Raw genomic sequence first — 72,089 nt, forward strand, 5'->3', positions numbered from 1 at the left:
CTTCTTTTCTGTAGGTATGATAATTGAAAGTTTTGCTGGGGATAGAAGTCTGGGCTGGCATCCATGGTCTCTCAGTATCTGCACGATATCAGTCTAAGCCCTCCTGGCTTCCAGAGTCTCTGTTGAAAAGCTGGGAGTAATTATAATAGGTATGCCTTTATATGTTACTTGATCTTTTTCCCTGGCAACTTTTAATATTCTTTCTTTGTTCCACATAGATGTAATTCTAAACAGTCATATTAAATAAGAAACACAGAGCCAAATAAAGAGTTAAAAGTCTGAGATTTCAGAGCACTAGCAAATAGTCTTTAGCTTACCAGTCCTGCGGTCCTTCCCCTGACAGAGAGACCTTCTCCTGTGTGACCCATCTTTGTATTGCCTTTCTGTTCTACCTTCTCATTGGTTCTAAACCTAACCGCATGACTTCCTCGTCACTGCCTGTCTATACAGACCTCCAGGTCTCTGTGGTTGGTAATGGGGTTAAAGTCGTGTGTCTCCATGCTGGCTGTCCTTGAACACACAGAGACTTTGCCTGCCATGTGATAGGATTAAGGGCATGTGCTACCACTGCCAGATTTCTGCTAAATGGCTTGTGTTTAGCTCTGACCTCCAGGCAACTTTATTTATTAACATACAAATAAAATCACATTTCAGCACAAACAAAATATAACCATAGTTCTGTATGTTTAGTGTTTCAATTGTGATGTGAGGACTTTCTTTTCTGATCCAATCTATTTGTTGTTCTGTAAGCTTATTGTACTTTTATAGGCATGTCATTCTTTAAGTTAGTACAATTTTCTTCTATGCTTCTCTGTTAAATCTATTTTTTGCATTTTTGAGCTGGGATTTTCCTTCTTCTGTTCCTGTTATTCTTGGGTTAGGTCTTCTCACACCATCCCAGATTTCCTAAATGTTTTATGTTAGGAGTTTTTGTTTGTTTGTTTGTTTTAGATTGCACATTTTCTTTGACTGATGAATTAATTTTTTTCTATTATATCTTCAGTGCCTGAGATTCTCTCTTCCATTTCTATATTCTGTTGAGAATTATTTTCTTGTATATGTAGTTCATTGCTCAGGTCTTGAATAGTTTCCTTAACCTGTTTTCTTTCTTTCTTTTTTTCCCTTTCTTGTCATTATTAAGGGATTTATTGGTTCCCCCAATTTTTAGTTTGCCTTTTCCTTAATTTCATTAAGGGTTTTTTTTTTCATCATCACACAAAATGGAAGAATCTATAATGTACTCATTAAAATGCTAAAAAAATAGAGTGGTGAGGCTATAACAGATAGCTAGAAATTCATGGTGTGATTACAATCAACCTCCCAGCTCAGAACTGGAGATCCTGGAGCTATTTCATATTCTGGTGCAATGACAAAAGAAAAATAAAAGGATTTTAAAAAGAAGGAGGAGGAGGAAAAGGAAGAGAATGAGGAGGAGGAAGAGGAGGAGGAGGAGGAGGAGGAGGGGGAGGAGGAGGGGGAGGAGGAGGAGGAGAAAATCAAAACCACACCACAACACAAGGAAGAATTAAGTCCTGAATTACCTGCTCCTACATGCACACCCTCTTCAACTTGAAATGGCACAAAAGAAATAACTAACCACACCCTAAAGACTACTCTTGGTGTAAAACAGATAACTGATGGGTTAGAATGGGAATAGGGCATAGAGATCTGTCTAAAAAGGTCCCTTTCACACATGTGTGTGCATGCTTCTCAGCAGCTAGGATTAGGACACCAGAGTTAGATGCTGGGGAAGTCACAGTTTCATCTGTGGACTTGATACATATTTACAAAGGGCCCACAAATTCCCAGCTTCCACTTGTAGCCTGATATCTTTAGTGGGGCTCCTCCCCAAGCCACATCTACAGTTTAAGGACTCTGTCTGGAGAATGGTGTGTCTGCTGTGTCTCTGAAATAGTAAGGACCTTATAGCCCAGTCATCTTTAGCCTGGAAATCTACATGGTAATTATCAGGCCTTGATATAACATTAAAAGGTACACTAAATTTTGAGGGTAGCTATGCTGCAAAATAGTTTAAAATAAACAATTGTACAATATCCATTTCTGCTTGAAATTCCAGTCCTAGACCAAGCTGTGGCCTCCTGAATTGATGTTCTTTTCATCCAGCTAAATTGACAGTATCAGTTTCATACCTGGGTCTGAATATGTCCTAACCAGATGAGGCTACTTTGGCTAAAAGCTGGCACCTGGGTTGCTCTGAGGTTGCCCTGATAACTTTGCTGCGGTTCCGAAGCAAGTGTTACTGTTTCCTGTTGTCTAGGGAGACCGACAGCAGCCTCCAACTTCTTGTTCGTCTTCTGGTAAATGGAGACACCAAATTCTGTCCCAACACTCATACTGGTATGAAGGTGGAATTCATCTGTTTCATAGCCAGCTGTAAAGTTTTTTTGGGTCACACAGGACTCTGAGGTCTCAAAATTCATCCAGTAGCCAGTCAGCTAAACCTGATAGCCAAGCACCAAAGTGTCCCAGATCCACGGTACAGTCATGTCAAAGTCCACATCGCAGTCCAGGTTGCTGTGCTACCTCTTGTACCCTGTCTTGAATTTAGGATTTTTTCATCCAATGGTGAGAAGAATGAATCGAAGCTCAGCTCCCATCCACAATGGAGCTGGTCTTTCAAGGTGACCTCGGTGCCCAGGGCATTGTCTGTGTTCCACATCTCTGTAAATGTCGGCCCACATGCAATCAGTCTGTAACCGGGTTCTAGGTTCTTTTTACTTTGGTGGTCTCTGTGTTGGTTGAGCCCGAGCTGGTAAATCCCAATACAATCCATTCTTAATCTTCTTTTTCAAGTCAGTTTTATTAAGCCACAGCCAAAACCCTTGGTGATGAAATCCCTGGCAGATGTGCCAAAATCAGCATATATGGGAGGCCAGGCTATCTTCTTGCAGGTGGTGATGAATGATGGGAACAGCAAGGCGGGGCATCCTTTATCATCTTCATAAGTTGTTTTTAAGGTCCTTTTCTTGTGCTTCAAATGCACTGCAATATTCCGGTCTTGCTGTCCTAGGATAGGTGAGCTCTGGTGGGACCATATTGCCCTGGCTGTTGTTGGTTCTATTTTTGCGTTGGTGGTTAGGCATTTGGGTTTTGCATGACTATAGTTCTAGGTGCTGATTTGAGAGTGTCTTTGTTGGATGGGTGTTTTGTTCCTTGCTTTCTGCTTCCTCTTTGGTCTTCTGGTCTTTGTGGCCTGACTTCTGGCACCTGTGACCTCTGATCTGGTAGGGAGTCTCTGTCCAATTTGGGGACTGGCCTTGTGTCTATCTTGGCCTTTGGTGTGGTATGGGGGTCTCTGTTATTCTGACTGATGTGGCCTGCACCTATGCTTCTCACTGTTGTAGCCTGTTCTTCTGACTGGTAGGGCTCTCACCAATTTTCTTGAATGGTGTGGCCTGTACTCGAGCAGTGGCAGTCCACAGGAATTGAGGGCAGGGCCTTGCTGCAGGCGGGAGATGAGGTGAGAGGGCCTGAGCTGTGGAATGGGTCTTTGGGAACAGAATCTAGGGAGTGGGAGTTCAGATGGCAAGAGTACCACTCATCTGTTCCTCTGAGTGGTGTGTCCTGCACCGGAGCCTAATTGTGTGTGTGTGTGTGTGTGTGTGTGTGTGTGTGTGTGTGTGTGTATGTGATTGTTCATTTCTGTTTACAGGTGTGATAAAGTTTATATATATATATATATATCACATTTCACACATTTATATATAGATAGTTTTTAATGTTTATGTATATGTGTGCATGTATAAGAGTGCATATATATATATATATATATTTTGTTTGTTTGTTTGTTTGTTTACACATGTGTGTATGGACATGTTAAGACTACATGATTACTTTGTACTTCATTCCAGGGAATATCCTCTACCTCCAGGGACATAGTTTTTCATTTACCTGGAGTTCTACAATTAAGCTACACTGGATGTCAATAAAGCCCAGGGCCCATCCCCCACTGCTACTGGGACTGCAGATATATAGCACCAGACTGACATTTCTGTTGTGTTCTAGTGACCAATGTAGGTCCTGTATTTGCAAGGCAAGTAGTTTACTAGAGAAGTCACCCTCAGTGCTGTTCCAGGGGAGGAGTACTACACTGATTGGAAAAAGATCTACTCTAGAATTATAAGCTCTGCTTCTTGCTGCTTGGCACACATCCCCTGTGTTTTCTAATTATTACATTCTCTGCTGACTTCATTTACAAATTGAAGAGATTACTCAAGTGGACCTTAGTGTGTTTTATGACTGAAGTCTGTTATAAATCTCAATGAAACCCTTTCTTAAAACAAACACCTCACTACAAATACTATAAACCAAACAAAATTGATAAATATTTTTTTTTAAAAAAAGCATGCCTGGACTTTAATTGATAACAACACCAAAAATAATTAGTTAAAAAATTGGGTAGACCAAGTTAAAGAAAGATCTCCTCTACATATTTCATTTACCCATGTAAACGCACTGGTTAGAGCTAAGATGGCACACTTTTCTTAATAGAAGCAAAGTAAGAATGCATTTCTACCAAAAAGGAGTTTATTCCATAGCCCAGTAAATGATCCTGAAAATAGCATTGCACCAATGGCTTCTAATTGAAATTTAGAACAGTGCTGTGAATTTCGCCAGCTGTTCTTATTGGAATGGAAAGTCTTATGAAAAACACAAAACTGCACTCAGGGCCTTACAAACACACGTTTTAGGAGGTCAAATACGATATTTAAACAGCAGGTTCTATATATTGAAGACAGAATTATTTATTTATTTAATTCTGTACATAGCCCTTCTTTCATGAATATGGGGAAAATTTTCATGACCATATGCCTTGTGTGCGAAATCATTTGTACACCAATTTGTAGAGTACCACTAACAGTTAGTTACCAACAACATGTTATATCAATAGTAGCATACAGAATCATGGATCAAACAGTAAAGCAATATGAATGGGAATTTTATTATGAAATCTTTTTAAGAACTTTACTTCTTTCTTTTCCAAATGCATGATGTCATCTCTGTATAAAATAATTTGTATAAGAAATTGATTTATTATTTCCTGACCTCCCTTTGTATAGACAAATTTTAACAAGCAAGAAAGAATCAGGATACTATAAATAAAATCCCTGAATGTTTTATGTAGAACAATGAGGCTGGGAGAATGAGGTGCTGGAGAGTATGGGATCTGTGGTGAAACCCAGTGGCATGCCTCTTGATTTGCTACATATCCTCAAAGCCACCATCACAAAGACATCCACTGATTCAGAAAAACACAATACATCCTCAGTAAAATCACAATATCTCTACTAAGACCAGGGAGAAAAATCACAGTACTAATAAAACTCTCAGACAAAAAAAAAAAAAAAATGCCCCCATTCTTATCAAACATCACTGTTAATTCAACATCATCCATGATAGCACATGCCCAATTAGAAGCTGAGGCGAAAGCCCTACACTTTTCTTTACACTTCCCCAGTGTGCTTGTATCAGAGACTGCTGAGTAGGAAGGTTAGGTGATCATCTCTGGTTACAAACAAGTTCAAACTCTCCACAGTTTCACCAACAGGATCCACCAAAGCATACACTCCTTAACAATATTGCAGACTTTCTGCACTCCCCTCATCTGACCTGCTGTGAAAAGAATCCTGCCAGATGGTCAGAACTTGCAATACTTCCCACAACACAAGCTCCACCTTGAACCTTCTTAAGACTGGAGAGCAGGGAATTCCCAGGCAACGATCAGTAGGCACCCATCACCTCCTCTCTTCTGTGGAAAGAATCTGCCTGAATGTGAAGATTAAATACTATGTGAATTCTCACTGGAAGACTGGGTGGAGAAAATCTGAGTAAGGAGGAAGGATGAGGAGAAGGCATTCTTTAGCTACTGAGGCAGATGACTTCGAGAGAAAATGAATCCTGGCTGTTTAAGAATACCAATCAAAAGAAGACTGTGTGCCTTTCATGGACAGATGATTTCAACTATCAACCATTTATTGATTTTTATAGTGGACATGGTGCAATTTTTTTTCTGGGGATGTGTGACACAAACATCTAGTCATCCCAAGTACAAAAATAACCCTGTTGATTATCTGCAATTCTAGCAGGCAGCCTATCCTGCTAGAGTAGCAGTTCTCAACCTGTGGGTCAGGACCCCTTTGGAGGTCAAACAACCCTTTCATAGGGGTTGCCCAAGACCATCAGAAAATACAGATATTTACATTACAATTCATAACAGGAACAACATTACAGTTATGAAGTAGCAACGGAAATACTTTATGATTGGGGTCACCACAATATTAGTAACTGTATTAAAGAGGAAGGCTGAGAACCACTGTGTTCTAGAGAGTATCCTCTTGGCTGTTCAGGTAGTGGGAATGTTATGCTTGTTTTTTTGTTTTTCCCTTTGGCTCTCTGTTTCATCATCTAGGGTAAACTTGTGAATTTTGCTACTTGCTACTTTGTTTACTTCCTTAGACTCCCAAGCCACCCTCTAGAAGGGAATGTTTCAATTCAGAGAAAATTGCTACACAACATGATTGTTGTAGAACATTGAAAAAAAAATAGCTACAATACAATGGCCTGTCTATAACCATAAAATTTGATAGTCTGTCCTATATATATTTATCTTGCCTCTCTATATTGAAACGCATATGTTATACAATATATTTACTAAGTATATATAGAAATATACAATATACAGCATGCAAGTCTATATATGTATAACGAAACACTATGTAACGTTTTTCAGTACTGTCTGAAGTTCCTTCTATTTATTAGTATGGTTTGCACAGGTTTTCTTTCACTTTTATAGTTTGTGATTCAAAGAAAACCAGAGAAAAACAATGCACTGTTTGTCCTGCAGGTACCTAGAGGGACCTAGAGATATTCCTTCGTGTTTATTCTTCAAAATGTTAAATTTTAGTTTTATTATCTGTTGTTCAACTTGATTTTATCAATGAGTACATGCTTAAGTCCTTAAGAATAGTTTTCTCTTAATGTCTTCTCAGTAATGCGATTGTGTTCCTCTCCTGTCCAGTGAGCAGGCTGCCTGTTTTGAACTTACTGCCTGAATTCTGGGGGAAAATATACCAACCCTATCACTCTGCCAGAGCAATTTATCTTTTTATCTCAGTTTCCTTAACACTTAAAACATGAAATTAGAGGGGGAAATATTATTAGCAAACTTCATAATCTAGTCATAAACAACTGAAAACTATGACAAAATAGGTTGTTTTGATTCAATAATCATAATCTCATGATTACACTCTTTTCTACAAGGAGTAAAAGGAGTAACTTGAAGTCTTTAATCCTTCATGGTGGACTTATCTGTGATACAACATTGTGTGTGTGGGTTTGTGTATGAGAGAGAGGAGGGGGGAGAGAGAGATGAGCAGTGGAGGGAAATGAAAGGGAAAAATGGAAAGCAGTCGAGGTGAGAAAGAAGAAAATTTACATCTCTGTACATACAAAATGAATTCCTACAGTGTTATTCTTTGCAGTTATATTTATTATAAAATATTATTTTCTCAGACTTCTTTCAACACCAGATTATTCATTGATTCATTATTTAGCACTACCTTTTCATATTTTTAAACCTAAAAGTATGTACATCAGTAATTTAAGATTTCTTACACACACACACACAAAAAAAAAAAAAAAAAAAACAACAATCTGACAAAAACTGATGCATGCTGGAAAAGATAGCTCAATAGCTAAAAGAGTAGGCTCTCTTCCAGAGAATCCAGTTTGGTGTCTAGCACACACATCAGGCAGCTCACAACAGACTGTAAATCCAGCTCAGTGGAATCTGATGTCCTCCTCGGGCCTCTGCAGATACATGCACAATTGTGTACAGACACATACTCAGACATACATATAAATAGTTAAATGGACCTTTAACAAAACTGATGGTATTCATCTACGAAGGCTGAAGTCAGGCTGGACTGGTATTACAAGCACAAGGGCTGTGGCAGAGCCCCCAGCTAAACGTTTTGTGTGCTTATGGTAGTATGGTATATGTAGGATTTTTTTCCCTCAAAGAAAGAAGTACAAAATATTCCATTTATAAAACAGTAGAGTGCCCATAAAAAGTATTCTGTTCCTTGTTGTGATATTATCTAAATTTCAGAAGTCTTATTTTAAAGATAAGCATAGAATCATGCTGTTAGAGCTGGCAAATAGAACTTTCATTATGAAAACTCCTTGCTATTTTCTTTTTTTCTTGAACTTTTCAAAAAGAAGTAATGAGAGTACTTTAGTTAGGCTGCCAGTGAGTAGATTTTTAATGAGGATTTCAGAGTTGAAGGATTCAGAATATCTGTTCAGAAAGGACAAATGAAAGGAACAGACCAAGACTGTGCCGCTTAGCATTAACACACATCTGTTTTCTTCTAGTAAAATTCGTTAAAATAGTGTGAACAATTCCTAATGGCAGAAGAACCCTTTACAGTGATGAGCCAAGGTAGTCCAGAACTGAAAACGAATCCTGGAAACCAGCAGTGATGTAAACCAAGTCTTGTTTACACATTTGGCAGGATGCCTAAGAAATTTGCCTAGGAAGGAGGCTGCTCTGTGCCATTCTGAAGCTTTGCTCATTTCATTTCCACAATTTCCAAGTTTGGTAATGAGTCCTACTGCGTGCTAATGCTTTGGCTCCCTTCATACAGGATCACTCTGCAGACTGGTGGCATGAGGAGCAGCTTCCCGCCAATGAAATTGTTTACCAAATACCACACCTAAGGGTGTGACTCAATACGCAATACCCAATCTAGTTACTTCTCTCTGTCTTTAGAAATTATTTCCTCCACTGGGTGTTTGTACTACCAAATTCCTCTGCTTCATGACTGGTGTGCAGGTTTGAATCATCAGGGTCTTGGCAAGATTTTAATATTTCAAACAAGTTAACAAGTGATTGTAAGGAGAAGCAATTTTAGCTGAGTTGTGAGTACTTTATTATTATGTAGAAAAGCAAAAGGATCTCCAGTCACTTCTTAAAAAGCCACAATCATAGCTTCTTATTTTAGAAAGAGTTAAACTGCAATGATTTATCATATAAATCCCGTTTCTAATCTGGAAATCCTCATAAATTCATTCATTAAAGGATGTTCACATACATACCATATATATAATTAAATTTAAAATCATATATATATATATATATATATATATATATAACACTTTTCAGCATCTTTCATTAGAAATACTCAATATATTAAATATTGTGAACCATTTAATTTTTTCGTAGTATGTGGGGCTGGAGGAAACAATCCATCCACATCTAGATTACAAAGTTTCTTCTGGCAGAGTAACAGGTTGCCTTGCTATAAGAGGCCTTTCCTGAGCAGAGGGTTGGGTCTTGCTCCTCCTGCTTTTTGGCTGATGCCACTTTCTTCATTGCAGTTTGCCCTCCATAGGAACATAATGAGGACTTTTCCCAGAGGTCCTACATGTATAATTTCTGTCTTTTCCAGTATAATTTCTAAAAAAGGAAATAGCTGATATTTAATTCTAGTGAGAAGCTGTCTGTATCTAAACCTTCATCTGACAACCTGAGATATCATCTGACCATCTGAAACATCAACTGACCATCTGAGCCATAATCTGACCATCTGAGTCTTCATTTGATCATCTGAAACATAATCTGACCAACTGAAGCATCATCTGACATGTGAGACATCATCTGACCATCTGAGCCGTCATCTGAGCCTTCATGTGACTATTGACAGTAGTCAGATCAAGTTGCCAAAGTCTAGTGAGCATCAGCTTTGAAAAGTTTATGATTTTTGTAGCTTATTGATCTGGAATGTTTGATCCTATTTCCTCAGAGAGTTCTGGCTTTTGTTGGTTTTGGCCCTTTGCCTAACTTTGCCTCTACACATAATTTCAGGTTCCCTTTGATTCCACTGATTATCTCTTTTCACAGGCTGGAGGCAGCCATTCATTGCATTCATTCATTCATTGCAAGCCACACTGTTCCAAAATTTCATCTCATAACACTGTCATTGCACCTACACCTGGAAAACCCCGTTCTGTGAATGTGTCAGCTTTTTGTATTTTGGTACATCCTTGACTTTTGAAAATAGAACATCTTGATTTTTTTCCTGGACCATTCTTTGTTGCTGGATCCTAATGGCTCTCTTGGGGGAGGGGTTGAGAAGGTGCAGCATCAAAGGCACAGGCACCAGGAGTCAGTTGAAGGCAAACAAACTCCCATTCAATAATGGGGAAGGTCTTATATACCCTCCTCTCAGCACCCAGTCTGTGTTGCAATCTGGTGGCATTGCATGGTCATCTTTCATTGGCTGGACATGATCAGGAACTCTGACAGCACCTCTTGCTAGGCCCTCAAGTGTAGGGCTGGGAATTTTAAAAGAGACAGGGAACCATGGGAAATGCCTATGTAGCCATGGAAGCTAACCATGGCTATGGGTGGAGGCCCCAAACATGCAGATGCCAGATAAAGCAGCAATTCCATGGAATCTGTCTGATTGTCAAAAGGGGTTTATTCTGTGTTAACATACAATAAACATAAGGAAGTTGGTTGCAGGATCCAGGAGGGGTGTTACAGGATCCAATGCAGTTCTCTGGAGAACTCTGCATTCTGGCTTCCACAGCACCAGGATCCAACATCCAAGACTACGAGGTAGCCCAGAGCATGAGCATGTAAGCTCTTAAGGGGTCCCCCCTTGGCCATGCCAGGGTGCTTCTGGGACAAAGCTCAGACAGCTACTCGTACACTCATGCAGACTTCAGGTTGGCTCATAAGAAAGTATGTTATGTGCGTGCCTTGGCAACTGGTCTGAATCAATTTCCTTGACCCTATTGGCCTGTACCACTACAAGTCTTGAAAAAAATCATTTGATTCACATGCAATAATGTCCTCCGAGTCTGAAGTCCATAGTAGGCTACCCTTGTTCTCTTGTCAGGAATACCTTGTTTATCAAATGCCTTATCAGATTATCAACTTCAATAGATCTGAAGTCTACTCAAGTGTTGACATTCTATCTGAAATGCCTTAATTTTCTATGAAGCTATTTTTGTTGCAATACACTTAAAATGTATTTAAAGAAATGCTGTTAAGTTCCAAAGGAAGTTTTTTAATTGTGAATATTTTCTCAATGGCACAACATTATTATTATAAATATTTGGTTATCTAATATGCAATGTGAATTATAAACCATTTCTTTAAACAATTGCTGATACATTATTTACTGTACTGAAATCATGAGCAATGAATGTGAGGAGTGATGAAAATTTGCATTATATTAGGGCCTAGGAAATTTAAGCTTATATGTATTTGAAGAGTTATATGCAGCATGTGTTCTCTTTTTGAGTATTGAAATGTTGAGAAAGTAATTTTAACTAATAAAAATTCAAATGGATCATAAGTTTTACAGTAAAATATGTACATAAATATGCACATATGCACATACAAAATAACTATAGAACATGGTGATTTGATTGTAGAAGAAGGAAAACACATATCTAGTTCGACAACTGTCGTCAATCAGAGGTAATAGTTTGTTTGACTAAAGAAAGAAAAAAGAAAGAGAGGAGGGAGAGAAGGAGGGAGGGATCTAGGGATGGTGGAAGAGGAAGGAAGGAATGAAGGAACAAAGGAAGGAAAAGACAACCCCAAATTAATATTTAATGAATTCCTAAATGTGATGCTAGATATATATTCCTTTTATTTTAGCTTTGGTTAAGTTCTCTCTTCAGTTCTTCTGATTTCTATTTTTCAGTTCTATTACTTTGCTTGTACTTTATACTGTGTCAAGCAGGGCCTGAAGAAACATAAGACAAGTGTTTTTCTTCTGTTCTCTGTCTACTTATTCTACCTACACAAAACACAAATACAAAATGAGAGCCTGTGAGTCTTCCTCAGCCGACTTTAGTCATAAGTCTTTAATCAAAAACCAAGAAGGGATTTAGTGGGAAACTACAAAATTATAATTATTTTAACATAAATGAAGATAATAGTGTAATAAGTGCATTTTGCTCTTTTATAATAATGAAAAGACCATTTAGTTAGTACTTGTATTCAAATCTCTGCAATCATTTACTTCCATATGTGATTCTTCAGTCAATTACTATTTTAGTTTATTTTAAAATGAAATAATACTTAGTGTGCCAGAGTGTAATAGGAATTCAAACCCTCTCACACTTTGGAAGTTGCTTACTCGATGCGATGTGACAGCCTTTTGGCATGATTCTCAGACCTAGTTACACAATGGTTGAACAGTCTTGAACTTCCCTTTCGCAGCTTCTCTGGCATTAGATAAGTGGTGTTGAATTCAGATGTTTGTGTCCCCTTCCGCCTCCCTCTGCATGATCTCCTAGCCTGTCACAGGATCTCTGCCTCTCCAGCACATCAGGTGATGAGGAAAGTCTGCAAGTTTTCAATTTGTGCTGTCAGCAGCTGTGTTCAGAAAAGTGAGGCGTGGCAGCAGTGGAAACAGACCACACGTTATCTGCTGGTTTCACAGGCTTCCGCACGAAATCGGTAAGGTGCTGTCAGTAAGAATGTCATCATTCCTCACACAATAGGGTGAAAGTCCAATCATTACCTTTAGAGAACATTTGAATCACTTCCCAGTGTCAGCACTGAAATAACCACGTGCTGTATATAGGAATACATATCCTGTTGTTTGTGTTTCATTTCTAAAGGGTTTCTTGAGACATGACCACACTTCTGCAGTTCTTCATTTAATATCAGTTCACAGACTATGTCAATGGTCCTGTGCGTGTACTTTTTAAATTCTGTTTTAATTTTAATTTGTGGAACTAAATAGAAGAGACTAGATTTCGTAAGTAGGTGCACACAGTATGGGTTTCTATACTTTGCTTCAGTAGACATTCAAATAGGAAACACACACACACACACACACACACACACACACACACACACCATACACACACCATACACATGTACACATACTCATGTAAGAAAAGCTGTTTATATATCAAGTATATTTTTCACTGGAGAATTTATTTCATAACAGTGAATTATCTTTGGGATTGAGTTCACACACTTCTTTCAAATATCGAATTTAACTGAAACTTAAAAGTAGACGCTTTCTTGTAGCTATTGTCCTGTCACAAGATTCATTATTGTGTATCAGGAAAAAATAATTACACCTAATTATAATGAAATATTTGCTTACTAGTAGAATTATCGTTGTTTTTCTATGTTAACGTTCTGGTTACGAAGTTAAATCTGCATATTTTATACAGTGCAGCAGGGGTGGTCACCTCTTTGCTCTTTCTTTTTCTTTTATCACTACCCCCTGCATATGGAGAGCTTTAAGGGAATTTGCACAATAGGCTGTCCAAACACATGTCCCACAATTATCATTTCTTTAGGGAGTTTGCTTCTCTCAGTACTCTTACCATCCTGTCCACTCTCTGCTACCTCAGTCCCAAAGCTTACAGAAGCACACGACTGAAATATGGTCATATTTGAAGAACATGATACTTCCTCCCCAGGAAAATACCAATAACTGGATGGGGGTATGCATCTGCTTCTCTCAGACAGACACCTCAACTCTTTAAGCTTGTCTCCTTGTTTTTTTGTCTTGAAACATTAATACATGTTCCTTATGTCTTTTTTTCTTTAAATGCCGCCACTGAGCTATTAAAATAAGCAACTAAGCCAATCAACAACTTTTTGCAGTAGCTGGAATGTCCTCAAAACACGTGTCTCAAGTGATGATGTTGGTGTTAAAAAGGACCGACCAAGTATCAGGAATAACAGTGAAGGAGAGCGATGATATCACCCTTCCCTTCAGCTCAGCACGAAGGCAAAAGCACTATGGGTTGGTCCAAGAGTGAAGCGCTCTTTTCTCCAGGTCCTAGTCAAGGGCATCATCACCTTTCAAGAAGAAACTGGGCACAGCATGCCTTGCCCTCTGGCTCCCCACCTAAGGGGTTATATTACAAACCACAGCAACTCAAAATTCGTGGCTCCTCCCCTCCTTTATCAGTCTCCAGTCACCCAGTGGACGCTCTAGACCAGGCAGAGCTTGCCAGACGCACTGGTGGCATGGATCGCCCCCATTTCCTGTCATTTGTTATGTGTTCTGCACCCAAAGAACATGGGTGATGGCTCCAGTTAAGAAAATTATTCTCAGGACAGAGGTGCCGCTAAGAGAAACTGTGCCCGATTTCAGGTTCCTAGTTCTGGTCCTGGAGTTTTTTCTTAGAGAGTGTAGAAGCAAGTGGTTAGCACGAAGTCTAAAGCACTAGCTGTTGTCACGGATTTTATTTGAAAGAGACTCTAGTAAAGTTCCATCCCAAAGCAGGCAGGGTTACTAATATTTGTCATCCAAACCCCGGAGAAGCTGTGGCAGAAGGATTACTATGCATCTGAGGCCACTTTAGATCTTACAGTGAGTTCATGCCAGTCTGGGCTGTAGTGGAAAAATCTGTCTCAAACAAAATATTGACGGTTTTGACAGCACCTGCTTCGGTTGTGAGATCTTCGCTGCGGAGCTCTATGAAGGAAGTAAACTAAAGTGTGGATCATTTGATTTACTGCAGCTAAAAACAGCCTTTCTGAGGGCAGAACAATTCTTAAAGAATTTATTCAAATACTGACACCTCTGTATATATTAGGTAATCAATAACTCATGTTTATATGTTCTTTTAAATAAGTATTTTAACCAATTTACCTATTATTCTCTGTTATTTCTTATTTACATTTATATAACTATTTTGTTTAAAAAACAATACTTAAAGTAGTCTTTTAATTGTATTTTCTCCATACAAAATTACATGGATTTTGTGTGTGTAAAATAACAGACCAACAAAATTCATGAGAATTATTTAATACATACATACTCATAAATATGGCCTTTAGAAAATACTGGACAATGTTAGTCATTACATATGTAAAACATAAAAATAAATTGAAACAGTAGAATATGTAATATGATTTATAAAATTGTACTTATTAATTTTTATAAATGAAATAACAATATTTTAATTTAATGTTTGTTAATAGAAGTAGTAACTTATAGATTTTTTTACCTATTTAATGTCTTCATATTTCTAACAGTAGAACGAAACTTCTCAGGAGACATACTTGTAATAAAATATACACTATATTTATTAAATAATCATGTTATGGTTTTGTATCTGTCCTAATTATATATATATATATATATTAAATTTTAAACATTTTCATACTGTCAGACAGAAAGAAGTATATCAAACAATACTCAATGTGGGGAAAGACAAATGCAATAATATTTATGATATTTATAATAATAAATACAATATTTAGATGTATTAAAAATCTCCACCCTTTACATTTAGCAGGTCTTATTATTCTAAATAATTAGTAAGATATTCTGTTTCATCCTTAATTATAAATTCAAAGTCAACACAATTATATTTTTTTGGAAATTTTTTTGTTACTGAAACCATACTCTAAAATAGAATTATCGTATTGAATATGAATATGATAATCTACAGGTAGAGACTGAAATTATTCACCATAACACAAAATGATAGCATCTTGAAAACAAAACACTAATGATGTCTTTGCATCATTGCTTTAAAACAATGATATACTACTAATTTCTGGTAGAAGTGTTATGAATATCCTGTCGTTCAGAGTCCCAGTGGTGTGGGAGCTTTATACTTTGGACTATGGACATCCTCTCTACGCAGGTTATTAAATACACAATTCTCCTCACATCCACTCTTCTTGGAATAATTGCTACTTTTCAATATACATGAGGAATCTCAGGATCCAAGGGAAAAAAGACCCTGGACAATGCAGGAACAAGTGCTTCTGCTTTGTAATAGACTGGGCTTAGTGACTTTCACAGCAGTGCTCTGGAGACAGAGGCAGAGAAATCTCCGTGAATTCAAGTCTAGTCTGTGTACATTGTGATCTGGAGGCCAGCCGGCGCTACATGAAGAGAAACTCCATCAGCATCATGAATCATGAAACAGTGAATTATGCAAGCTGTTGCAATTATAGACTGTTTAAGATATACAATATGGGAAACAATTGACAAAGAAAACATTGAGGGGAAATGGAAAGAGCAGAGTTAGTAGGAAATTACTTAGGCACTGATATGGGTTGTCTTGGACAATAACTTATTTGATACTTTTTTTTTTTTTTTTCTGATTCTTAGAAAGGAATCTTCCCTTAAGCTCATATACCCAACAAAACAAGGACAATATCAGTAGGAACTGAAACTTCTCAAGTTTTGTAAGGATCCAGAAATGTAGCAGCAAGGACAATAACCTTAATGTTGGAGTGTAGCTTTTACAAACCCAGTGGCATACAGTCAGTACTCTGGCTCCCATCAGACCAGGCTTCCATGATTACAAATGAATTCAGGAAAAGATCATCCTACTTACACAATTCAAACATACTCTAACTTAGCAAAACTTGAACTTACTATTCTTACATTCATTTTCAATCCTGTAGAAACTCACAAACTGAATAGGTTAAAAACAATATTCATACAGGATTGTCATGTCCAGTTCAGCTGGAACTTGACTCAAATAGGAGTGGAGTGAAGGAAGGATAGACCCACAGATCCATATACAGAAAGTCTGGCGTCTGGTGGCATAGTGCACTGTGATGGAGTGATATCAGATACCCCAACAACCATAAACCCTGGTGCACTTACTATGTCCAGCACAGGGAGAGGGGTTAGCCAGTCTCTGTAGGACCTGTGTAGAAGTGAACAATTTCAGGCTCTAAACTTTCAAGAGGAGGAAGCTGTCAAGGGTTCTCAAGTACTCCTACTTGAACTAAAGTGAGGCTTGAAGGCTTTGCCATTCTTAGTCCCTCTCACATTAGGAAGGCATTGCCAGTTCTGAATCATTGGTCCTTGACATGGCCCTGCCCATGTCAACAACACACATTACTCAATGCTTCATGTGATCTTATTCTTTCACTCAGGGGGTTACCTCTGTTCTGCACATTTCTCCCATTTGTTCTTAGGTGTTCATGATGAATCCTCATTCTTAACTGAGAGAGGTTACTCTAATGCTCAACAGAAGATTGGGTAGAGAAAAACAAAACAACAGGATATCTGGCCTGGGTAATTTATATTATCCTGCTCAAAACTGGAAAAAAACAAAACAAAACAAACAAACAAACAAACAAAAAAAAAAACCCAACCTAAATCAGCAAGGTGTTGCCTCCTCTTCTATGTGCCTCTCTCAGGCTGATTTTAAGTAACAAGCTACAATTATAAGCTTCTGAAGCCTGGATTGCCACCAAGAGGAAGGGTTGAGTCCCCAAGGCTATGCCTAACCAGCCTGGCAGTGCACATATCCTCTCACCATAGAGGGTACTAGTCACCCCAGACTCCTGACCTAGCATGGCACCACAGGATTGACTCAGCTGAAGGAGAGAAAGTGGGCAATAACGTCTGAGCACAAGTCTTCCAGGCCTTCAAGAATATTAGTTAGCAAGGTTTTATTTTGTTTATTTTAATTTTTTTCTTTGTTTGCTAATTTTCTCCATACTTTTAGGATGGCTATTTGTTGGTAACATGAAAATAAAAGTGTAGTTAGATTCTAACTCCTGCAGAACCAGAGTGGTCCAGCCTCAGAGATACAACTCTGTTTCCAGTTTCATAGAAATGGCCCTCCTGTGAGGGAATGACCCCAGACCTATGGGATTACATAAAGGCTCCAGGAACTGAAAGTGGAAATACACTGGAGTCCTTAGGCTGTGTGTCTATCTCTCAATCCTCCAGTTTTTTAAGCAGCCACATTTACTGCCCCTTCTGGAAACCAAGGGCATGTCTCCTAAGTACAGCCTAAGAACCAATGAAATTGTAATGCTTTCTAACTTACTTTTGAGGTTAACCAAAATCTTCAAACAATCAAGATATAACTACTTATCTCTGGATTTCACTTGTCCCAAAAAATCTCTTTCAAAGCACTAATATATAACTTCTTATCTTGTAGATTCTATTTGTGCAAAGTTTTACATCTGATAAATGGAATTGTGAACCTCATTTACTTTAACTTTATATTTTGCCTTTATTTGTGTTTCTGTAGGGAATGTTTCTTCCTATGACCAGATGTGAGTTCCTCATATTCCCTGTGTCTGCTTTAATTGTTATTTACTGTGATCTGCAGTTTTACTCCTTGATACGACTAAGGACATAAGATAATGCAGATAAGTCAGACACACATAGAAAATCTGGGGCTGGGGGGAATGTGTACATTCTGGGGAGCAATCAACTACTTCAACAACCTGGAATCTCAACGTATTTATTATGTTCATAAGGGAGTTTTTAGCTAGCTATATCATAATTATGTCTTGAAATCCTTTCACTGTCTCCCTGAAGCGAATGTCTTCATCAAGCCACTAATGTGTTATACTCAGGCTGCTACCTGACTCACGTGGACGGAATTATATGGACAACACAGGGGGAGCCAGGATCCTAAGGAGTCATTTGAAAAGAATTGTTGCAATCTGTGTTCTCCTGATATAAAAATATACACATAGATCTCAAAGACTGGGTACCTTGGAAAGAGTAGTTCATTATCTATGGTTCTTGAGGATATACAGCCTGAGAACATGATGATGCCATCTGCTTAGTATTTATTGAAACTGATGAGCAGTTGTGCCAGGAATTCACTTTACAACAAAGCCATTTTAAATTATCCATTACGTAAATAATTAATTTCTGAATCCTTTCACTAAATTGAATTATGAAGCACTGGACTCCAATTTTCCAATATGAGAGTTTTGGAATACATAAAGCCAAAATATCAACCATACTCTCATGGAGAACTGGTATTAATCATGGCTTTAGTGTACAGGGTAGCTAAAGCTTAATCAGGAGATGTACCTATGTTAGTAGTCACCTATCACAGGACCCCAATCAGAGATGCTTGATGTGTTCTAGCAATCACACTCCCTATTTAATTCTTGTATAGATACATATTCTAGAAAACAATTTGTATTTTTTTTTGAAAAGCAGCATGGAAATTAAGACTTTAAGTGATAAATTTTAAATGAAAACAGTGTTTATTTTGGTATGTCAGAATTTTTATTTACTGCAGTATATCAGAATTTTTATTTACCTAGACTTTAAATTTTTCTAGATTTTTAAGTTTAATACAAATTATGCTTTGCTTCATTATATTGTATTTATGATTGCAGTGGATTTTTCTGTCCCACCTGCCAGCTCCCAAACAACTTATTAATTATGAAAGTGCGGCTGATCGCTTAGGCTTGTTCTTAACTATCTCTTATAGCTTAAATTAATCTGTATTTTTATTAATCTGCATTGTACCATGTAGCTTTTATTTCTATCCATTTTGTGTGTCTGACTCATTTTGCATCTACCTGGCTTTTCCTAGCATCTCTACTGCCTGGAAAATCCTGCCTAGCTATTGGCACACAGTGTAAAAGAATATTCCACAACATTTCCCCCTTTTCATCTAAATAAAAAAGAAAGTTTTTAACTCTAATAAAATAAAACTATAGATTATAAGAACAATTATCAAGTAAGAGTTACATTTACAATATCCAGTCCACTTATATTTGGCATATTTAGAGAAGCACTCCATTATTTATTATATCTTGGTGAATCCAAAGCTCTGTACCTACTTTACCTTCTATCATAACTAAGGAAATCTACAACTATAACTACCTAGTCTTCAACTCCATCAAAGACACCAGAAGAATATAATATTATCTGAATAAACAGGAAGTGCAGTGCAAGCCACTTCCAAATCTATAGAAATGTCAGACATCTGGCTACCTAGACAGTCACCCAAGGTTCTTCTGCAACATTAGGACATTTTCTTTAGCCTGTAGGCTTAGAATATCTGACAGACTTTCCTATGAAGCAGGAATTTTTGAAAGACTGTCCTACCCTATCTTAGCAAAGTTGGGCAGTTGCTTTTCTTGGTGTCCTGTTAGTCCAGTTAAACAGCATACTGTCAGCAACTGAGGCAAGGGCAGTTTTTTGCCCAAATGACTAGCTTTGCCCTAAAGAAAGCAAACTCAATATGGAGTTTCTTTGATGCCCATTTTCCTCTTTTGAAGTAGATTGATGCTGCCAAGAACAGCCATGTCTCATTGTCAAGAAAATCCTCATGTTATTAAAACATTTCAAAGCTGGGTGGTGGTGGTGGTGGTGGTGGTGGTGGTGCACGCCTTTAATCCCAGCATTCAGGAGGTAGAGCCAGGCAGATCTCTGTGAGTCCAAGGCCAGTCTGGTCTACCAAATGAGTTCCAGGAAAGGCACAAAGCTACACAGGGAAACCCTGTCTCAAAAAACAAAACAAAACAAACAAACAAAGAACCATTTCAAATGATATATTCTATAGATCTTTGCAGTGATTGAAGATAACCTATCAATCTAAAATATATCTCTGTATGCCCTTGAAAACATACTTAACATGACTTTAAGTTTGATAGTTATAGATGACTATTAACCTGCATTTATTATCCTAAATAGCTTTCAAAAACTAAAACTTTACATAATCTTTTTAAATGAGCTGCATAAGTACAATACCTTAAACAAGAATAGAAAGAAATATACAGTATAACAAAAATAAACTTAAATTTGTATCAATATACAAAATCCATACAAATCTAAAATTAATATTTATTTATTTATTTATTTATTTATTTATTTATTTTGGGTTTTTCAAGACAGGGTTTCTCTGTGTAGCTTTAGAACCTGTCCTGGAACTCACTTTGTAGACCAGGATGGCCTCAAATTCACAGAGATCTGCCTTCTTCTGCTTCCTACATGTTGGGACTAAAGGTATGCATCACTACAGCCCAGGTGTATATAAAATATTTGGGACTAGTAGTTGTTTAAAAGTAGACTTAACATCTACCCTTTTATCTCATCATTTTTACACTATATCCCTCTTTTTTCCTTCAGAAAGAGATTCTTGAATCTAATTCATTTTTGACTTTTATTTTTCCTGATCATTGACCAATAACAACTTGTAACCAATCCTGTGGTGATATTGTGTTGCCCAAAATATTGTGCATCCTAATAAATTTAACTGGGGTCAGAGAACAGAATAGCCACTAGATATAGATGCCAGAAAATGGTGGCAGACACGTCTTTAATCCTAGCATTGGAGAGGCAGAGATCCTCTGGATCTCTGTGATTTTAAAGACACAGTGGAAACAGCCAGGCATGGTAACTCATGCCTTTAATACAATGAAGTGATGGCAGAAAGCAGAAAGGTATATAAGGCGTGAAAACCAGGAGCTAGCTGGTTAAGCTTTCAGGCCTCTAGCAGCAGTTCAGCTGAGACCCATTCTGGATGAGGGCTCAGAGGTTTCCAGTCTGAGGAAACAGGATCAGCTGAGGAATTGATGAGATGAGGAAGCTGTGGCTTGTTCTGCTTCTCTGGTCTTCCAGCATTCACCCCAATACCTGGCTTCAGGTTTGATTTTATTAATAAGAACTTTTAAGATTTGTGTTACACAACATCCTAAATGATAACAAACATCTATGACCCATCAAATGACCAAAATTCATCCACTCCAACTCTTGGGAATGTGGGTGTCATGTTCCTGAGACTGTTTTCTGTTGTCTAGGGGTGCTGGTAATTTTAGGAGAGCCTGGGAAAATTGGAATAATTATCCAGTGTTGGGAGAGTTAGCTGCATTATTTGTTGTCAAGTCTCTGTGTGATGGGAAAGTGTAGCATCTATCTGAATTCCTGGCTAAAGTAGTCTGTGAGGCTAGACCATATCAGCCAGCAGTCTTGAAGCTCTTCTGAATGTAGAATTCTGAGGAAAGTACAACAGAGGCAATCTGAAATGCCGAGTCACCTGGGACACACATTTTCATTTGTGTCTGGTCCCTTTGCTCTGAAAACACATAAAATTTCAAAGGTTACATACATATATGTTTTAACACAAGTATTGAATGCATGGTGTGCACGTGTCAGCTAAAGATGATATGGTTTTGTTTTATACTTGTGCAGGTAAAAGGCATCTGTCAACTTTCTAAATCCCTTATGAAGGTATAATCCAAACTGTAATATGAGTCTTTATCTGTACCATATGAAAGGATCGTATGTAATAATAAGTCATGAGGAATCTATAGCCAACAAGATTTATCTTGTCTCATGTCATCTCATCTCAGAGCTGTTCCAAAGTTAGGGGACCATATTTCATGCTACATATCCTGTGGTCTTTTTTGGCTTGGTTCACCATGTCTGTAGCCAGGGTTTTCAGTGGGTCTCCCCCAATCAAACCTGATCCTCTTTAACCTAGAATGAGTTCACAATCTTTCATTTTTCTGTGGAAACAAAAACATAATCTCTTTTCCAACAGAACATATTTTTTGACTTCCATTTTGAAGTAAATCATTTTTCAAAGTATATGGGTTGATTTAAATTTAGCAGTTTCCATAGTCCAATGACTTTGAGCAATTATTATTTGCTCATCGGCAATCAAGAAATTCAAAAACAACACAATAACATACCAAATTCAGACTCCCCGTGTATTTCCCATCCCTATGTGGCTTATTCTTTCTTTTTATTACTTTACCCTTTCTATAAAGACTTTATTATTTTTAAACTATTATTTATTATTTTATTTTTATGAACATTTCTATCCTTTTTCTTTTATTTAAGCCTATGCACATTGTTAAGCACATTGTGGCCTGTTTAGAGGTTTTTGTTTTGTTTTGTTTTGTTTTCACCTGAACATACTTCACTACATATCTGTAATCTTTCCTGTCTGCATGAGTAAAACCTTATACATGCCATGCGGTTTAGCTTATGTGCACTGGAGGCTGAAGTACAGAGACAGCTGTTGGGAGACGTGCCTCTGTGCTGAAGACAACAGGAGAGACACGAGACTAGAAAGTCACATTTGGTTTCATTTTTGTATATTTAAAAATCTGTTTTTAAGCTTTCTCAGGTCTTAATGAATATATGTGACCAGATGTTGGGTGTCACTTGTAAGTAGATTTTTCTGTCTCTTCAGCCAGCTCCCAAATGACCAGAGAGAATTGTCATTAATTACACATGATCAGCTGATAGCTTAGGCTAGTTACTAACTAGCTTTTATAACTTAAATTAACCCATTTTTTATGTATATAATACCATGTAGCTCAATATATTTTTTTATTACAGCAAGTTCGTCCAGATTCTCGCTGAATTTCCTAGAGATGTTGCTCTTCTTCCCATCATTCTCTCAGTCTAGAACTTTTGCCTAACCTTTTCTTGCCTAGTTATTGGTCAGTTGCCTCCTTATTGAACCAATGAAATCAAAAGATTTTTGACAGTATAAAAAAGGATTATTCTACAGCATATTATTAAATTTTATCATTGTATGTACTTTTAAGCTAAGAAACATGTTTATTTTCCAGATTCACTGGCTTACATAGGAGGGCAACACTGAAGGTGTACATGCACTTTTAATCAAACGAGTCTCATGTCTTTAGTACAATCTTAGCATAGGGAAGAAGGTGTCTTGTGAGATTAACAATATATCTACATTAAAGATTTCTGAGAAAAGTACAGCAGCTTTAAATATGTACACATCTCTCTAAGCTAAGAAGGCTTAACAGGACGGCTTAATTTGCTTTTTGATGGATGTATAAAAACTATAATTAGGGGTAAAAAAACAGTGTCTATTTCTTTTAGACAGGAATGTTAAATGGAAAGTGATTTTTCTATCAGCTTTGTTGTAATTAGTGTCTATGCTATATTACTACTGGATTTTAATAATATATTTCTTTTAATTTGAGAACTATCATTAAATGACTTTAATTAACTACTTTTCAGAAAACTTCTCAATGCATCTTTCAAAATGTTGTCACAGTTCTTTTAAATCTTTTGAATGTTGACAGCCCATTGTGCTGAACCAAAATCAGTTTTTGACCCAAACATGTTTATGTGATTCACATTCATAGTTGTGTTTTATTTGTATTTTGTTTGTTTGTTTTTGTTTTTTGTTTCATACACATTCACAATTGCTCTTCTCAATTCTCCTCAGGCTAAAGTTTTCTTGAAACTTTAATTTTTATTGTGAAATCCTAATATGAATATTTAAAAGCCAAAATGATCCAAATTCTAACACTTTGTAAGTAGTATCATGTGACATCACATGGCCATGCACTTAACATCATTTCATGTGTCAAGGTTACAATACTGATATTCTAAAAAAAAACCCTATAAAATGACTTTCAGGTTGTATAAGTAAAGATACATGAATCCAAATAATGTATCTAGCTGTGTGTCTTATACTTAAGACAATTCACTAGCTATATACAAATTTTAAAAAATGACACAAACCATAATTTGAAATACTTCCAGTCTCAAAGTTTTCAGACAAATATTATTGAACTGAAAGTTTAAGATAATACTGTATAATACTTTTTTAAATCCCTAATCATGATGCAGATAAGGTTACCATGACTGATAAAGAAAAACATGTCTTAAAGGTTAAGAGTAGGTACTGCTCCTGCAGAGTACCAGAGTTTAGTTCCCAGCAACCAGGTTAGCTAGCTCACAATGCCAAATCCAGTGGAATCCAATTTCTCTGTGCTTTGTACACACCTGCACTCACATTCACATACCCACACACAGACACATAAACATACGTTCTTAAAAATACATTAAAGGGCGAATAATAACAATGATAAAATTTTATTATTACTGTATAAAATTTATCTTTGAACAAGTTTTAGATGTTTCAAATTCATAGTTTAGTGCATGCCAGCTATTATTATTTATTATTATTTGCATAAGTAAATATTCTGTTGTCCACATTTATAGATTAGAAAGATTTTGATTTGTGGTAAGTAATTGAGTTCGTTTATGTGGTCTTTCACAGATACTAGACATTTTAGTATAAACTTAACAATTGCTTTCTATTTTTCGTGATAGTACCATGATCCAGTTTCTGTACAACATAGAATATAGATACAATTTATATTTTTCTTTACCAGATATTGCAATGGTGTATATATTTAGTTCACCATTTTGCTACCAGTTTGAAATGTTACTTTTATACAATGTTAAATTTTCATAGGCTCTACTAGTATATCTAAAGTTCTACTATGTTGCCATATCAACTCATAATCCTACACTTTACCATATAAACTGTATATATTTCATAATACAGTTTACTAACCAAAATCCTGTCAATCAGCCAAGATTCATATTGAAAACCAAAATGGCTGTGTGCATTGACAACAAATAACTGTGAAATATGCATGAAAAATCTGTCAGTTGTTTTTCTTTTTTTCAGTTGTTGCCAAATCTTGAAGTGGGAGATCAGGCAGTGAAAGAGGGACATATTAGGCAGTTTATGAGAGCAAAGTGTTAAAAGTAAGTGGAGAAATTTGACATTAATGTTTGTCAATGAGAATCTAGTTCACCTGTGGCAAATGGTAACCACACATGACAAGTTGTTACATCTGACCAGGGAATGGGACAGCACACATGAGTTGAAGTAGCACCTAACAACCACAGCCTTTTGACGGGGAAATCACTGTGAGTCCTGCTATCCAAATCTCTCAAACCATCTCTTACTAGTTTCCTTAGGAAGAAAAGTATGGGGAAGGACATTTCAGAAAACATAATTTAGCAACCCAAGTACACACCATAAAATTTTCTGAAACTTCCCTTCCCATACACAGCATAACGCTCATAAAAAGTATACCTAAACAGAGCTTAATAAGTAACAACTAATGAAACCAATTTATTTTCAGGCATGTGGGTGAAACTGTATATCAGCATGTTAAACAAGTAATTCATACTCAGACATATATTGCAAGCATTCTTCATGTCATGAAAGAGTATAGAAATTATCTGGGAAAAAATATATCCAGAGAAGGGAGAAAGACTAATGGTGGATAAAGGTGATCAGTGGATATACATATAAAGACATATAATAAAGTTCATCACTTTTAAAATCAATATAGACATGACTGCTATAAACAGGTTGTAGCCATAATCACTGCACTGGAAATATATATATCACAAGAAAAAGGAATACTTGGTGTCAAGAAAGGGGTAAACTACAGTAGGAGAGAGTTGCAAGGAGGTAATTGAGGATAAACTTATAATAATATATTGTATAGTAAGAAACTATAAAAAAAGAAAAGCTAATTCTTGATAGATAGATAGATGATAAATAGGTATAGATTAGATAGATGGATAGATAGATAGACAGACAGATAGATAAGATAAGATAAAAATGAAGATAATATGGGAGTCATTCCTAGAACAGACACGAGGAAAATATCACACATACAAGTAGGAACACTTCTTTTCCTGGGATATGATAATTAACTTATTTTCTACTTTTGGTTCTTTGTGGCTTTTCTATCTGAGTTACATCATACTAATTATAACTTAAATATTGAGATATAAGGTGACTGCTATTAATTTGTTCTGTTGTTAGTCAGGAATTAAAGATGAAATGCTTATCCATGTTCATATATAAACAAGCATTCACAACAAAATGTTGATGGACTGCTTAAAACTATTTCAGATTTTGTTTTTGAAACTTCATTTGTGATTTTGGTGATTTTTCAGATTATGTTCTATTCTTATTGCACTCCTGTGAAAGCACCTCAGCTAGCTGTGGTTCTTTACATGCTGGGATAGCCCAAGCACAATGCCTAGCACTAGAGCCACTAACTTCATCCATAGGATATGGGATTATTATGTAAAACATGACTGTCTACATGCCAGACATATGCTTCCTTACTCCTGGTGCTTCCTAGTAAATCTAGGTATACCTCAGATGTCAAAATCCATTGCCAACAGTTTAACTTCTCTCTTTGTTGGTTGATTAACAGACATGGATAATTTAAGTTATTCACATTTCAGCTTCAATTTCTATGTGAATAGATATACTGTTAATGCCTACAATAAGGGATTCTCAATTTGGGAAGAAGAGTTTTATACCATGAGAGCCCAATACTACCTACAAAGTTCTGAAACCAACATTCATCTTCTTGATTACTCAGAGTAATAACAAATAAAGCCTATTCTATCCCCACCCCTCAATTTCCACATTGGTGAACACTAATTGTGAGAGACCACAGAGTATATGTTGTTCAGATTTAGAGTATCTATCAAATCTTGGGCAAGACTGATTCAATTTCCCAAGCTGTTTGCTCAAGTTGCCGCATTAACCAATTTTTCTAAGGTCCATTTCAAAATAGCCTTTAAAAATTGTCTCAGATGGTAGAGAAAACAGTAAAAACAATAGATTCCATGAGTATGAAGTCATTTCTACAATCCATTTGCTGTGAAATGAGTTGCATGGTCAGAGGCCATGCAGCAGCGTAGAGCAGCATAGAGAAGTTAAGTGGCTGTCTATGTCCACAGGGAGTTATTCTGAAAGAACTATTGACAGAAAGAAGACAAATCCTTTTCAAGAATAGGTGTCTATTTCAGTGGCAATGAATCTTCTCGTTGAGTTAGAAGAAAGTTTTCATGATGGAATTGCTTGCATCCACCACCCTGCCACAATGAGTCTGGCTGATAGCCCCAGGGGAATCTCTGGCTCAGTGATGATCCTGGCAGTTATCAGACAGGACACGCCACAGTGGCAACAGCCACATCTGTCTTTGTGAGTGGAGACTCATGTTTCTTCCCTATGTTCAATTTATATCCCTGCCACTACAGGTGCTTTATTGCTGGAAATATTGGACACTGATAGAAATGGCTGAATTACTAAAACACTTGGAGCAAGGCACCACAGCATTAGAAATATTAAAATTACCTTTGATGATCAAAAATATATGATAGAAGTCTCTTCAAATTATGTGCTCACCTGAGCTAAACTTACCATTAAGATATTTCTTCAGAAAGCTACACTATATTTGCCAAGGGCATTCTGTGAATACTTCTGGTAAATCAAACTGCTTGTCCAAGCTCATATATCAGTGCCTATCTCCAAATCTAATCACTGACCCATCCACACAAATGAAAAACCAGTGCTAACACATGTAAAATCTGCCACCAAAAGAATTTCTACTTCCTATCATTGTTAAGAACCACTCTAGAGTGGGGTTCTAGTTGTATATTTCTTTAGTTTGGTTACAAACAGAATGCAAATCAGCAAATCAACCAAAGTCATATTTTATTTATTCAATTTGATGGACAGAGATATCTATGGCTCCCAATAAGAAAATACAAAGAGAAAAAGTATAGGAAAAAGGAAAATCTATGGATATTTAGACCTTTTGTTTGACAATGCATACTTCTGACTTCAGGATATGGTAAATCTACACTCATGCATATATTTTCTTTTGATCACAGGTCAGTGTGCATGCCCATCTTTGTGGCTTATTTAGACAATGCTTAAATTTCTTGAAGAGTAGTACCATTCCATTGTGCCTTGGTAACTTACATCACACCCTAGACATAATAAATCTTCTATTATGCTCAACTTTTGGAAGAAATTTCATGACAAAGAATCTATAGAGCACATCCTAAGGATTTGTGCTGTGATGCCTTAAAGTTGCAGTTATGATCTGTCTCCTTGGGATGCCTCCATATATAAAAGAAAATATGTTTGATTATATAACCCAATTGAGTCAAATTTCATGCCTACTTTTATCATATAATGACTTCTTATATGACACACAAAAACATGGAAATGTTGGATTAAAACAGAATGCCTAAATGAAATACATGTTGCTGCCAAACTCCAAGCAAGCTTATCATGACCCATACTGATTATAAGACGGATGAGAGACATATTAAGAAATGAATTTAGTTGATGTGGCAATTCTCTACAATTTCATGGAATTGATTTTGCCTGTGTCTTGTGCCTTAAAGATATACCTAAATGAGTTGCTTCAACTTCTTCATCAGGTCCAATGAATATCATAGGAAAGGTGTGCTTCTTTGTGTAAAAGGGAAGCCAATCATGTATATTCACTGTAAGAAAAGATAGTTACTCCCACTGTCGTCCAGGTTGTTCATGTAGATCTCATCCATTTCTCTGTCACTGGGTGATCCCTGTGTCTTTCCTAGGGTCCCATTTTCTAGGTAGCCTCCCTGGAGTTGTGTAGCAGTCCAGTCAACTTTGTTTTACTTCTAGTATCCTCTTATGAGTGAGTACATACCATGTTTGTCTTTCTGAGTCTGGGTTACCTCACTCAGGATGATTTTTTCTAGATCCATCCATTTGCCTGCAAACCTCATGATGTCACTGCTTTTTCTCTGCTGAGTAGTACTCCATTGTGTATATGTACCATATTTTCTTTATCCATTCTTCAGTTGAAGGGCATCTAGATTGTTTCCAGGTTCTGGCTATTACAAACAAAGATTATATGAACATAGCTGAGCAAATGCCCTTGTGGTATGATTGAGCATTCCTTGGGTAGATGCCCAAGTATGCTATAGCTGGGTCTTGGGGGAGATGGATTCCCAATTTTCTAAGGAAGCACCATATTGATTTGAGGGAAGGAATGCTTAGGGGAGCAGGAGATCACACCTATATCAAGAACAGAAAGGGAGAACAAGGAATAACAGACCATGATAAATGAAGACCACATGAGAACAGGAATAGGCAGAGTGCTGGAGAGGTGCCCAAAAATTCACAATGATACATCCTCTGTAGACTGCTGGCAATGGTCGAGAGAAAGCCTGATCTGACCTAGTCTGGTGATCAGATGGCTAAACACCCTAACTGTCGTGCTGGAACTCTCATCCAATAACTGATGGAAGTGGATGCAGAGATCCTCAGCCAGGCCCCAGGTGGAGCTCCAGGTGTCCAACTGTCGAGAAAGAGGAAGGTCTGTAAGAGCGTGAATTGTTGAATCCAAGATTGGAAAAAGCACAGGGACAAATAGCCAAACGAATGGAAGCACATGAATTATGAACCAAAGGCTGTGGAGCCCCCAGCTGGATCAGGCCCTCTGGATAAGTGATACAATTGAATAGCTTGATCTGCTTGGGAGACACCCAGTCTGTGGACCAGGATCTGTCCTTAGTGCATGAGCTGGCTGTTTGAAACCTTGAGCTTACACAGGGACACTTTGCTCAGTCTGGAAGGAGGTGACACGACCTGCCTGTACTGAATACACCAGGTTTAAATGAATCCCCAGGAGACCCTTGATCCTGGAGGACATGGGAATGGAGGGGAGGGTCTGGGGGGGAGGTTGGGGAGTGGGATTGGGAGGGGGGAGGACATGGGAATCCATGGCTGATGTATAAAATTTAAAACACATAATAATAATAATAAAAGAAACGATATTTAATATACTAGTAAACATGACTGTGGAAGTTTTCCTGTCAGTTCCACTATAAATTCATGTGTTTATAATAGTCATCATTAATAGCTAAATAATGTATTGTAGCTGGAGAGTTTTCCCCAGGTCCCACCAAGCTCTGTCAGTCCGACAGCCCATTTATAAAATAAACATACAGACACTTATATTATTTAAACTGCTTGGCCGTTAGCCCAGGCCTAGCATTGTCTGGCTCTTATTCTTATATTCAGCCCATTTCTAATAGTCTATACTTTGCCACATGGCTTGTGGCTTACCAGTACCTTACATCTACCTTGTCATGGCGGGCAGCTTGCAGTGTTCCCTCCTGCCTTCCTGTTCTCTCAATTCTCCTCTCTCTTAGTCCCACCTATACTTCCTGCCTGGCTACTGACCAATCAGTGTTTTATTTACCAATGAATCATCCACAGCATTTCCCCTTTTTCTTTTTTTTTTTTTTCAAAAAGGAAGGTTTTAACTTTAAAAAAGTAAAACTAAATACAATAAAACAATTATCAAGCAAGAATTACAGTTACAATATTAAGGAAGATATCCTGTCTATCTTATATTTGTGAGTCTAAGGTTTTATATCTAACTTATCTTTTATCATAATTGAGGAAATTATAACTATCTCTAGTCTTCAACCACATCAAAGACCTCAGAAGGATATATTATTACCTGAGAAATGGGAGAAGGATGCAAGCAACTTTCAGCAGTCTTGCAAGGTAGACAGGCAGCTGGCAGCCTGGACAGTCACCTAATGTTCCTTTGTAAAGTTGGGGCATCTGTCTTCAGCCCACAGGTCTAGAGTCTCTTGGTCACTTTTCTCAGTGTCCTGTAGAATGTCTGGTAGTTTCTTCTGTGAAGCAGAAACCTGAAGGACCCGTTGTCAAGCAAAGTTCAGTGGTTACCTTTCTATGGGTCCTGCATGTCCAATTGATCAAGCAGTCCAGGCAAGAACAGTTTCTTGCCCAAATGGCTATTTTTGCCAAGGTGAAGATAAACTTCACATGAAGTGTCTTTGATGCCCATCCTCCTCTCTGAAACAAATTGATGCTGCCAGGAACAGATATGTCTCACTGTCCAGAAGGTCTGAATTTTAAAAATATTTTAAATGCCATATTCTGTAGATCTTTGAAGTGTTTGAAGATTATCTATCTATCTGAAATATATCTATGTATACCTAGAAAACTTAACATGACTGTAAGTTTGAATATCATAGAAGACTAATTGATCTGTATTTCTTAATTATCCATTACAATCTAAATGAGTTACATAATACCTCAAACGAGAGTAGAAATATATATACAGTATAAAAAAGTAAGTTTAAACTTGTATCAATAAGCTAAAATCTATACCAATGTAAAACATTTTAAACAAGTTGTTGCTCTTTAAAAGTAGGTTCATTAATCTACCCTTTCATCCTATCTTATCTATATCATATCCCCTTTTCTTCTTTAGAAAGAGACTGCATTTATAATCAACCTGTTTTAAATAAAAATATTGGTTTTTCTCTGTCCTACACCAGAGGGCTCTTCTGATTTGGGACATATAATCTTTTAACCTTTTTTTTTTTTTAATCAATATGCCTGGTTTTAGAGAAGGAGTGACCAATTCTATCTCCAAAGCCAGCTTGATATATTTGGGAATTTGGGCGTAGTTTTTCTTACTACTTCCTGCTGGAGGGGGGGCGCTGTATCTTATGAGGACACAAAGAAAATTTTAGGATTATGGAGTAGTTCATGTATCATTTGAGCCAGTTGCCTTGAAACTGTTTTGGATGTTGAATCATTTGGGCCATGGTTTCATCAGAGACCTTTTACAGGGGTCTTGGCTGGTCAAACCTGATGTATCTTAATCTGGAACAAATCCATAGCCCCTTACTTTCTGTGGAAACAAAAGCAGAGACTCTTTTCCAAAGCAACATATCCTTATATCCAAATTTTGAAGTCAAGGTACCTTTAAAATTTACATATTTTTTTAACTCAATGGCTTTTATGAACAAATCTTTTTATGTAGTTAAAAATCACAAAGACAACAGAAACCAGATTCTCTGTGTAATATCCATCTTCATAAGATTGAAAGGTAACTGCGGCTGCTGACTCTGCCCACCTTAGTTTCCAAAGTGGTCTTGGTACAGTTTACAGTCAGCTCTGGGTCTAGAGCCATGTGTACCATCAAATATCAGAAGCAGTTCTATCAAAGCAGCACATAGCCCAGAAACCTTTTTTTTTTTTTCTTCTTTGTTTTAAAACTAGCAAAGGCTAAATCCATCATGCAGCAGAGTAATGTGTTGCCTTTAGACTCCTCATTCCTGCCACACTGCAGGTCAGAAGCACATGCCAGGAACCTGCCATAGTAGCTCAAACTGGCAGGCTGCTGCTAACTTGAGAGAGACAACTAGAAAACTGTTTTTAGCTCCATTTTAGAATCTTTTTTTCTCATGTTTTAGGTAGAAACGCTTGCAAACACATTGGGTGCCATTTGTAGCTGGAGAGTTTTTCCCGGGTCCCACCAAGCCCTGTCAGTCTGACAGCCCAATTATAAAATAAACATACAGACACTTATATTATTTAAACTGCTTGGCCATTAGCTCAGGCCTAGCATTGTCTAGCTCTTATTCTTATATTCAGCCCATTTCTAATAGTCTATACTTTGCCACATGGCTCATGGCTTACTGGTACGTCACATCTACCTTGTCATGGAGGCAGCTTGCAGTGTTCCCTCCTGCCTTCCTGTTCTCTCAATTCTCCTCTCTCTTAGTCCCACTTATATTTCCTGCCTGGCTACTGACCAATCAGCATTTTATTTACACAGAGTGATATCCACAGCACTTCCCCTCCTCCTTTTTTTTTTTTTAACTGGGAAGTGGAAGGCAAAGGCTGGGAGAGACCTGTCAGCTGCTGCCATGACAAGAAAGATGTAAGCTACAGGTAAGCCACATACCATGTGGCAAAGTATAGATTAATAGAAATGAGTTAAATATAAGAGTAGGAGCTAAATAATGGCAGGCCTGAGCTAATGGCCAAGCAGTTTAAATAATATAAGCATCTGTATGTTTATTTTATAAGTGGGCTGTCAGACTGACAGGGCTTGGCACAGGCTGGAGAGAAGGTCTCCAGCTACAGTGTATAGGTGGTTTTAGATCATAGTTTCATTCTATGAGTCAGCTATGTTATTTTGATCTGGGACTCCACACATTTCTGGAAAATTGGATAAAACTGATATCCACTTTATATGGAAAATGATTCATTTTCAATCAAGAAAATCAGTCTGCTATAACAAAGGTCAATCAGATGACTCAATGAAGTATACAGTAGAAGTTAGTGTACCTAGTACTTTATGATGGCACAGACACTGCAGTAACTCTTAAGTATATAATTTCTTCAAAGCACTATGTAGAAAATATCAAAACTTCCAGGATTTCTATTTGCCTATTGCTTTCCTAAAGAGCCAAGGGGTTTTCCATCCCTCTCCCAAGCACTGTCAGTTTTTAAGCAGATGTATTTTAATAGCTATGTCTGGATATGCTTGTCTTAACATATCCTGTTATTCATTCCAAATGTAGGAAGATAACTGGGGAATGATCTTGGGGAACCACTGGACTAAATCTGTCACCTACTAAGCAAAAATTTTATTGATTGTCTTGACTTCTCCTCTGATTTGTAGTCTATTAAGGCATGTTGATTTCTTATTCCCAGAATTAACATTATTCTTGAGTCAGCACTGTAGTTGAAGTTTACCTATGTCCACTGGCTCCAGCGTCCTTGCGTTCTGCATCTGCTCAGACCCAAATAAACACACACAAGCTAATATTATTTAAAACTGCTTCACCATTAGCTCAGGCCTTCGACTAACTAGCTCTTACACTTAAACTCAACCAATTTCTATTAATCTAGATGTTGCCATGTATTTTGTGGCTTAACTTGTGTGCCTGTTACATGCTGCTCCCTGGAGGTGGGCTGGTGTCTTCAGACTCAGCCTTCCTCTTCCCACAATTCTCTTCTCTGTTTGTCTCACCTATACTTCCTGCCTAGCTACTGACCAATCAGCATTTTATTTATTCAGAGCAATATCTACAGCACAGCAGCTAGCTTTTCATCTGATTTTTATTTACCTTTCCTTAATCCATTACCATCCTTACTGAATGACCACAAGTTCATTAAGAGGGACTGGGAAAAATATTAGTAGCAATATATTTTAAACATTGTGGGCTTTTGGAACACTGAAACTCAGTTGCCTCCACATGTAAGGAACTTGGGGTCTGTGAACTCTCTAAAATCAGAGGACTGACCAGAAAATTATGAATTGTTTAATGTGATTGGAGACATGTTTGTATTCACTGGTTTCAGAATGTTTCACTTCACATGTTAAGTGAGACTTGCATAACAATCCTTATCTGTTTCTATTCCAGGTATAATCTGTCAGGGAGATCTCCCTTTCTGTCAATCTAGTATAATCTCTGTGGGTCTGGTTATTCTGATTGTTGCTTTGACAGTGAAGTCCATTACAATGATCACCCTCACATTGTTTTACGATTCACTAGACTTGATATGCTAAATTCTGCAGACCAGGTCAATGTCAGGATTTATTCTCAACATATCCATTGAGAAGAGATAACACAAGGCTCTCAAGATATGAGAACACATGTAATAATGCCTTTATTGAACTTTCAGTGAACTAAAATCTTTTCTCATTGTTCTTCATAGGAAGAGCTAGAGCACATATATGAACCCACTCCAAAAGGGTAGTACTATCCCTAGGGAATAGGTTATCTTCATTCATAATATTCTAATGGTGGGTATAATAGGTTTTTTTTTTTCAAATTAAATACATTTAGATTTCACCCTAGTGAATTTTCTATCCAAGTTGTTAGTGTTCAGTACAAATGAACACTTCGATTACAGCTTCTAGGATTATTGAGCCCATTTATATTAACTGGTTCTCTTTCAAATATATATTCACTCACATGATCAACAGGCTATATTAGGTAAAATCTATCAGCCATACAAAAGTTCCTATGAATTACACTACTTGTTGTGTATTCAATCTCACAGAAATAATGCAGTCCTTTTAATGGAAACTAGTTTATGACATTCTGTACTTTTCCAGCAAGGAGGAAACTTTAAGGGATATAGGCAGAGAAAGTCTATCCACTGGCAAGGAAGGCTATGCAGAGTTTGGGGGGCCTAATCCAATTATATTAAGTTAGAGCACATACCCTCTAGACTTTCTTTTTTTTTTTTTTTTTTTTTGGTGGGAGGAAGCTGAGGACTGAACCCAGGGCCTTGCGCTTGCTAGGCAAACGTTCTACCACTGAGCTAAATCCCCAACCCTAGACTTTCTTCTAATCAGTTCTGATTATTTATTATTATTTTTGTAAATGCTAATGAGTAGAAAACCCAGTTTATAGCTAATTCTATTATGTGCAGCCTTTAATTATGTCCCCACTTTATTTGAAACTTTGTGCTGTTGCTACCTGATATAAGAGCAGCTTTTAGGTAGCTGTAGATGGTTTCATTTCATTAAACAGTCTTTAAGTTTGGGTTAAAATCACTGACCATAGACTTACCATGTTCTTGATACACTTAGGGATAACCATTCTATACAGCTATGCCTTATTTTAGCAAGATTATCTGTGAGGAAAGTTTAAATTAATTCAAGGCCATATTCTTATAGGAGTTCTTATACCTTGAGACAGGAAATTAATTTCATGTGGATTTTGTTTCTTTAGGAATAGAGACAGTAGTGTCTTCATACCAAAACAGAGTAGATAAACAAACCAAGAAAACCTGAAAAAATAATTCATAGACTGTATCCAGTGAGGTTCTGTTTCCTGGAACTACTTCTTTGAACAACCTCTACTAGTTAGTAGTCAAACAAAAACTAGAGTCCCTGAAAGAAAAGCAAAGGTGGATTGATACACTGTTTTCTTTTTCTTTGTGGAGACTGAAAGCTGTATGACAAAAGTCAGGAAAGGAAAACCTGTATTTTCTAGTTTCTGGGATTTTTGTTGGTAATAATTTTAGTAGAGGACAATGCTTCTCTTTTTGGCTCCTTAAATATTCTTTATACGTTTAATTTATATTATGCCTATAAATTATTCATTTTTCTGTGATATTAATTAATGTAAAGATAAATGTTTTCATCCTTTTATTTTTTTATATTTCTTTTAGTTCTTTCTTATTTCTTTTATCAGCTTCATTTTTTTCATCTTTTAGATATCTGTCTCTGTAGTCACTTCCATGGCTTTGTGTTCATGACCCTCCATGAACACAACATTGTCTCTAATCCTGAAGACATTGATGCATCCTTACTCCAGGGTCCAAATGTATGAAGCATGAAGAACAGCAAAGGTTGTTATTTGATCCTGCCTTCTTGTGGCCCCTCAAGCCCTTTTCTGGCACTTTTTTTTTTTGTCATCTGTGTGTAGAGTTTTATACATTGATGAGGATGTTTGCTTCAGATTAACACACTCCCTAGTTAACCAGCACACATTATTGTTTAATGGGAAATTTTATATCAAATCTTGTTTTATGTTCTTAAGGTTCCTCCAGTCACAGAGAGGAAGCCACCACTGATCTGTCTTTATTTTAAGCAAGTTACTATGAATGAGGTACTAAACTGACATCAGTGTCAAACAAATGTCATCAAGCACAGCGAAAATTTAGGAAAACATGATGTAGATCTCATCCAGTCACAGATGTAAAGAAGAGAAGTGGAGAAATGAAAATGACCTCATGGAATCAGCCTGAAGCATCTCTGAAACTGAGAAGCAAAAATTCCAAGAAAATTAACAGCATTAGATATGAATGCTCTTAGTGTAGTGATAATATTCCTTTTCAACATAAAAATTTTACCACAAAATAGCAATGAAGCAGGCATAAGACCTTATACATGTTTGACCTCACATAGGACATCATTTGTTTCCTCTGATGTTTTCTGATAAATCTCAGACAAAATTGTTTTGTCCAGTAGAAATAGCATTCATCCATCACTCTTGTGATCTAGACTTTTGTCTTATTGATTGTAATCTTGCCAGGTAGTCCTTAGGAGACAGCCTGGCTTCCTTAGCCATGTTTGGATGACAGTAAGTTCAAAACTCATATATGTGACTATTGTAAGACAAAGTTAATGATGCCTTTTCTCTAAAACAATCATAACTATATAGAGTAGTGTCTCTCTGTAACTGAGCACTTTCCTTTTTCAACACTCATGCTTAAATCTATTTAATACGTTTCTTAGACCTCACATCTACACAGAAGATAGTCTTGAATTTTTCCCCCCAATGGACCACAAATCTCAGTTTAGACTGAACCAAATCTTTATACAGATTTTCAAAACCAGATTACAATGAATGTAGAATTTCAAAATATTAACTTATTAAGTGACATACATTTCTAATCTACTGATTTAAATTGTGATAGGCTAAAAAGTGGAGTTTAGAAGTCACAGGGGCCATAAGAGTATTTTAAGTAGCTATAAAGATACTCCAATATGACTCCAATACTTGGTGCTTATTACAAATCAGAACTTAAAGTTGATATAACAAAATAAATTATTGATGCATTTAAAACATTCATCTCTCTTAGTAATATTCTCATTATATAGTTTGTAAATGTAAGGAAATATGTTTTTATAGAACTTGTGGAAATGGTAAGCTATCTGAAAAGCTGTAATAGTGAAACTTACATTCTTGGGATGGTCAACAGGCATCTAATTGGTGTTATAAAATATTTGTATATTGTATGAAGATGTCTCACTGTGATTGGTGTAATTAAAACTTGAATGGCCAATATCAAGGCAGGAGGTATAGATGGGACTTCCCTGAGCCCATCCATTTCTCCCGTTTCAGCACTGGAATCAGATATCTCCCATAGGCACTTTCAAGGACTAACAGAAATAACAGTCGAGACAACCACATGCTAGTCTCCTGATTTAAGGTAAATTCCACAAGGAGACACTGCCTAGGTTAGGTGGACTTTAAGTAATATCTTCATACAGTTTAGCTCAGACCCTCCTTCCTTACAGCCTTACTATCTCTATAGACCTCTTACTCTTTACATAACCACTTCTAGGAATATTTAGATAACCTGCACTGACAGCTATGCATAGCCAGAACCCCAGTTCAAGCCTCCCTGTAATTATCATCATTGGCAGTATCTGGCCAGGTCCATCCCCAGATGGATCTTATCAGAGATACCTCTGTACTCTCTAAGAACAGACTTAAGCATCCAGACTACCCGTTTGAGAAGGCCTGGCAGATGTGCCAATTAAGCTTAACTTCTTCCACTCCCAAATCTTACCTCTAGTTCCAGATCTCCCTTTAACTATCACCAGAGGCATCTAGCTGTACACAGGTTGCTTAGCGACCAAGCACACTTTTCCCCACCATGCAGAAAAAAAATGGTAGATAGCTTGGACAGATAGGTGCCACAGGAAAAAAGAAGGCAGTTTTATTTTCTCCCATTGACCTAGCAACTTATAGATTCTTAACATTTTCTACCAATCATGTTTAAGATTATAGTTAAGCACATAAGACCTCTTCTTAGATATTACCCAAATTTAGCCTTTAGTTAATTCATTTCCCCATTAGTCACTTCTCTTTTGGGTTGCAAATGATAATTAACAATTATTGCCCTTCCATGTGATTCTTATCACCATCCACTCTGTTTGCACAAGAGATTACTGCTTGTAAGTGTATATATACCCAGACTCCCAGGGCACGGGAGGACAGATAAGAAGATTTGGAAGAATAAATGACAGGACTAAGAGCTTTGTGTGCTGAAATCTGAAAACAGTGCTCTCTGTTCATAGTTCTCGCCTGAGTCCCTGGGATGTATATTATTAAGGTTTGTCCTCTAATATTATATAAGAACACACTTCCTCCAACAAGGCCATATCCACTCCAGCAAAGCAACACCTTTGAATATTGCCACTACATATGAGATTGTCTTAGTTTGGGTTTCAATTGCTGTGACAAAACACCAGAACCTAAAAGCAACTTGGAGAGAAAAGGGTTTGTTTGGCTTACACTTCCATATTCCTGTTTATCACTGAAGGAAGTCAGGACAGGAACTCAAATAGGGCAGGATCCTGGAGATAGGAGCTGATAGAGAGGTCATAAAGGGGTGTTGCCTATTGGCTTGCTTCTCCTGACTTGTTCAGACTGCTTTCTTGTAGAACCTAGACCACCAGGCCATTGATGGCACCACACACAATTATGCTAGGTCCTTCCTCATTGATCACCTATTGAGAAAATTCCTTACAACTGGATCCCATGGAAGCATTTCCTCAAGTGAGGCTCCTTCCTCTCTGATTACTCTAGCTTGTGTTAAGTTGACACAAAACCAGACAGTATAATGTATCAATTGATCACACACACACACACACACACATACACACACACACACACACACACACACACTAAGAAACGTGAGTTTGAGAAGGATTTGGAGGGAATGAGAGGAGATAGAAGAAGGAGAAGAAGAGGGGAAATGATAAAAATGTATTAATCAGCTGGACGGTAGTGGTGCACGCCTTTAATCCCAGCACTCAGGAGCCAGAGGCAGGTGGATCTCTGTGAGTTTGAGGCCAGCCTGGTCTACAAATCGAATTCTAGGACAGGCGAAAGCTGCACAGAGAAACCCTGTCTCAAAAAACAAAACAACAAAAAAATATATTACCCATGATATTCTCAGAAGTATAAAGATATTAAAATTAACTTGAGCAAGATTCAACAGCTAGCATATTTAGAGAAACTGAAGTTATTTAATTGCAGAGGGCATAGGATCTTAGTTACATTTGCCAACAGAGAAGAGTGGTGCTTCATACAGACACCCCTGTTTGCCACTCACATAACGTTGTGTGCATAAGAAGCACAGAGGCCACAGGGAAGCTAGTTATCAGAGTAAGAAGTTGACATAAGGGTTTGCAATTTGGTTATTTTACTCTTCTCTTACAACCTCCTTTAAAACTTGAAGAAGAAATCCAATTTTTTTAAAAAAAAAGGTAGGGAGTAAAATAGAATTATTTTGTTCAATTATGAAATAGCAGATCATTATTATCTTTTTTTTGTTATATTCATGTCACAACATTTTCCAGAATTCTGAAGTTATCAGCATGACTATATATGTGAGTGAGTTTCCCTCACTTCTAAGAATGAGAGGAACATTCTCTAGGCTGTGGGAGAGTCCAAGTTACATTTTAAGTTTTAATTACTTAGAGATCCATGATAAAAATGCCTCTGATCTGCAAGCCCCTTGCCCAAGGACAAATAGTTCCTGTAATGTGGAAGCTCTTGTTTATGGGAGATAACAAGCCACATGTTTTTATTCCCCTAAACAAGTTTGCTTTACCCTTCTACACAGGATGTGCTTGATCACATATGGGTTGGAGGTAGGTAGCCATGGAATATGTCAGGATGTACGTTTGCCCTGGATTGGTCCTGATGGAAAACGCAATGAATTATGTGTTTTCCTTCTTAAGCTCTTGCCATACCTGATTCTGGGCCATTTCCTAGGAAACTGGGTATGGACCTGGCCAGAGCCCATCTACGTGGCCAGTATTTAACTAAATCTTGCTTCAAGTTTGACTTCAAACTGTGGTAGTGGTCTTATTAGGTGGGATTAACAGCTGTCGTCTGTTGCAGGACCAACGATGCCCTTGGAACAGTTGCTCTGAGCAAGTGTGAGAAAAGCAGGAGCAGTGGTACATAAATTCCATGAATTTGGGCTTTAAGGAGAGCACTGTGGATATACTAAAGCTCAGCAGGAGGCCCTATAACATGGCTCCCTACTGATGAGAAGGAAGCCTTTCTCCACCCACGCCATTGTGACATCTGAGATGTAACAACTCAACTTGAACAAAAATCTCATCTGAGAGTGAGGAATGCTTCCCTGCTAAAAGGTTTAGTGAATGTGGTTAGAGTGCTTGTTAAACCCTCTCCCATCCCTCTCCCTCCCTCCTACTCAGCATTCCTTTATGTAAGATACATCTATCTGTGTCTGCATTTATTTGCAATGATAACACAAAGTCAATGTCATAATATGATGAGGATTTCACTTAGAATTATAATTTATAAGGAATAAACACTGCACAAATGATACCATTAAAGGAAGAAATCTTTGTTCTTTGCTTTTCTATGTATTTTAATAAGCCCTGAAATATTTGCATTCTTCGATGTTATTTTGATGTTTTTATCTTTAGCAAATATAGTGCATTTCAATAGATATGCACATGGGTTGAGTTTTTATTTACCTAGTATATATGCATGTATAGTTGATTTGCATCTGAACGTACATCAATATCCCCATGTAACTAGATCACAGAAATGGTGGAGTCAATCTTATTTTCCAGTTTTCTCACAGAACTTTTGCCTGTTTTTCTGTAACCCAGCAAAGGGCAAGTACTCAATATCTCATTTTAACACCTCTCTCACCCGGGAGAAATAATTCCTATGCTTGGTGTGGGCACATCATTTCCCTTTAAGACACAGAGATCTGTAGTGATGATTTTGGTTTAGTCTGGCTATCTTCTCTGACTGCAATACAAGACTAAGGCATTCCTAGCATTTTTGTCTTGGTTAAGATTTTCCCACGTACCTATTTAGGTTGTGGGAACTGTTTTGGTTTTGCTTGGTTTATTTTGTTTTGTTGCCCAGTGTTGGATTTTTGTTTTTTCTTTTTTATTGAACACCATGTAAGACTTGAAGGTTTATCTCTTTTTAAAAAAATAAAGTTACTTTTTGACAATTTTAAACATGTGTACTAGGTATTGTGACCCCAATCAACCCACCATTACCCTCTGTTATGTCTTTCTCACTCTTGTTCACACCTCTCTTCTTCTCATCCATGCCACCGTTCTCCTATTAGTTTCCTACGCAAACATTACTTTATGTAAATGTTAAGCTTCTGGAGTCATAGAATCTTGACCCATACACTTAAGCTACCATTCTGCAAATGCTTTCTTGGGACTTGATAATATTTCCATTACTCATTCCATTTTTTAATATAATTACATTTGATCTACTGCACTTGCATTATTTTGTGAGTACCGCTTACATTCTAATTGCCATTTACACTGTGAATTGGATTTATATTGTGTTTTAAAATAAGCAGATTTCAGACTCAAGGCCCAGAAACTCCAGACCTGAACCTCACTTGAAAGTCTTCTCCACGAGGACTAGTGATTATGGTACCAGGGCTATGCAAACTTCCAAAGGAAGGAAGCAACAACAATCACACCCAGCTATGAGTCTTACTTATGAAGCACAATGACCAACAAGGTATGAAAACCCAAAGGGTCCAGTATTGACAAACATACCTTAACAGTAACAAACAGCTCCATAATCAGACTTAAGACCTGCTCCACCAAAGGAAAGCATGTTTGGTACTGGAAACGCAGTCAACTACTCATAGCTAGTGAAGACAGGGATTTTGGAGAAAAACCTGCAACTGCTGTTTTTATGAAACCAGCACAGTTCCTAAGTCAGTTCTAAACTTTTGTCTTTATACCCATGTGTGATGCTCATTTCTCATTAAGGAAACTCTTTGCAGCAAATAGAAACCATCCCAGAAAACAAACCAATAAAAATGCAGAGGTAAATAAAAAATGCAGAGGTAAATAAAAAATCCCAGGCCACATCTATAGTACCACTCCCACACCAGAGGGTTTGAGATTATTACAACAGTGGAGACAGAAAAATGATAAGGAACATAGAGATAATCAGTTTGCTGAGAGATTGTTTCTCTTAATAATGCCAGAAGCTGCATCCACAGTTTTACCAACAGGGATGCCTAAACATACGTTGAAAAAGGACAGGAACAACAGATGTGCTAAGTGTATGGAGAAAGCTTCAACCCTGCTATAGGCAATTAAGGAATGCTGAGAGTAGGGAGAAACAGTTTTCCCACGGAAGAGCATACCAACCAGTTATACAATAACAAACAGTCAGCCTTGAAAATACACATCTCTAACATTATATAAACTGAAAGATTTGTGCATTTATATTACATTTGTATGTTCATACATAAATATATGTTTATACACATACATGTATATACATACATATACATATATACATATGTGTATATATGTATGTACTGTAGTTAGAGTTTTCCTGCCTGGCCCAGTCAGGACAAATCTCTCTTACCTGCCAGTCCCACAGTCTCTCAGACCCAACCAAGAAAGCACACAGAAACTTACATTGTTTAGAAACTGAATGGCTGTGGCAGGCTTCTTGTTATCTACTTCTTCTATCTTAAATTAACACATTTCTGTTAGTCTATACTTTGCCACATGGCTTGTGGCTTACCAGTGTCTTTACATGTTGCTTCTCATGGCGGTAGCTGGCGGTGTCTCTCTCCAACCTTCTACTTCCCAGAATTCTCTTCTCTCTTGTCCTGCCTATACTTCCTGCCTGGCCACTGGCCAATCAGAACTTTATTTACACAGAGCGATATCCACAGCAATGTACAAAAACAATTAATGAAAAATGTGATCATGAATTTAAAAGAGCAAGGGGCAGAGTGGGGGAGAATTTTCAGGGATATAAGAAAGGAGGAATTATGTAATTATATGTGCCAGCACACTCAGCTCTAAATGCATCCTAAGGTAATCATCTCAAATAAATATTATTAATAATCTTTGTATATATTATATAACTACAACTAATTTAAATAAATAATTAGATAATATATATACAAACATTTGTATTATCAATATAATTAATTAGTATGTATGAATTAAGACTACTACTTAGGCAATGAATCATTATTTTTCACCTTAATGAAAAGGAACAAATATAACCTACAACTGTCCCAGAAATAGTTAAAAATAAAAGAAAAATTCTTTTAGAAAATGAGCAGGAAAACATGATTGTTATTAAAGCATTATAAGTTTCACTTAGAATGCAAGCTCATATAATTATAAATTGGATATTTTATTTTTAATATTATCAAATATTTTATAAATATAATATAATTGTAAGAAAATAGGTAATCGTTCTTTCTAAGCTTTTAAAAGAGGTCAGATATTATAAAAATAATTTATAAATTTTAAAATATTCCTCTAGATGAAAGCATTAAAATGAAATGCTTATATATATATATATATATATATATATATATATATATCAAAATATTTTTAATTAAAATGCAACATCACCTATATTCTAGTGTTCAGCTATCCTTCACAGGTACAAAATGGCATCCCCTTATTCAAATAATATTTTGTAATTTAAGGGTCCTTTGCCAGAACAACTTTACTTCTACAAATTAAATATGAAAATATAATCCAGGATCTTGTAATTCCATTCATCTGAACTGGTTATCTGCCTGTTTGTTTATTTACAGGTTGTTGAGAACTAATACACACTCTCACACCTGAGCTCGGGCTGTCCAGAACTCAGGATGAAGCCCATGCTGGATGTGCACTCTCAGCAACTTTCCTGCCTCATCCTCCCGATTGCTGAGACTGAGGGGATGTGCCAGCATGTGCCAGCACTCTCTGCATAAGTGTATCAGAAGGTAATCATGTGAATTAATTATCATTTATAATTTTTCTACATAATATATAAATAAAACTAATTTCATATAACCAAATAAACAATTAGTATAGAGGAATGAATTTCTATTATCAACAAAATGAACTAGTATGGATGAATGAATATATGAATACTACCACTTAGACAAATAGTTCATGAAAGGGGGGGAAATTATTACAAACTAGAGCTGTACCAAAACAACTTTCTGAGCAGATTTTACTAAAATCCCTGAGTCTGTTTCATAATATGTGCTAAAACTTAAATGATGGCTAATCATAACTAGTCTTATGAAATATGTGGTACATTCTAACAGAGCATAGAACATGGGCCTTAGAACACTTCTCTCACTTGTAAAGCTGGTGAAGGTTTGAATCAGGGAAACAGTAACCAGTGTTAAAACCCCAATCTTGTAAATATAATTCATGAAGTAGTTGTAGCAAAAGAAGCAGTATGCAGATTTGAGAGTGAAGTTTTCAATTAACTTAGACCAAAGACCATTACAAACCATTCACTATCAATAACTAGCTGTAATCTTTACATCCTAGATCCTGTACAAGAGATGGGTTTGTGCTAAAAGAACACAGGCTGACAACATCAAGCAAGGGCATTATTGCATAATACATTGGAATTGCTTTATTCTGACAACAACCTGCACTATTTACAGTTAGTACTTGTAGTAAATAATACACCTGTGAATGTCAATTAAAACAAGAAAACTAATGTGAACTATACTCCCATTTACATATCACAGCCTCAAGCTTAGAGACTATAGCAGAGCTGATCATAAGCTCAGAATTCTCTAAAATATTTTTAAACAAATCTTGCTCCATCTCTGCTAGACACCCTCAGGGTACACAGACTTTAGGTCCTCATTAGAGCAATTTTATTTTCTGTTCCCGTGCTTACAGTCATATATCCTGTGAAAGCAGAAATAGGAATTTAATCAAATGCTCTGCAGTCTCTTTAAAAAGATAGCACATATCTAACACCTGTCAGCTTATCAATGTTTCCTCTACTACTCTACAGATTACTACATATATCATTCCTGACACCTAAGCTCAGGTTGAGAATAAAACACACCTTGTAAATTTTGTAAGACTCACAGTAAAACATTCAGTACACAATCTGACAGGTGCTTTCTGATGTTTAGAAATTTTAGTCATTTAGGAAGTTGATCATTGTTCCAAATAAAGTTTGCTTATCTTGGATATATTATGAACATATACATACATATTACATATTAAATTACAGTTTGAAAAAAATTAAAAGACACCGATAAATATATATTTGTTAAGATGGCAACACAACCATTATCACATTATTACCCCCTGAAAACCTAACTCATAAGAGAATAAACTAAACTCATAGGGGTATAATAATACAGAGGAAAATTCTGAGTATTACTCAGTGATTGTCTTTTCATGAGTCTCTGAATAGATTTCTGATAATTTTTATAATTTCTTTTACTGTACATTAGTAATTACTTCAGTGAAGTGTTTTTTAAAAAGCAAGAAAACAGTTCGTTGTGCACCTGCATGTGATTATGAAAATAAAAAGGTTATTCTACAATTTGGAAAGCAAAATGAGATGTGGGATATGGGACTTGCTTTTTTATCTGAAATTGTATAAAAAAAGGCAACTTCATCCTTTGCTGATGGGAAAGCTGTACATTCCCCTGTGTCATGAGAAACAGATGATCACTGGGAAGGAGGAGATGGGTTCCACACAGAAGAGAGGCTGCATTCTCTGCAGATCTGCATGTGCTGGAAAAAAAAAATGAAGACAGAAAATCTAGATGTGCTGCTAGGAGTTCCAGTAAAAGCATGGATTTGGAGCAAGGATGTACAGCCAGCAAATGAAGAACAAAGTCAGAGATGGGGCAACAAAGCAAGGTGAAAAGGACAGCAGGCAATGTGATCCCTGGATGCAGCATCAGTCACACAGGATTCTTATTTCCGGACAAATGCACTGAGAAAATGCTGGCTGTGCTTTTGTGCTTTGCAATATAGAAGGAAAAGAAATGGGGTAGGTACTTAAAAGATCAGGCCCTCAAAGGCAGAGAAAATTGAACAACACAGCACCCGAAATCAGTTTTAAGATCATGTCAGGGACCTAGATGAGGCTCATCTGTGCATTTATAGTGGACTTTTAGAAGATAAGACTATATCCTCTTACGACTTCTTGAAAATTTGACCAGGAAATCTTTTCAGTGTTTGAAATATTTCAAATAATTAAAGTGAAAACACCATATAGATAGATGAGAATATTTTTTAAAAAACTTGTTGACAGATGCCATACCACAATTTTTCTTTCCTTGCTTGGGTATTTTAAACAATAATCAATTGTATTTTAAAGTGAATCTCATGCATTTAAATAATGGTGAGATTTATATTAAGATATTATGTCAAGGCAACACCTAATTATTATTTTTATATGAAAATTTATTTCTGCCATTCTTTCTTAGGTTAATTGTTAAATTTAAGTATAAAACAAAATCCTGTAATAATATACAAAGCAGAGTGAAAGGAAGTACAGTGAATGCTGACGTGACTTCATTTAATCAAATTATTTTTAAAAATGCCAAATATTTTGGCAGTTAGGTCTCAGATCTCAGCGTATGAATTCAATGTAATTTGAGTGATAAAAATATGGACTTGGTAAGCAGAGTGGCTAAATATTGCATCGACCATCAACTGAAAGTAAGTTTTTTGAAATACTATTCTTTTGGGTTGGGGATTTAGCTCAGTGGTAGAGTGCTTGTCTCGCAAGCACAAGGCCCTGGGTTCGATCATCAGCTCAAAAAAAAAAAAAAAAGAAATACTATTCTTTTATGTCAAAGTTTTTTATGGCCCATTCATTTTTGAGAATTCCAATAACCAGCCAATGAAACATGAAATAAGCAAAACAAAACAATCAGTCCCTGTGTGATGTTTCTTGTGGTGTTTATACTTAATGGGGAGCTATCTGCGCATGTTTAAATTACAGATTTAAAAGCACGTATCTAGTTAATACTCTATGTCTCTTACCACAATTACATTAATATTGCTACATTACTATGAATATCTTTTAATACAGTGTGAATATAATACCTTTTGATTATTTTCTCCCTACACAAATTGACATTTCCATGAAACTTCCTCTTTTTCAAACTTTCAACATGTTAAAATCGCTTTTTCATTTGTCCAGTGTAATAAGCATAAACACCGTAGTTCTTGGTTTTTTTTTTTTAATAAATCTTAACTCATACCTTACTTAATAATTTTAGACAATGTAAAGAAAAAGACAGTAAATCTGTGATAATCTGATAGACAAAATATGAAGATACATATTTCTTTATCCACAGGTAGAAATGTGTGTGAGAATGAGATCTACATTGCACACAGATGGGAACCTCATCACAAAGATGGAGAAAGCCCTGTAGGTTAAGGGCAGGCATCAAGACCCTAAGGAGTATACACATCTTCCATCTTGCTGGCCAGGACCTGATGAAGGATACAACTGGCGTGAGAACAGAGAAGAAATGGGAGATCAAATAATTTTGGCCTAGAAGCCATGGTAAGTCATGTCCTTCTAACATGTTAGACTTGATTAGTGGGTCACAGAGATTACTAATTTAATTTAGTCAAAATAGTCCATAAAAATGTTGGGAATGTGGAAGTGCATTGGGAATTTCCAAGCCAGTGTGACATTTAAAATACAAAATTTTTATATAAATATAAAATATACATATTTTATAAAATATAAAATAACACATAAAAATTTAATGTGACAACCGAGCCACATTGATCATGTTTGTTGATGAGGTGTTTATGTATTTAGACACAACAATGAAAGAAGAGGCCATCAGTTTGATAGGGAACAAGGAGTCAAAGGGTGATGTTGGAGGGGGAAAGGTACTAGGGGAAGTGATGTAATTATATTTTAATCTCAAAAATTAATTTAAAAAACATTTAAATTACCTGAAATTAAAAATATTTAAATTTCATAAAAAATAAAAATATCAAGTGGAAATGTTTCTGAAAAAAAGAGACAAAACATCTCCAGTCCACATATTCTCTATTGCAGGACATTAAGGTAGAAAAATTTACTGTTCAAACCCAATAATAAATTCTATTTCAAATTTCCTGGATCAATTGATCACATTTATGTAGGTATATTGAAAGACATCCCCAGAACATTTATATAGAGGTGTTGGTTCAGTCTCATATTTCAAGCAAGATGTCAACTGAGTCAATAGATATGTAGCTTAGTATGAGAAACCTCAAATAGATCCTCACACGACCAAAACCCAAAATCAATTATACAAACCAACAAACTATGATGAAAGCTGAATTGTCTCCTTTTGAGGCTCAGTTGTCAAGTGATATTCATCTAATCTATCCTTGTTTGTTTAAAGGCAAATTTAATAGATGCTATTTAATTTTAATATAATGCCCCCCAGAAGGACCTATGTTCCTATACCCTATTTAAAATGAGTTTTTGTTGATTCATTCAAATGCATTAAAATAATCTCACATTTGATTAACCACTGATTTCAGATTAAATGAGTCTATCTAACTCATGGCATTTCTCCATTGTGGTGATATTATGTTCCCCAAAATATTGTGCACCCGAATAAACTTATCTGGGGTCAGAGAAAAGAACAGCCACTAGAAATAGAGGCCAGAAAATGGTGGCACACATGCCTTTAATCCTAACATTCCAGAGGCAGAGATCTGCCTGGATCTCTGTGAGTTCAATGCTACACTGGAAACAGCCAGTCCTGGTATCAAGAGCCTTTAATCCCAGGAAGTGATGGCAGGAAGCAGACAGGTATTTAAGGCATGAAAACCAGGAACTAGAGCCTGGTTAAGCTTGTAAGCTTTTAGCAACAGTTCAGCTGAGATTGATTTGGACAAGGACACAGAAGCTTCCAGTCTGAGGAAACAGTCAGGTGAGGAATTGGCGAGGTAAGGAAGCTGTTGCTAGTTCTACTTCGCTGATCTTCCAACTTTAACCCAATAGCTGGCTCCAGGTTTGTTTTTATTAATAAGACCTTCTAAGATTTGTGCTACTCTCCATAGATATTAGCTTCCACAGATATATCACAGGTTCCACCAACAGTCAAGTAAAGAGGATGAAAGAATTTATTTCAGTAGCATTTGCACTATTCTGTATCTGCAATGAAAAACTGTAAATGTTTTTCATGATCCTCTTGTATTCTAAATACATTCATCCAACCCCAAGGCTCTATAACAACAAAACCTTGCCATGCAAATCACTTCCATGTTCATTTAAGGATAAGGTCTTCTAAGGAAAGGTCTTAGTGTATTGTTCACTACTTTTTTTTAATCTCATGGAATTAGAAGCAAATTATCTTTCCCAAACCCACCCACCATGTAGGAATATAATAATTGCTATTGATGCATTTGGTTCTAAAAGAAAAAAAAAAGCTGCATAAAAATAATATCTGTTGCAAGATAATTCTTAAATCTAACCAAGCAAACATCAACCAAATAACCTTGATTTCTTTTGAGTTCCATGTCTAGCCCTGTTAGTAATTTGCTATCTATCTGTAGAACCTTTTGGAATATGAATACTTTACCCAGCCAAGTTCCTCACAGTAGAATATTTAAGGACTAATGTAGCCCCCAAAACGTGGTGACAAGTTCCTTTTCATCTCCGAGTCTGACTGAGAAGGAAAAGAACATCCTTAAAGTTCTAGAAGGCCTTCTGTTGGAGAAGGCCCACAGTCATGGAGGCACACCATCACCAGGCCCACCCTGGTGTTCTCTATGTGACAAATCCTCCAGACCTTTCATCCTCTAGTGGTTTTAGTTTATTCTTCTGCTTTTTAGAGAAACTTTTAGTTCACCTGCTATTATCTAATTTCAGCATCATACGCATTTGTCTATATTCGAACATTGATTAGTAAAGTCTTTCAGCTTTCATTTTAATTAACCCCTTGAACTTCTTCAAATTCTTCATTGCAAACCAGGAGATGATCAATTAGCTTTTGTTTTGTTTTATAATCTTCATGTTACTTATTTTCAGGGCTCAAGGTTTTGATAATTTTCTCACATCACTTTTTCAGTCACTTTCTCTGTAATTATTTTCTCCTAACATGGTAACTAAACTACTATTTGTGTCTTAGGATGAGATGATTGTGATTAAAGCTTTGGTTCATCCTGTTTCAGTTTTCATTTTTCTTGGACTATGTGTGATTTATGTTTTTGTGTACTTGTGTTTAAGCATTTAGATATGTGCATTGCTTTACAGCATATAGTTACCTCAAACCCTCCTATGCTGTGAAGGAGTTTTACATCTCTTTTCCTTCATTCATACATGATCATCACTGTAGCTGATGACTGAAAAATATTTTTGAAAGAGCTTCTCTGAGCAGATTTCTGCTCCTTCGTTGATGAGTCATTTTTCCCTCTTTAATACTACATCCATGTGTTTATTCTTTATCAATCTTCAAAAATGTCTACCTGTACTAACTTCTTTTCTTAGCTCTATCAATTTTTAAAACCTCATTCTGGTTATTGTTTTGTCTGAAGCACATATTAAATATTTATTCAATGTAGTCATCATATCTGTAAAGTATGACTATCATATCTCTGATTTTTTTCTCTTCACTCATCAAGTATAATTTATTATGACCTGGATTGCAAAACAGCATTCTAACTTTATTTTTGCGAATTATTTGTATATCAGGACACTTCTGTCCGAGTCACTGTCTCTCTGTCTCTCTCTGTTTCTCTTCTTCTTTCCTTCAAAATTTGTTTTGCATATATTCTATTTCAATGTCTTTAATTTTTTATGATTAAATGTCAATTATTTGAATATGGTTCTAATGTGCTAATGAAAGCGCATTATTAACACAATAGGATCAAATATTTAACTAAGATAAAACACTGGAATTTTAGTGAATATTCACTTAAATTTGACTGTTAGTGTACGGTAAAGCTACTGGCAGACGAGCAAAAGAACGAGGAAATAAGCACAGGTAGTTGCGTTATAAAAGCCTGGATTTGAGTCCTTCACTTAGTAAGAAAAATTTTAAACCTTAGTATTCATAAGAAGTGTTTTGTCATTGTTATAAATGATGCTCTGACTCAGTGTTTAGTGATTTATTTTCCAAATTAAATGTTTCTTAATTTAGGCTTTATACATTGTTCTGAGAACCTATTAAGTGTATAAATCTCTCTCTCTCTCTCTCTCTCTCTCTCTCTCTCTCTCTCTCTCTCTCTCTCACACACACACACACACACACACACACACACAGAATAGTGCAGAAATAAGAAATGTTATTAATTTAACAAACTCAGCTATCCTTACAGAACATGTAGATGAAAGATGAAGGTGATGTTATACTTTAAAGCAAACTGGTGACAACGAATATTAACAACTAAAAGCCTGATAGTGGAGAATGAAAAAGATAAATAATATCTTTATATCTCCCAAAGCTATGAAGAGAACTTGAGATAATTTACCAGAAGGAGTTAACCACATACTTACATAAGTGCTGAGGATGCACACTACACCACAAGGTGATGTTAAAGTGTCGTTCTCTGTGGTGTCCTGGAATTACTGAGTTATAGTACATCCACTTACAGTGTTTGACTAGCAGCTGGAGACGATCTTGTCCTTTTGTTTCATTCATACTCCCATATGCTACTGAAAATGGTCACTTATAATTCGAATAACACAGAAATTCCTCTATTAAAGTACTTCATTTATTGAGAGTATCAATTCAATTAAATGGTGATAATAGGAGAATACACATTCAATAGAATTCAATTTCCATCCCTATGGAAAGACTTTGTCAATCTATTAACGCCATTTATAGCATTTACCTCTCTCACAAAGAGACAGAAACATAGATAACCAAGCAATTTTATAGCTTCTCTTTGAAGAATGCAGAACAAAAGGGAAGCAACGTAAGTGCAAATGTATTGAGACACCAGTTATTGTGGCTCATACCGCTAACTCCAACACTTGAAAGTCTAAGACAGGAGGATTGCTATAAATTTCAGGGCATGCATGCAGCCTGAGACTTTGTTACCCTCATCAAGCAAACAAAGAAACCAGAATTAGAAGTATTTTGAGCAGGCTGGAAAGACAAATTGTCTCTATCTGCTGTCTCAGAGGTCTTGCCTTAACTCTCAGCATCAGCTAACACAGCCATACGTGACTCCAGTTTCTTCTTGCCTCTGCAGGCACTGACTACATGTATTGCACAAACATACATGTAGGCAAAGTACCCATACATACAATAATAAATAATTCTCAGAAATTTTTCCCTTTGGAACCTGCATGGGACTGGATTAGGACCTCTGCCTATGGGAGGAAGTTGTATAGCTTGGTCTGTTTGAGGTGCCCGTGGCAGTGGGTTTCAGGACCTATCCCTGGTGCATGAGCTGGCTTTCTGTAACCCATTACCTATGGTGGGACACCTTGTTCAGCTTTGATGCAGGGAGGAGGGACTTAGTCCTTCCTCAACTATTCAGTTGTACCAGGCTTTGCTTACCCTTCTGGAGGAGGGGATGGGAGGGTGGAGATTAGGCTGGTAGAGGATTGGGAGGAGGGATGAGAGGGAGATCTGTGGTTGGTATGTAAAATGGATAAAATTTTTAAATAAAAAAAGAAAATTTCATAAAGAAGAAATGTGTTGGACATTTGTCTATGAATGCATTTTGTCTAAGTAGAATCTCCTACATCATCACTAATTTTTCTTTTTCCTTTTACTACAATAATTACAAATATTGTAAAATGGATCTTTGAGTGAAAATTGCTACTGGAAGTACTAGTCTCTGAATAAAAATTCCTTTCCTCGGGGGTTTGGGGATTTAGCTCAGTGGTAGAGCACTTGCCTAGCAAGCGCAAGGCCCTGGGTTCGGTCCTCAGCTCTGGAAAAAAAAAAAAATCCTCTCCTCAGGATCCCTGGACCATTCCACCAGAAACTTAGCTCTGATTCCTGATAACTGTGCCAACAGCTAAACTTGTATATGCAAATATCTTAACTTCTGTTTCATCTCTTCTATAAATTGAAATAGTTTTATGGACAAGAAAAGGTAGGACAGACAGAGGTTTTTCCTCTCAGTGTGGGACAAAGCTGAAACATTCATTTCCATTTATCTACACACAAAGAATACCTTCTCCTCTCAGTGTGAGTAAGCCTTCTGTTCAGAAATGTGGTATTTCCAGATCTCAGGTTGACATGATGAGAATTGCTTATCCATGCAGACTTTTAACTGTCAGTCCTTTACTTTTAATGTTAAGATGCTGTAGGATGTTCTGTATGTCAAATATGTTGCTCTTTTTAAAATATATAAAGTGCTGATAGGCCAGTAGGGAGGCAGGAAGGAGAGGGTAGGCGGGACAAGAAAGAGAATGCTGGGAACAGGAAGGCTGAGAGGAGACACTGCCAGCCGCTGCCATGAGAAGCAACATGTAAAGACACCGGTAAGCCACAAGCCATGTGGCAAAGTATAGACTAACAGAAATGGGTTAATTTAAGATAGAAGAAGTAGCTAACAAGAAGCCTGCCATGGCCATACAGTTTGTAAGCAATATAAATTTCTGTGTGTTTTCTTGGTTGGGTCTGAGTGACTGTGGGCCTGGTGGGTGAGAGATTTGTCCTGACTGTGGGCCAGGCAGGAAAAATCTAACTACATTAAGATACTTTCCTAGGATAGAAACAAGCATATAACCTGATCATTTCTTTGACTTGCATAATGTGGGCTTGATCACTGAAGTGGCATTCTGGTTTCCACAGGAATAAACCATTGAAGAGAATGCCTGAGTATTCACTGAAGTATAATTAACTGTTGTCCATAATTCTGTTTAGCAGAAGGGAAAACTTTTTATATTTTCCCAATAATATTATTAGTTAGAATTAAAGAAACGTTTACTTACATTGCATTGAACTAATAAAGTACAACTCATTTAGATAATAAAATAAAATGTATAAATTATTTCAAAATAATTTTTTGAAACTCTAGCTAGGTTATCGTTTGGGGCAGTGGATAAAAATCTCACTCTACTTGAGATCATAGATTTAAAAAATAATTTTAAAATATTAGTTTGAATGTTAAAATAGATTGCCAAAAATCAGTGATTAAAACATGTCAAATGAAATCTAAATCCAAATTCCAAAATAAATAAATAGCGAGACTGGCTATATCAGACTTCATTCAAATAATTTCTTATTGCTTTTTTCCTTGTTAATTTAGAGCAAATAAATGAAAATTTTTATGTTATGGATTCATTGTTGAAGACTCAGGGAAAATCATTTATGAGGATTGCTAAGATATTTACACATTGCTTTATTTTCTATCCTGCTGAGGCATAAGGAACCAATTTGCACATTCATGCAAGGAAATAAAGTTCTTTTCTAAAGAATATGAATACAAATATCTCTTCCTAAAACCTTTTGTGAATGATATTAAAATTAGTTTATTCTATAGATGATAAAACTAATATTGAAATGGACTTTCTCTAGATTTTAATAAATAGGCATCTATATTCCAAAGTAGAAAATATCCAAATAATGACTCATTCTTTCCAAAACAATCAAGTTAATGAGCAAGTACACAAGTGATGTTATATACCAAGCATCCTTAAAATCTAAAGAGCCATGATGCATCAATACAGGTCTAATTGCTTGTTATTTCCTGATGGGGATATGCTTTTAGAGATGTATTCTCATGAGCAGAAGGACTAGTCTCAAGCACGCTATCTGGGGCACATAGGAGGTAGAAGTGGGACAAAAGAGATTCTCCTAAGGGATGATCTCAGCTCAGAAGCTTGCTTTCTGGGAACAAGGGTCCACTTGTGGAAAGATTATTGAGTCTGTGGGAAAATGCTTATGTAGCTTTGCATAGTATAATTATGTGGAAGGCTTGAATTTCTGAATTTTTATACTCTGAGGCTTATTTACTTTTTTTTTGTTTGTTTGTTTTTTTTGTTTTTCAAGACAGGGTTTCTCTGTGTAGCGTTGTGCCTTTCCTGGAACTCACTTGGTAGCCCAGGCTGGCCTCGAACTCACAGAGATCTGCCTGGCTCTGCCTTCCGAGTGCTAGGATTTAAGGTGTGTGCCACCACTGCCCAGCTTTATTTACCTTTGAAATAGTATTTTATAAAGGACTAATGTAATTTGTTAATCTGTGAGTATTCTATAGATAGTATCCTCTCACTTTAGGAATAAGTGGTCATTGTATCATTGGTTTCTGAGTATGCTTTATCTGTCATAATATCTACAAAATGATAAAATGATTTTGTTCCTAAGAATTTGTAATTGGTTTGTGAAAGTAATTTCCCTTCAAACTAGGTTGGTAATAGATTGTGCTGCAATAATTGGGATAGAGAATGAGTTGAGAAACTGGGGAGGGAGGGAGGCTTATTTCAAGCACTATAATAGAAAACAAACAAGCAAACAAACCTCTTGTTACTGTCTTCCAGCTGACAAGCCACTGGCAGAGAAACTTGTAGAAACTGCAAGATTAAGATGAACCAAAAGCTGAGAAGCATTGTGCTGATCCAATGCTTAACTGCATATTTAGGGTAACAAATGTGTTTAGCTATATCCAATCTCAACCACACATCCTGAGTTTCAGACCATGTAGAACCCATTCAAACTGACACCAAACATAGAAACAATAGTAATTGAAGAAATTTCGAAGTATGAGAAGACCAAAGAAGAAGAAAATGGAGGAGAGAATGAAGTATGGAAATATATTGTACAGAGATAATTAGCATTATATTTTGCTATTACTATATAGTAATTTAATGAAAAATATTATTATGCAATGTGTTATTAAACTCCAATTAAAATATTGGTTTAAAGAATGATCAGGTGAACGTACAATTTAAGCAAGTTTCCTATATAAAGGAAAGACAAATCAGCAAATAAATAAAAGTAACACTGTTAGCATAAATAAAGGTAGAACAAGTGCCCTGCTTCTACTGCAGCCCATACACTGTATGGCAAGCCAAGCCTGAATTGCAGAGACATTACAAGTATTTATTACAATTACATAGTGATTACAGGATAAAACAATGATATGAATTCTTAATTACCCATTCATACTTAAAGATTTTTTCTTTTGAAAATCTTTTCACATGTTCTCTTTTATGTTATTACCATTGAGAAAGGGAAAATAATACGCTTTCTCATTTTTCAGGATTTATCTACCAATACGTTTTCTCTGGTCTGTGGTTTCACCTCAGTAGCTTATAGGCAGACTCTATGTGACATGATCTGTAGCTTTCTCTGTCCTTTTCCAGCTCCATTCTTGTGATTGAGAGGCTGAACCTGGATAATCCTGGGACCTGGCGCAAGGCCACCCATTATGGAGATAGTTCAGCTGTGTGTGTTCCTTAATAGAAACCATATCGTGAATAAGGATACCTCATTTTTACCTGCCCGTGATTCATATTATCACTTCACAATTTAGATTGATAGAAATAGTCTCAGTGACTATAGATAGAAATGAAGAGCCAAGCCTTTATTTTCTCATCTCCTCCTCCTCAATAATTGTGGTGATTCTCTTGGGAGCTTTACAGCAAGCAGGGAAAAAATGATCAGGGTGAGGTAAGAAAGAAATTTGGCTCCACCCAGTTTTATTGTAACTGGAACTGGACCAGGACTTCTAGAGTCTGGCCCAGATCATTTTACTATAGCCATATTTAAGCACAGCATAATTTTGGAAAAAAAAGTATTCAGATAACAATTAACTCAGTCCAAAGTGCATATCAGTTTAAGATGTTTACATTGACATTCTTCACAAAGTACATCTGGCTTCTTGCACAAGAATGGGTAGGGTACTGTTGACTTAGAGATAGTGCCCAAGATTTAGGATCTTGAGAGCTTGACTGAGGTAAACATAATGTCTATTGGTGTCAGGATTGGCCTGACCCTAAGATAACTTAGAAGTCACATAGGCAGTTGTAAAGCACAGGCAACATCACTCTTAAAAGTGGATTTTATGACCTAAAAGGATTGCTCAAGGTTCTAAGGGGAAAGGGTATTGTTTAAGATGAAAGGATGTTGTCTGAGATTTCTGGGAGATACTAGCAGAGCCTGTCTCATCAGATAACAAAGGATCACTTGGTTGTAAAACCACATCATTCCTGGGATTCCATGTACCTAATTCCATCAAACAGGAAAGCTGTGAGTGTAACTTTACTTGTGTCTCCAGGGCTTATCTTTGTGTACAAGGCCTATTTTCCCTTTACAAATAATAAGCAGAGTTCATCAAGAATGTGGACAACCCAATCTCACTATGAACACCATATGTAGCCAGTTATTTAATCATCCACCTTTTGGCCCAGCTTTGCACTGTGAGGTGCAATCAGTGCAGCTGTTGGGAAGGAGGAATTAGAAAAGGCCTTTGTGTATTTTTCAAGTAATTTTACTGCTTTCTAGAAATACATTATTCACTTTTGTATCACTGAGGAATGGTCTGAGGTGGAAGTAATACATGCAGTCAATGCGCCACTTAGCATTCAATCTCCTTACAAGTTTCAAAAACATCCCTGAACTTGGGCATGGATCTGGGATTCTGAACCACGTCATGGGCTTCTCTTCCAATGATTGATACCCATAGAATTATTGAATGCACTTTTATGTTTGATTGAAGTAAGCAAGGCACGTTCTCATCTGCATACAAGACTTTCCACTCTGCCTTTTATTTCACCAGCATCACTGCAGCAAGAGAATATGCTTCTACACATTACACAGGAACAACCGCAAACTAGGCTTCCCATGCTCACTTAGAGTCTTCCTACAACTTGAGAATGAAGCCTTTGACACATTAAGTTTTCCATTAAAATATTTTAGTCTTCTGTATTTCATACAGTATATTCCAATTATGTTTTTCCTCTCCCATTTTATTTCAGATCCTCCCCATATCCCATCCTTCCAACTCCACACCTTCTTTCCTTCTTAATAAAATAGGCAAATGAAAAAAGACAAGTATAAAACAAAATGTGCAAACAAAAATGCAGAAGAAGAAATAAAGAACACCTGAAATGCATGCGTGTGCACACACACAAACATTGAAATACGCATACTGAAACCATAATATACAAGCAAAAGTCCAGTAGGTAAAAAATGCACAAAGAAATATGAGACAAAATAATTTCCAAGGTACCCTTGAGTTAATTTGTATTGGCCATCCGCTGCTAAGATTTTTGGCATTAGTTCCTAAAACAAACTTCTACTACGTTCAGAATTTGTTAGTTTCAAAGCTTTTGTAAATTCTTTGTACCTTTCTAAATCATATTTGCTTTTATGCAAGAATACTCACAGTGTAGTAAGATACCACTTAATATTTGGAAAGTATTCACTTTTATTCATAGGGTGTGTTTAATATGATTTGCATTCATTTTCTGAAAATTTCTCATTGAATATATGAAAAATTAATTTTTTCCATGTGACTTTTTGGCAGAATATTGAATTCAGAGCAAGTACTTCATACAGTACACCTAATGATAGAATTTATATATTTGATTAAATTAACTAAAATAATTGCAATCAACGCTAAAGAAAAAATAGATTAGTCTCTCATTTTCTAATAGGAAACATAAATAAAGGTAAGGCTTGTAATTATACTCATGTATGTATGTTTAATCAATACCATACTGGGAAGTAGTTCATTTAACAAGAATCTTTGTGTCTTCATGATATGAATATTATGAACTCAATTTTTGTTGTTAATAATGTACAATTATTAAAACATTGTGAAAATATAATTATTGAGTTTTGAATAATGCATTATAAACATTATACAGAGAGAGAAAAAACATAGAGACAGGGAACAAGAGAAACAAAGAAAGACAGAGGAGGGAAGGAAAGAAAGCCAAACCATTTTAAAACAATTTAAAGAAAAGCACTAGGTAATACTAAAATGCAATGCATTGTTCATTTGTGATTGTGAGCACATAAAATTTAGAAATACTTTTATATTTTTGGTTGTGAGCCTAGCCTTTAACAGCTGAGCCATCTCTCCAGCCTTGAAGATTTAGCTCAGTGGTAGGGCGCTTGCCTAGCAAGCACAAGGCCCTGGGTTCGATCCGCAGCTCAAAAAAAAAAAAAAACTTTTATATGCATGCAAACAGTGTGACTCAAATTCCATGAATAATTTGAGGATTATAAATTAAAATACATAAAAACAAACAGTCTATCATGACTGAAAAATTAAATTGTTTTAACAATGTCTTAAAACCATTTTACTAGTTTTAAAGATTTTTTTTCAGTACTTCTCTTTTATTTATTGAGATGTTACATGACATCCTGGGCTCTCATCCTGACACAGAGGAAGTCTCAAAAACTGAGTGTAATGACATTTTATTTGAAGCTCTTCACTACAACCATTTGTATTGTTTACATAGTAGAATGTAGTTACAGTGGTATACTGAAAAGGTAGGCTATTGGGTGATATCATTAACAAATAGGCACAAAATTATAATTTCAATGCAATTTGTTCATGGATAGAAATAACAACAGATACTGTATTTGTGAAGCTAATGTTAATGAAGCCACTAAAGCCTTCATGAAATACTTAGGTGGACAATGCCAGATATTGTATATTGCTGCTGCTGGTGTATTTCATTATTAAATTTGGATTTGTTTTAAGCAGAATTTTAGGAGTTAATATTATCTGTTATGAAGCTATAGTAAAATATCTGCAAGAATTTTTAATCCTACTATGTAGTTACATATAATCAGTATTTAGTGCACAGATATTATCTGGTTCAGAGATCAGAATACTGTAATTATAAACTAAACATCAAGCAAAATATTAAATATACTTTTAAAAAGTAATTTTATTATTTTGTCTTTGTACTTCACAATCATTTATATTCTCTTATATTTATATTGATATCTCTTTAAGTATATAGTATAAGTAACTAGTACTTTAATGTGGGTGGCCTAGTCAAAATTTTCATAAAATAAAAGTTTAAATATAGTTTCACTGTGATTAATTGTGTTGTGGTTATTTGGTGTTAAACCTAGAGCCTTGCAGATATTAAGCATCTTTTCAAATATTTTTATTCACAGTATACACATATGCTTGATAAAATTAACTCTTTTTATACAATAGAGACATTGATATATTCACTTAGTTAAAATGATTTCTGAATATCTGAATTAAAAAGATATTTATAAATGGGCTGGAATGGTACAGCTTAACTATGTACATTTAGAACACTCAAATTGGGCAAGCTAATTAATTTAGTGTAACAATAACTCCTGAATATAAATTTCTTTAATTCTGTCACTACCTTAGAATTTGTTCATGTATGTGAGTGTGCTTTTCCATGGTTCCTTTTCATCTTAGCAAGACTGATTTTAATTCTATTCTTCCTTCAGTTATTAAAGTTTAGACAAAGATCAAGTATTAACTAATGTTACTATCACAATTGCACTGCATTGTTCAACCTACTGAAAGAATCTGGATTTTTCTTCTACCCTAATTTGTTACATAAAAATTATTTGCAACATGCAAATTTACTCAGATGATGATGATCTTGAAATAGTATCTCAAAACAGAAAAAAAAAAAAAAAAGAAATATGACTATAGTAGAAATGACCCAGAAGTAACGCTTGGGAAAGATGCCTAAACTGATTTAAGATTACTATTCAGTTGTTTTCAAGGTAGCCACATATCCAATTAAAGTATATAACAAGATTTTTTTCTTATTATAATTGGTTTTATTATATTTGTGTTTTAATTTTACACATCAGCCATGGGTTCCCCTGTCCTGCCCCCTCCTGCCCCCGCCCTCACCTTCCCCCCAGTCCCTACCCTCCATTCCCATCTCCTCCAGGGCCAAGACTCCCTTGTGGATTCATTTAAACCTGGTGGATTCAGTACAGCCAGGTCCAGTCCCCTCCTTCCAGGCTGAGCAAAGTGTCCCTGAGTAAGCCCAAGGTTCCACACAGCCAGCTCATGCACTAAGGACAGGTCCCGGTAAAAGAAGATTTTTTGATACATACACAGTTGGCATATTTTCCCAGACTCTTCACTCCTCTCACCATATGGTTCTATCAAGAGAAAAGAACATTTCATATTTGACACTTGGACTAATATCCAGGTATCTGAAATATTCTCTAGTGTGTTAGGACAGTACACTCGCTAGAAATGATAGGAAGGTGTCCTTTGTCAAATGACAGTCAAAGTAACAATTTTCAGTGAATCTGAAAGAAGACAATGAAACAATAATCTTGTCTTATGTTGCCAAAGATTTTAATTATCATAGTCACAGGTATTTTGAAGAACAATATGTAGATTGATGAGTATTATGTTCATTATATTAAATAATATATCATATAAAGTATCTATGGAAATAGATCACATTTATTGAAAACATGCTTTTTCATACAAGTTCAAAAGTGATAATCTCTCTCATATTCAGATATTACACACAGGCTTCTAATTCCTTCCTAATGGCCCCAGGTCTGTGAGTGGTTGTTCAGAGAGCCTCATCCTTACTGTGACCTAGTACCTAGCAGAAACAATCTAAGAGATAGAATTTCTATGTCTCATAGTTTTAAGGATTTGGCTCTAGAGCTGGGCTGTGTTGATTCTAGTCCTGGGGAGCAGAGATACATCATGACTATGATGCTGGTTAGGAGCTTGTTAATAACTTCCTAGAGAGTATGCAAAGCATTAGGACAGGGCCAAGGACTGTGTGTAACTCTCAAAGGCAGGCCTTCAAAATGTAATGCTGAAATAAAAAAAAAATTACAATGTTCCATGTACATTTTGAATTACTTTGGAGGCTTTAAAAATAAAAAGTATAGGTTTAAGATGAGTATAGGCAAGTGTTCTTGGTCATATATAAAATCATTTCTATTCTTTCTAAAAGATTGGTTATTACATAGGAAATAAGTTGAAAAACCTGAAATCAGAGATATTATCTAACTTTATTAGAGATAAAGCATGAAATTATAATTTGGTCCTGGATGATTTATTTCCTATTTATACTTCCAGTTGTAGAGAACAATAACTATTTGTACTAAGTTTTTATTAACATACTGCTAAAGATAATTTTAGAATTCTCTTCTACATTTCTTCTGATAAATAGAGCTCTATATTTGAGACAGATTGTAAGTAACTTATTTTCATCAAAATTTGGGTCAATTAGTGATAGAAATAACTACTTCTCCCAAATCACACATGCACATACACACAATCTTCTATGACAAATAAATGAAATATCTGCTAGAAATGGGCCTATTTTATAAAAGAAGAAGGTAGGTGATGTGTAATATTATAGTATTAGGGATTTTAATTTATGTAAATTACAAAAACAATTATTTCCCAATTTTAAGAGACAAATTCAACTTAAGAGTTGATTGCTTGTTTAACAGCATTAGTAACAAACATAATTATTGATAAGCACTTTTGTAAAAGTTATGCACCTGGAATCCTAACTATGAAGGAGCCTGTGGTTTAAACAGCAAGAGCAGTAACAGTAGTTATAATAATGCTAGAGACTGACCTCAGAGCTTTAAATAAGCTAGGCAAGCGTTCAATCTCAGTTTTACTTCCCTGTCCTTTTTTATATTTATTTTGAGACAAGGGCTCTCCAAGTTGCCTAAGCTGACCTTAAACTCTCTGTTTCGTGCACAGGAGCTCTGTCCTTATAACCTGCTGCTTCAGCCTCCACAGTACCTGAGATGATACTGTGTGTTACCATATGCAGCCCTCTTTTTCTTTTACTTATCTTCTTGCTGTTATTTTTCCAGCATACTAACAATGGTTAGCCTGTGGTATAGACTCAATTACTATTGTATTCTTAAAAATTGGAATTCACTTAAAAATCTCTTGACATGAGAAACAATATACATTATATTTGGATTTTTCTGTGAGTTTTTTATCACTATATTTCTATGGAATTAAATCATGAGAACTCTATATTTGGTTTAATACTCTTTAGCTCCCTATATCAATCTGTTGGCTTTTTTACACTTCCATGTTCTAAGCATTTGAATTCCATGAAATTCATAATAAAATACATGCTCTGCAGAATCAAAACTTATTATAATGTTTATCATGTTACTTTCTGACTTTTGAAATGAACCTCATGCCACATTTTTGAGTAAGGATTTGATGCATGGGAAAAAAATTATTTTTATGGAAGAACAACAAATCACCCAAACATTACAAACCAAAGTAATGCAGAAGCAGCTTTGCTCACAGCAGGTGCAGTTGGAGTGGGTTATCTAGACATGCACTCTTTTTACTTGACTTTCAAAAAATAAAAGTAAAATTAGGCTGCAAATTTAGTAAGCTTTCTAAATTGTTACTTATTTTATGTATATTTTGTATGGTCATGACAATATAACATACCCGAGAAATGCAAGTTTATCTGCATTTTATGACATTTTAGCTAATGACCTGTGTGGCAAAGAAACTTCATTTGTACAGAATTAATCAACATTTGGATGAGAATATCAAGCCTTATGCCAAACTAATGAAACATGTGGTAGCTATTAAGCCTTTATTTCATATACCATAATGCTCCATCCACAGATTAGATTTTATGTTAATACACAAGTGTCCTGTACGTAAATTCTGTTTCCTCACAAATAGTCTGCCTTTTAATTGTCTTTTCTATCAAAGAAATGTGACTTGAAAAAATGTAATCTGTATCAAAATAATTCAAGTATTTTAAAATAAATTTCAATACTTAAAAATTAGAGAATCTTAAAAATAAGTTCTTAATTTTTTAATGATTATAGATAATTTCCATCTCATGACATGCTTAAATATGTACCATATATTTTATTGCTACTAAATTCCTTTGTGTTTATTTAGATGTTGCAGAGGCAAATTTATTTGTTTACTATAATTTTAAGAGCAAATCAGTCAAATAGGCATACAAAAATATATACAAGTTAGTTTTTATAAAAATGATCAACTAATTAATGTCTAGGAGAAAACTGACTTGTATTTTAAGACATTACCAAGGCAATTGGAGGGTAAAAACTATCAAACTGCTCAAACAAGGGACTATTGGAAATTTCATTGAATTTCATCTAATACAAACTTCTTGAATAAATTTATTTTGTTCTCTGGTTGCTAGTTTTGTGAAAAATATTCTATACCTGGTTGATTAAATAAGATACATAAGTAAGCTGAGAGAACAGAATTCTATATGTTGTTCTCTGAAGCCTTCATCTGTATTGTGACAATTGCACCCATACATATGCAAAGACACACACAATAGGGAAATAATAAACAAATAACTAAATAAATACTTACAAAAATATTTGAAAAAGGAAGCACTTTGAAGCTTATTCCTTACTAATGATCTTCTGTCCTTAAGTCATAGTTTTCTACTGGAATTTAAATGGCCTTTATTTTTTCTCAGCTTTATGAGTTTGAGTATGTCTTTACAACAGAGATTGACTATTTCACCAAAGCAGTTATTATCATTGAAGTTTTTCCTAAAATATAAATACATTAGAAAAATGAATTCTGCCAAAAAAGTAAGATATTTGATTTTTAAAATTTCAAATAAGTATTTTTCAAACTTACCGAGACATTCATGTATCCCATGCTATATAATCATCAAACCAGAATTACTTGTTTCATGTATTTCACTGTGTGTCTGTAGTGACAACAGGGATAAATAATGCTTGAATTCATTCACTCACAATTGTGACATCAGTGCCATAGAGTTACTAGGCTCGCTATGGCAAGCATAAGTATGGTTGAGCTTTCCCTTAACCTGTTTAGCCTGCTCTATAGATTAGATAACTGTCCAGTTTTAAGCTACAGACATAGCTCCTTCTGCTGAAGCTAGGTGTTTAGGATTGTTTAATGGGCAGCTTGGGTTTTTAGGGCAGATCCATTTCTTGGTTCCTAGAAATGGCACATTCTTGAATGCAAAGAGCTTTGTTCTCATTTGTTGGTAGGAAAAGTCACTTCAGCACTGATGGATTATTACAGACCAAACCCTAGTCATTTCTAAATCCTATTGTCTAAAGTCATCACAGTAGAGATCAGTTTTCAACATCTTCATTTTGAGGAACCAAACATGTAGGAAATAGAGGACTGTAAGAGATTTACTACAATGTATGAAATTTTGTTCAAGCGATGGGTTTTAACATAGTGATAGATTCCATTTTTATGTTCATCTTTGACATATCCTAATATTTGCAAAATTTTATGTTATTCCATTGTGTATTATTATGACACATAAACACCTTAGATGATCTTTGAAAAGTTTGAGAGAGAAGATACTGAATTTATTTAAAGAGATGCCCATTATTATTGGTAAAATGAACACAATTAGTTATACATTTCCCCAAATCACAAATAGTAAAATATCAAAATACTAAATATTTCCTATTTACATTGAACTATTATGATTAACTCTGGGCTGATACCTATTGATTTTTATGTTTCTTTGTGTAATGGTTATGATCATATATGATTTTCAAATTAGGCAATATTTAATTAAAAAGCACTGAGAGAATGGGCCTCAAACTGCCTCATTAGAAAGGAATTATGACACTGATGAGGCATTAAAAGATTTAATGAAATTCTTCTCTATTTCAGGAAGAAACCAAAGAGGAACTTCACTTCCTTCATTGCGGAGTAGGCTTTTCATTTATCTGATCATCTGCTACTGCCACTTCCAGAAACACAGGAAAGGACGCAGGGAACGTGGCTTCTCATCTCAAGAAGGCTGCCTATCAAATGGGTTTTCAATTGTTTGTGCATTCTCAGAGGCTTCAACATCAGTTGTTATAGGCAGAGAAGGAGATGTCTATTATTACTTTCATTAGACTTAGAAACTTTCCCACTGCAAACTGACCACTGAATATGGCCTCTGTCTGTGTAGAAATACTCTATTATTATCTATTTTTCTAATAAAAAAATAAGTAAGATTATAAATCACAACTTTCCTAATGCACATGGTGTTTCAACAGTGCACTTACTTCAACATTTAAGAGTTGAATTCATGTTCTGTGAGAGAGCTTGCTGATCATTTTATCACTAAAGTCTTTTAGATTCTATATGTATGAAAACCAATATAAAATATTTGATAATGTGAATTATTATTGATGGTATAAATTACTTTGCATGTATTTAATATCTTTTACAGTTCATGGCACATTTACTATTTGGTGAATATTCTGTTACACCAAACACTAACCAAATGAGTTACTGCTGGGAAATGAAACTGGGTTTACACACTTCTTTCAATTTTAATACTTTGTAGTTATCATGCTATATTTAAGTATGTGAGACAAAATTAATTAATCAATACTAATTCTAAATATAGTAGCTTAGTCTGTCATAGATAAACACAGTTTGTCTCTACCCAGTGTAATTAAGAATTAAACATTGAAGCATAAAATTAAATGGAGAGAAATTCAAAGCAATTCCATTAAAATCAGGAACAAGACAAGGCTGTACACTCTTTTCATATATATTTAATATAGTACTCAAAGTTCTAGCCAGAGCAATAAGACAACTAAAGGCGATGAAGGGGATAAAATTTATAAAGAAAGGCTTCTAATATAGCATCTATTTGCAGATAATACGATAGTATATATAAGTGATACCAAAAATCCTGTCAGGAAACTCCTAAAGCAGATAAATACCTTCAGCAAAGTGGCTAGATAACAAGATTAACTAAAAAAAAAAAAAGAAAAGAAAAGAAAAGAAAAAAAAAATCAGTAACCCTCTAAGCAAGTGAAAGACCTTTCTTCTTTGAAGAAAGAAATTGCAGAGGAGATTAGCAAATGTAAAGATACTCTAAACTCATGGTTTGGTAGCTGCTTCTCTCCTCTCTCCTCTCTCCTCTCTCCTCTCTCCTCTCTCCTCTCTCCTCTCTCCTCTCTCCTCTCTCTCTCTCTCTCTCTCTCTCTCTCTCTCTCTCTCTCTCTCTCCTCTCTGCATGTGCTTCTTCCCCAAGCATGGTTCTTTTGCCCCCCCCCCCCACTTCCTCCTAATAAAGCTCTGATACTGGGTTTTGTTGTGGCTCACGCCTCATGACCTTTCTGCATGGCAGTCAATGCCACTATAATATGTTTTATATATATATTATAATGTTACATTAACAGAGTAAAATGGTCATCCTACCAAGAACAATCTATAGGTTCAACACTATTCCCATCAAAATACCAACACAAATCTTTACAGAACTTGAAAGAACAAGAATCAACTTCATATGGAAAACAACAACAACAACAACAAAAACAAGATAGCAAAGACAATACTATATAATAAAAGAATTTCCAGAGGTACCAGCATCCCTGATTTGAAGGTTTACTACTGAGTTATAGTAATAAAAACAGCATGGTATTGGCATGAAAATAGATACATGAATCAATGGGATTCAATAAAAGACCTGGATATAAATTTATACACCTAAGGGCACTAAATTTTTGACAGAGAAGCCAAAATTATACAATGATAAAAAAGTATCTTCAACAAATGATACTGGTCTAACAATATGTCAGCATGTACAAGAATTCAAATAGATCCACATCTATCATTCTGCACAAAACTTAAGTCCAAGTGCATCAAAGACTTCAACATAAAGCCAGATACACTGAAGCTAAGAGAAAAGAAATTAGAGAATAACCTTGAACACGCTGGCTCAGAAGACAACTTCCTGAAAAGAACACAGAAAGCACAGGCACTAATATCAACAATTAAATAATAGGACCTTGAAACTGAGTAGGTCCTGTGATGAAAATGACAGGGTCAGTAAGACACACTGGCAACTTAGAATGGGAAAAGATTTTTACTAACTCTACCTCTGACAGAGGGCTAATATCCAAAATATATAAAGAACTAAAAAAAGAAAAAACTAAATAATCCAATAGAAAACATGTGCAGGTCTAAACAGAATTCTCCACAGAGGAATCTCAAATGGTTAAGAAACAATAACACAATAGTGGATATGGATCCTGAGCTGGCCATCTTCTGTGACTAGATTGGTGCCCAGTCCAGGTGTCATCAGAGAGATTTATCTATCAACTGATAGAAACAGATACAGACCCACCACAAACATTAGGCTTAGGTCAGGTAATTTTACACAAGAGGAGGAGAAAGGATTGTAGGAGCCAGAGGAGTCAGGAATACCACCAGAAAACTCACATAATCAACTAACCTGGGCTGGTGGGGCCTTATAGAGACTGAACCCACAACCAGAGACCCTGCATGGGACTGACCTAGGCTCTCTGTATATATGTTACAGTTGTAACAAAGCAAATAAGATTTAAGGAGATATTAAATACAATAGATATATAAATACCAAAAGAAGGTGTGAAATTGATGGGTATGTGCATTGAGGCACTCATTTTGGATTACACGAGGCAAATGGAAGAAGGGATAGAGATTTTTTTGTTGTATGTTTTGTAAGCATGCTTATATGTGTATACACCATATCTTTCATTGTGACCAGACATTGCAATATAGGAAATACTTTATGATCAGGTATACTTGTGTCTCCTGTCTACATATCTTTATGATGATCACATGTTAGGTTTGCAGGATCAGATTATTTATGTATTATTGTACTTTTTCAATGATTTTGCTATCAAAGTGTCATATTCACAGTCACATTATATTTAAAGCTCCTAAATCTGTGAAGCAATCAAATAAATATTAAAATATGAGTAAGATTTTTTTATATAGTTCCTAGTATCATGAGACTATTTTTAAACTAAAACTCTTATTTATGTTTTGCTTTAATTTTGGTTTTGTTTGACTGTAGAGTTTAGGTAGGCAGCAGCCTTTGTAGTACTGGATTGATTACAGGAGAGTTCCAACATGCTCGTCTGTAATTTCCAGAAACTTCTGAATTACAGTAATTAAATAATAGTTCGTAGTTAATCTAGACTGTATTTTTGTTGTTGTTGTTGTTACAAATAGGACTTAGAAGTAAATGTTATCATCTACAGGAATGGTAATATAGGAAAGAAGCTTAAAACAGACATTCTAAAACACTATTGTCATACACCAATATTTTCACATCTCTTGTTTTCTATGATAGTATCAATAATGACTATAAATACTTTTAAGTTTATTTTATTTTATTACATGTGTATAAGTGTTTTTGCTCACATGCATGCCTGTGTGTGCATTCCTGATGCCAGCAGAGTTCAAAAGAAGACATTGAGTAACCTGGAGGTAGGGGTATGAATGTTTGTGAGTCACAAATTGGGTGCTGGGAAGCAAAACCAGGCTCCTCTACAAGAAAAACCATTGTTCTTAACCCCTGAGCCATTTCTTCAGCTCCCTTGCTCAATGAGTGTGTTTTCTTATATTTCTATACTATCCCATCTTGTGGCTGCATTCCTGCTGAGCTGCACCTGGCCTGGCTCTGGAGAGTAGTATCTGGCCCTAATCCATCTTTTGTTTAGCGGACACCTTTTGTTTCCCTTATTGCCTTCTATATGAATCTTGTCTCAGAGTTTCCCAGGGATACAAAGGTGCAAAACTTGGTTCAGGAAACCTGGAAAACCATTGTAACCGAGAAATCAAGTAATTTGTCCTTGGCATTGTGTTGTTGGGAGCTCCTTTCAGGTTGTTTTGAGCATATGGAAGCTAACTGGTTAAACTGTAATGTAGAGAAATAAAAATGCCCAAGATAAAGGGAAGGGGCTTCAGTACTTTAAGGCAGGACCCTCTTGAATTTGAAACTTTTCTCCTGTGTCCTGCCAGCTCTGCAGTTGCTCAGACCCAAGGAAACACACAGAGGCTTATATTAATTAAAACTGCTCGTCATTAGCTCAGGCTTCCTACTGACTAGCTCTTACACTTAAACAGAGCCCATTTTTGTTAATCTATATTTCACCACATGTTCCATGGTGTAGCCACAATACCACCACACCATGGCTTTAACTGTGTGCCATTACACGCTGTTCCCTGGATGGTGGGTTGGCCTTGCTAAGCCATTGTCTTTCCAGATTTCTCCTTGTCTGTTTATTCTGCCTATACTTCCTACCTGGCTACTGGGCAATCAGAGTTTTATTTATTAACCAATCAGAGCAACACATTCACAGCATATAAAACATCCCACAGCACCCCCTTGCAGCCATAAAAGGCTATATTAATTCTTAAGTTGCCTCTAAGTCTTCTTTCCATGGATCTGCATGAACCCACACACCTGTGTAATGATACTCATTGACAATTTGTGCCCAACATGGGGCTTGAAGAAGGACAAAGGATCTGAAGAAGGACAGAGGAGCTGATCATTTTAAGATCTGCAGGGAACTTCTCACAGGGTAAGAGGACTCCAGGATCAGCAGGGTCATGGGGAATTTAAACTCCCCATCTCAGGAGCAACAAAATGTACAGTTGCTAAAATGCTTGTCAAAATAAAAAGGTGGTAGCTGCATAATTAAAGATAGAAATACAATGGCTCCAGAGACAGGAAATAAATAAAGAAAACAGACCTTTCTCAATAGAGAAAAGGGAAAGAAAGAAAACAAAAAAAGGAAATCTCCCTAATAGAGAAGAACAAAGCAAAGGAAATTTAAAAAAAATTACTGTCAGAAAAGGGAAAAATTTTTAGCAAGAAAAAAGGATTTTTCTGGTAAAAAGGGTGAAAATATTAAAACTAGGCCTAAAGATTAAAAGGCCCTGTAAAAAGAAAAATAAAGAAAAGAAAAAAAGCTTCTTCCCAGTAGTAATAGAGCAATACAAGGCACTTTCCAATATAAAAATTTCAGGATAGCTAGAACTCTGAGCTCTTTTTGCCTGCCAGCGCAGAGCAGCAACATCTGAATTATAAAGAATCAATGGGTGGGCCCACTGCTGCAGCCTGGACAGCAAACCCATAGCTTAGAATTGTGTTGTCTGTTTACTTAACTTTGGTTTGAATGTTTTTTATTTTTCCCTCAGAGTGGAAGTAACTCAATATTAAAGATCCTGTCATGGGAAATGTTTTCTGTTTTTCCCTAATAGTGGGAATAACTCATTATTAGTAGTCCCTTTATGGGAGACAAAGAAAGTTTAAATGGGCTCAACTTCTGGTGAAGAACAATTTCAGTCAGGACATGAAATGCTAAATCAATGCTGTTTGAATTTCCAGAGATACTAATCATTTATTGTATAGAGAAAGTTTTCTTCTATTGATTGTCTAATAAATGTTTGGAGGAATGTTTGAGTTTCTTGATTGATAAACTAAAGGAACAAAATTTATAATTTTAAACTACATGTTATGCTCTTGTCTGTTGGTCATTACTGAGAATTTGGCTCTGCTCTTTTAATTTGCTTTCCAGAAATTCTTGGTTAAATTCTATAGAAATGTAACCCCTGAAACAGATTGGGTTGTTAGCTTATTAAATAATGT

At 36.0% G+C, this 72,089-nt stretch overlaps 1 pseudogene; it reads right to left on the reverse strand.

Annotated features, from left to right (window-relative positions):
- Positions 1-2,014: 2,014 nt before the first annotated feature.
- On the reverse strand, positions 2,015-42,077 carry LOC118590802 (annotated as a pseudogene).
- Between the last annotated feature and the right edge of the window lie 30,012 nt (positions 42,078-72,089).

The sequence above is a fragment of the Onychomys torridus genome, chromosome 9 (assembly GCF_903995425.1).
Source record: "Onychomys torridus chromosome 9, mOncTor1.1, whole genome shotgun sequence".
Classification (NCBI taxonomy): Eukaryota; Metazoa; Chordata; class Mammalia; order Rodentia; family Cricetidae; genus Onychomys; species Onychomys torridus.